Here is a 60,948-nt window from a genome sequence, read left to right as displayed (position 1 = left end):
TAATCTAAGATTATAAACAATAAGTGGATTAATAAAGAGGACTTTGCACTAAAATAACAAAAAACATTATTTTCTGTTGTATTAATTACAGTGAGAGAAAAAGGGGTCAGCTGAAAGAATGATTGTTTACCATCTAAAATGTAAGAAATAAATGGAAATACTGGTGTATGACCATTGAATTAAATATTACTGTGAACATTATTGGTGACAAAGTCTTAGCTGGTTATATTCATACTGTGACAGTTATTCATTTTTGCTGATGGGCCTAATTAGGTAAAATTAGCTAATTATATCTATATAGCTACAGATATAAATATAGCATAAATAAAACATCTTTTTCTGTGTGCTTCATGAAAGATTTGTTCGAACTCACAAGACAAATCATGTGACACCACAAACACAGTTTTGTCTGATACCTGATGTGAACCCTCAGCTATATAGACAGCTGTGTATCTAAAAAATTAAATATATAATAGTGTAATAATCAAATTGCATTTAAAAGCATGTAATTTAAAACAAACAACAATATTCCGGACACATCCATGATAAGTTTTTATACATTTCTCTGACTACTTATAATATTCGACTAAAACATAAAGATAAAAATAACACAACATACACAATACGATGTATATACCAGAGATTATTTTGAAACCAAATCGCACACAGGTCCTTATTTAATGCGGTATATTTATGTAATATTGCTATTTTTGGCTCGAGAAACTTTTTTTAGCTCCTCTTTTGATGTCAGTGTGTGGAAGTGTCCTCAAATGGCAATGCCACTTTACAGCATTGTTCAGATAAACGCTATTGATTGGTCAGATGCCGCATGACAGATTCAGCTGTGTGGGTGTTTCTAGTGGATTTATAATAGTGGAGGAGGGCAGACAAGAGGTATTAAACATTCCTGCTGCCAAATAGACTAAAACATCTAAGCTACAGGCAAAATGGACAGCATTAGCAATAAAAAGTAAGTGCAATTGTTTTATACTTTTTTCTTCATGAAATATTTGCGTACTACATAAACAATTTGTGTAAATTTTTGCCCCTGTCAGAAATGTCTCTGTGTCAAATGAAAATGATGACGATTTAGCGCTTGGTGACTGGATACCTCCGGATGCTGAGCTGATACAAAAGATGGTCTCTCAGATTGAATATTACCTCTCTGATGAGCATTTGGTGAAGGATGCTTTCCTTTTAAAGCATGTCAGAAGAAATAAGCTGGGTTATGTCAATATCAAGTTGCTGACTTCTTTTAAAAAGGTAAAGGTTTTTGTAATATCATTATTAAGTTCCAGCTTGGTTAGACTTTTGCATGATTTCTTGCTATACTTGGGTAAACGTTCCCTTCCTTTCCAGATAAAACAGTTCACCAGAGACTGGCGAGTCACAGCCCATGCGCTCCGGCATTCTTTAACACTAGAGGTAAATGAACAGGGAAATAAAGTGCGTAGAATTAAGCCAGTCCCAGAGTCCATCCTCTTTCAGGTACCGAGCAGACTCCTTTTGGTCTGCAATGTCACCGAATCAAATTTGACAAAGGACATCCCTAATGGCATGTCACCATCTCACAAAAGCACATTGGAGACTGCAATTGCAATTCTAGAGCCATTTGGCACCATTACCATGGTTCGGGTCAACCAACCAGGCAGAGATCTTCCACCAGAACTTCAGAAATACAGCTACAGATACCCAGAGTTGTTCACAAAAGAAAGCGTGCTTGTGGAATATGAAGATCTAGAAGGAGCTGGACGTGCTTACCACCAACTCTCACAGTCAGAAGGTAACATGAGAGTACTCCTGGTGGGGAAAGCTTCCAAGAAGAAAGCTGTGGATGTGGGTTCGGAGGACAGAAGTAATGGAAAAGGAATTTCAATCCTAAACCAACGCATGCTACAGCTTCAGACTTGTGGTGAAGACTCCTCAGCATGCAGCTCCTCAGAATCTGAGTTCGCCTCCTCATCACCCTCAAGCATCCCTCGCTTTTTCTCTGGCAGGGGATGTTGCAGCCCCTTAAGTAGTCCATGTTCCAGGCCCAGATGTGTCCGTGCAGCCATGCCAGGCCCTCGCATTTCACCCCTCTTAGCTTCAGAGGTCTGGGGCAGTCCAGACACAAGTCCAAATTTGAGAGAGAAACGCAAGATGTTTACCAACCAAAACAAACACACTCACACAAGGTCTCTAAACGGAGATGCGGTGCCAACTGGAGTCCTCCGTCTGCCTTATGGTCCTGATGGAAGTAAAGGTTTTCATGCAATCATAGTTAGGAAAAACCTTCATTGTTCATTCAAGGTATAAGTAACCATTTATTTAGTTTTAGTAATCAGTTGTTGGCTGTTCGTGCTGTGTCTTTGTTGTTGATTTGCTGACTTCAAAATTAAAATGTTTCTGTGTATAATAGTTCTGTGATTGTATTGTAATAAACATTTAATCCATTAATGCCATTTTTCTGTATTCAGTACAAACCAAATAGTTTTATTCACACTGCAGCATTGAAAAGTTAATGTAACATCTTAAAGACAGTCTACAATCCCCCTTTTTAAACCTGTACTGGACACTAATCCAATTCATGCATATCAGTCATACATAAGGAATTATTCATTATTTCATCTTCTGTAATAATTTTATACAGGCTAGGATCCAGATCATGGGTGTAAAGAGTACCTGAAAATCATACTTTAGTAAAAGTCTTAGAGGATCTGATTTGAGCAGTGCTCTAACAGTATTTGACTCATACTGAATGTAGGCTCAAAGATGCACTAATCCTCAACACCAAGACACGTGTTAGTGAAAAGCCAAAAACAGTTGATTTGTGAGGTTTTATTTCCTAAAATACAAATCAAAGTGCACACCTCAACACTGCATTAACCAAAATCACAACAGCCTCTATTTACCATGCCAGAAATAAAACAACGATCAAACAAGTCCGTCAAAAAAAAGTAGTAAAGCAATTTTTCAAAAAGGTATCTTTAGTCAACAGATAGAATTACAGTATCATGTCACAAAGTAGAAGAACCATTAGTATTAAATGGAGAAATAAAATGGCGATGGTGATGGCAATATTGTTTCTTCTGCAGAATAGATAATCCAGGGCAGATAAATCTCCATTGCAAAATTAAATTGGTAATGATCAAATGTGATGATTAAAATGTAGTGAAGTAAAAAGTACATCTACTGAATCATAAATGTTAAGTAGAGACTACTTAAGACTGTTAAGACTGCTTATATCTTTGATATGCAGTAAAACTAGAAAGTAATTATATTAAGTGCAGTAAAGGAGTACATTTACTCAAATACTTTACGCCACTGATCCAGAGTTTATATACAAGGTGACAGGCAGAGAAATCAATGAAATCCAAATGAACCTAAAGACCTAATACATTTACACATCATTTACACCAAACTCTAAAATTATTACAACTAATCCTGGCAAGCAGCTTCAAAGAAATAGTAAATATAATTTCACACCATTGTTTGAAACAAAGGTAGAAATCTGTACATGCTGGGTGTACCATTAAGGGTACAAATTAGTATTGTAATTATGTATCTTGAACCTGGGAAGGTTTATGGGGTATAAAAGTGCATCATTGGTTCTTCAAATTCAAGTGCATTATATAATGCATTTAGAAGTTGAGATGTACCCAGTAAAGGTGCACAGGATGTGCCCTTCATAGCACTTACCTCAGTATCTAGTAGAAATAGTACCAGTACGATACCTTTTGTTCATGACTGTATTACATGGTTTGGGATTCTGAAGCTGTGGATAATTTATACAGCAGAGTAGCTGACATAATAACTCTTCAGAAATTTGGATAGCGTCACCATGACGACTTTTTTTTTTTTTTTAAGTGAGCCTGTGCAGCTCTTTGGCTCTGCTCCAGTGAAGAAGAGGTTCTCTCTCATCCCACAAACCAGGGACCTCTTACCTGTCAGACAGTACTGAGTAAAAATAATCTTACCAGATGTGTTGTACGAGAAATGTTCTTTTATGGCCTTGTCGAATAACACTGTAATTCGGCTATTTTATTCCTGTTCTAAATTGAGCAGACATTATTTTGTGATTCAGGGAGAAAAAAAACTAATATTCTAAGCTTAGATGAATCGTCATTTTCAGCCCTGAACCGTAAGTGGACTTTTCAGAGCTTCAGTGGTAGAAAGAGAGAAAGAAAAAGAGAGAGAGAGAGAGAGAGAGAGAGAGAGAGAGAGAGAGAGAGAGAGAGAGAGAGAGAGAGAGAGAGAGAGAGAGAGAGAGAGATCAACTGAGTCAGAGTTTTAAAACAAAAGACAGGAAACTGTCAACAGTATTACTGAGTACACTTAAGCACAATAACCACATAGAAATATAATAGCAGGCGGTTATTTTGTGACATGTCGTGACTACAGAAAGCAGAAAAGAAATCTGGTGGAAGAAATAGAGCTGTGTGTGTCTAACAATTAAACATTTTGTCCACAAAGTTGATGTGTTAGAGGCAGGAAATATGGCAAGAGTAAGGATTTATACAAGAAGTTTGACAAATTGTAATGGCTAGACGTCTGGGTTAGAGCAGCTCCAAAACTGCAGCCCTTGTGGGATGTTTCCGGTCTGCAGTGGTCAGTATCTATCAAAAGTGCTCCAAGGAAGAAACAGTGTTGAACCGTCTACAAGAAAGGATATTGTGAATAAATGTTTGTTGCATTGAAGGTTTTAATTTCACCTCTTTAATGTTGAAATGAGTGCTGCATTAATTGCACGTTAATAAAATTTGTAAAACCACCTAATTCCATAAAAAAATAGATTATTACATCAGTCAAAATGTGTATATACACACACACTATATATATATATATATATATATATATATATATATATATATATATATATATATATATATATATATATATATATATAATAGTGTGTGTGTGTATGTATATATATATGTATATATATATATATATATATATTATTTATAAAATTATTAGTAACAAAATCAATATGATTAAAACTCTTAGGAATTTTGTTATATGTTGGCAGATAGACAGAAAAGGATGCCAAACAAGAAAAAACTGATTCTAAATTAAGCTTTATTTTAAAATGATGTAATTAAGGATTCTGTAATAAACATAAATCTTACACAAGAGCGTTTTATTCATCATCCAAACACTCACATAGCACCATGAGTATTCTGAATGCTTAGTGTAGTGCCATTTTACACAATACAGATTAAACATTGTGGTTAGTCAATGACAGGCAGAACAAGTAAAAGATGGACGAAGCATCATTACTACTAGATTGTGACAGATGCTCAGTGTTGAATTGAATTAAGCATTGTTAATCAATAGAGCTGTGACTGTGACGGGATCACACTCTGCCTTTTTCTCACTTACAAATAACAAATATAGGCCAAATAACTACTGTGAAAGCAGCGTATGGTTTCCGAGCTTGTTAAGACACGCACCTTTTATGCAATGCAAAACCTGTATGTCTCGCCTCGCACTTCAGGAAAACTCATGTTAAATGCAATCTGATCTGCCACATCACTGACAGCAGGGTGACAGCAAACTTTATTATATGGTCACTGTCTACACAGTCACTCACATACACAATCAGAAGACCTCCAGGTCAATTGGGTTGTACACTACCGGAGTGTCCTCTGTGCCCATTGCAGGTTCAGGCTGGTCCTCACCCCCATCCTCCAGTGACTCCAAAGCCTCGTTGGTGTCACTGGCAAATGTTTCTCGAGAAACGTCATCGTGCTCCTGCAGGTTCAAAGTGTTGATCGCCTGCTTCATTTTCTTGGCTGTTAAGTATTTTTGCCGCTGCTTGGCTGCTTTCTTGTTCGCCTTCTTGCTGGTATACTCTTTCTGGTTCTCCTCAAAAAATATTTCCTAGGAAATGGAAAGTTTCTTTAAGAGCAAGCCAAGCATTCTGATGTTCTAATGCTGATTTACCCACTCTGTAATACTGGTTTTTCTCCCAATACATCTTGGTTATAGGAAATTTAAATAATTCTGTACATTTTAGGCAAACGCTACAGAAATGTTTAGATTATTTGTGACCAAAAAGACAAAAATAAATAAATAAAAAATCTTGGTGACTATTTTGAACTAGCCCAATTTTCTATAACAAATGTGACCCTGAAAATAATTGTCATGTCTGCTGCGTGAGCATGGGCAGTGTGATTCCTGCATCAGTGAGAAAGATGTTAAATCGTGTAACTTGGATCAACAGGAATTCAGGCAGTGAAGTCCCACCATACCAATGGATCAGGACTAATTGTATGTTAAATTGTATGAAAAGTGTACGAGGGAAAAATATAAAACATGGACTGTGTCATAAATTAGGACCCAATTATGTGGAAAATAAAAGAATGGCTCAAGACTCTGCGTGTTAACTCTGGATTATGATGAAATTTTTTCCATCATACCTTAACCTGATCAAGAGAAATACTGGGGGTGTTTTTTAGCAAGTTCAGATAAACCCCTCCAGGTGTCCGTCTTCTACTGCGATCCTATAGGAATGAAACACAAACATGTAAATCCATCAGATCAAGATTACAAAAAAAAATGTCAGGCAAATGTCTAAACAATCGAGCTCACCACTGCCCCTTAGTGGCACAAAGTGGGAAACATCTCAAGAGAAAGACTAAATTGTTGATCAGAATCATTTCTCCATCAAATGTGTGTGTATAACAATTCAATAAATGATTCGGCAAATGCCCTTGCTGCTGAACAATGTAAAACTGAAGAGTTTTTTTTATTTTAGGAAGTCCTACCATCGTGTAAAGACCCCCACTTTGTTCAATCGTTGCCGTTTCGGACAGAAGCTCGATCGCTTTCTTTGTGCCAATCACCTTCACGACACGTTCAATTAAGTCCCTCTTAGGCTCCATTAACCTTTTGAGAAAGAACAAAGGAGATACATGCAATACATGATGAATAATGTCAGGCAGACATTATTCTGTATTCTTTATACAACAATTTGAAATTTGAGAAGATCCTGTCATTACCTATGTGCTATTTCATCAATCACTTTATCTTCAGAATCATCCTCAGTGATCTCGTATCTCCCTTTAATGTCCATCTCTGATTTAGGACCAAGCCGTTGCTTGACTGGCCGCTTCCTCTTCAGATAGACATCGCTCTTCTCGTCCTGTCCACCGTGTTGCATGTATTCCTCTAGCTGCCCTTCCAGCATGCTCTCCACACCCTGCTCTTCATCCTCTTTCTCCTTTTTCATCAACTTACGTGCCAGCAAGTAGTTGTAGGTCTCACACTGGCGACTATCCATAGTGACTCCCCCCTCCATTCCCATGATGCCGAGTTCAGCTGCGACGGCCTCCTGGCTTTGCTCCTGCACCACAGAGCCCCAGATGTTGTTCACTTTACGTCCTGGAGGTCCCGCAGCAGTGGGAGCTGTGGGAGGTGCAGGCGGAGGAACGTTGTTGCATTTCTGACGCTTTCGCCTCCACAAAGCAGCCTCTTCCTCCGAGTCGCTGTCGCTGGAGTCGGTTGCAATAGAGCTGCGGTAGCTGGTGCTATATGGAGCAGTCTGGGAACAATCTCTGCTCTGGAAGTGCTGGGTTGAAAAAGCTCCTGCAGAAGGCATCTAAACAGAAAGAATAGAAAAACAATTTTTTCTTTAAATTATTATATAAATACAAAAAGGTGATGGTAATTATATATTTTGCTGGGTAGATTTCACAACTACTGCATACTAAATAATTGATCTAACTGCACAATGGACTACTTCATGGGTGAAGAACTCAATCACGTAATCAGCATCAAGTAGAAATCAGATCTCAATCAGACATTAGTGGACCCAGTCCGGCTTATCCGATCTGTCTTTCAACCAAAGAGGCTTGGAACTAAAACCATGTCTTATGCACCTGCAAGGACACAAAACTAAGCAGGAAGATCAGATACATTACACAGATAACAGTGTTATTAGCTTCCCAGGTAACTTGACTGGGGTCGGTTGTTTAGCTAACGTTATAAAAACGTGCTAACATTCTGCCAAACACAAGGCGAAACGCTGCACTGGAGATATAGATGTACATTTTATATTCTTACCTGCAGCCAGGTATTTGAATGCATTTCGGACTCAGAATCAGAGCCGCTAATTTCTCCATCTTCAAGATTCTCCATTATATCTATGTTGTGATGACCCGCCATTTTCTTTGCTAACCCGGAAGTTCTACGGAAGTTGAGGAGAAACGACGCCATGTGCGTCCCTCCTGATTGGATAAAACGAAACTAAAGGCTAAATAATATTATATAAATATTACAAGTACGAGGTGTTTTTTTTTTATTACACACACACACATACATACACACACATACATATATATATATATATATATATATATATATATATATATATATATATATATATATATATATATATATATATATATATATATATATATATATATATATATATATATATACCTAGGTGTTCACGGACCTGTCTTGGTCCTGTCATATCAACACCCTGGTGAAGAAGGCTTGGCAGGGTCTTTACCATCTGAGACGCTTAAGGAGCTTTTACCTACCCTCTCGGGTGATAAGGACTTTCTATACCTACAACATTTGTTGAACAATTTTTTTTGCACAATTGCACCCGGTCATTTAACACTGGACTGGCACAGCACAGTGTTACTTTAATACCAGCACATGGACACTTTAGTGACAATCACACTAGGACACTTTAAATCTGTACTTCTGTCAATATCTGTCCCACACATATCCATCACTCCTGTCTAATTTGTGTATACATACATACATATCTATCTATCTATCTATCTATCTATCTATCTATCTATCTATCTATCTATCTATCTATCTATCTATCTATCTATCTATCTATCTATCTATCTATCTATCTATCTATCTATCTATACATAGGGGGGTGTATATGTATATTATATTATTCTTAACCTTATTTTTATACTTTATAGTTATACTTTATACTTGTAATATACTCTATTTTTATATTAAATTTTTATTTTCATGTTTAGATGTTGAACAGTCGTAAAAAGCATTTTACTACATGTCGTACTTTGAATGTGTATGTGACAAATAAATTTTGAAAAGAAAAATTTGAATTAGAGCATAAAAATGTATAATAATAATAATAATAATAATAATAAAAATAATATTAATAATAAAACTTAATTAAAAAAAAAAAATAAATAAATAAATAAAAATAAAAAAAAGATAGCAGAGGATGGTTTCGATCCATCGACCTCTGGGTTATGGGCCCAGCACGCTTCCGCTGCGCCACTCTGCTGTTGAGAAAGTTTTGTGTATACGGCTTATAAATGTGTACTATGTAAATGGCACAAACGCTTTTAAAAACTGCATCAGTAGTATATTATAAATTCGGGGGAACAAATTTTTTTTTCAATTCAACAAGCAAAATTATTTCGGCTCAATAAATTTTTTATGTTTTTGTATATTATTTGGTTCTAAAGTGGGAGAGTCGGGATTGGACCAATGACAGTGTAGGAGTATGTGTTGCCAAATCCGTGATTTTGCCCTTCCACTAGTCGAGTAGGTTTTTAGCTTGCAATAGAATCAGAATCATATTTATTGGCAAAGTGTGTTGACACACACACACACACACACACACACACACACACACACACACACATGGAATTTGGTTCCAGCTGTTAGTGACTCTCAAAAGTACATACATTCGCGGCACCATCTTGAACACACGATTAGGAGATCTTTTTGTATCTATATGGTATTTTATAAAATAAATATATAAATATAGGGTTAATGAAACAGTAATATAAAACAGGTAATTTTCCCCTTTCGCATGAATTTTTCCGATTACATATCAATTATTTTGATTCGAGATCACATATCTGGCAACCCCGCGATAAGTCACGCGGTCGTCGACGTCTTGGTTTTTGGTGCACGCATGCGCGTTGGTGTCGAATTGCTTCAGCCATGCAGCGCACGCTGGCCTTTGCTGCTCTCCGTCAATTTGTGCTTCGAAGGAAACTTTGCTCCCTGAAGATAAGACAGACTGCATCCATGTCTTCGCTTCTAATCAATCAGCCGAAGTATTCTTGGCTAAAAGAACTAGGCTTGGGCGAAGAGAACGATGGTGTTTATAACGGGACGTGGGGAGGTAAAGGAGAGGTAAGACTGGGAGATCAGAGCAGGTGACAGCTGCTAAAGTTATTCGAGGCTGCAAAATCAAGCGCCTTTAACCCGAACAGAGGCCCAGTCAGGCCTGTCATTCATTATTTATTTTATATATACTGTACAAGGAACGTGCATTTGGAGAAACAGCACTCTGGACACCATGTGTTTTTGTAAATGACCACGCAGCAAAACAAAAGTTTCAGTGAGATTTTAATCCTAATTTAATCTGGGATTAATAAATGATAAGATCTCAGGAGATACTGTTGCATAATCAGTCTAAGATGCATGCATGCACTGGTCCAAAATGTAAACAGCTGTAGTCAACAATTCATTGATTCAGATGTTCATATGCATGAATGCATGGATAAAGTAGTGCATTTCACTGCCTTTCAATCTTTTTTTGCAGATAAGGATGTAATTTTAAGTGTATTTTGCAATATGTCAGTTACTTATTAGAGCTGGAGATTTTTTTTTTCCTTTCCTGAACTGTTCATCCCCAAACCTGACCTGAGAAGGACACCATAATTTCAGACCAAACCTTTTTCTGTAAATGGGGAGAACTATTAATTAATGTGATCAGTTCCAAACAATGCATGTGCCTGAATTTATGAGCATCATGGATTAATCAAATAGGTGTGTTTTAGACAGTTTTATTATGCACATCAGTGCACTTGTAATTCCTTCTAAACCCTCTTTTAGCCACATGTCTACTTCGAGAACACCTGACTTGGGGAGGCATGTTAGTTAATGCTGAAACAAGTAAACATGATATAATGGTATTAGTGAATGGAAAATATTCTATTACAAATTTAAAGCTAGCTAGAAGAGTATTAGTTTCCATCTTGTTGCTTCCATCCGGTTTACAGTGACATAACGCGCAATTGTTTATATCCAACAGTGTCCCAAAGCAGCTTTACCGAGATAAATTGGTTATATATAAACTAATTGAAGAAAGCTTTTCAGTAGGATTACACAATAAATCATTTGTTAATCATTATTGCAACATTGGCTAGGATCCATCGCTAAATGTTGCAATGTGAGACCTCACAAAATGTTTCATTGTGTCTTAGGTTTACAAGATCATTTTATTTTATTTTATTTATTTATTTATTTATTTATTTATTTATTTATTTATTTATTTATTTATTTATTTATTTAATGAAATACAAAATTAGCATTGGTGTATTGACAAACCATGATCACAATATATCTTATTGTATATTCTTTCAGTTGGAGTATGTTCATTTTGGTACGGTGTTATTTCAGAGAAAGTAATTTTTACGTGTTATGCTTTTAGGTGGTCACTTCATACTGTCCTGCCAACAATGAGCCCATCGCCAGAGTCCGGCAGGTAACTTTTGTATACATTACCGTGGTTCCATACTTGTTCCTAGAGAGATAAAGGTATCAGTGTCAGAACTCCAGTAAACATGGGTGATAATTGAGTCAAATATATGCAGTATAGATCTTCACACATTGGATGAAGATCTGCCTTTTTCTGAAACAATTCAATTAGCATTTACACCGATCAGGCATAACTTTATGGCCATTGATCAGGCATAACATTATGACCACCTGTTTAATACCGTGTATAAATATTGTATTTTATAATTTGAAAAAGGGCTCCATATGTGTGTGTGTCTTAGGCTTTATAATAAGGTGATACATTTATTTATAAATTATGTTTCTCTTTTTCACTAAGGCTACAGTGGCTGAATATGAGGAGACAGTAAAGAAGGCCCGAGAGGCGTGGAAAGTTTGGGCAGATGTAAGTACTGATAAAGTCAAGGCACTGAGATTTATTATATTGTGTTGTATAAATGGCATCGATAGTATAAATACACTTTCATCACAGCACTGTTGAATTCTTAGATTTTGTTGCTTAGAAATGTTTTGATTAGTTTTTCACAAAAGCAGCTCTGATAGTTTATAGCAATGCACTCATTCTAATGCACCAGTTTATTTAAAAGGGTTTGGGCTTGTTTGATGGATCCTGCAGATAATCTAAGCTTTATAAAACATAACACAGATTAAATAAAAGAGCATGTAATTGAATAATCTATATAACAATAACTTCATGTTGGACCACATTATGCTACTATGAGGGGAATGTGACATTTTTTTTTAAACTGTTTGTTGTTGTTTTTTTGTGGTATTTTATGAGGAAGTCTGCTGTGGCAGAGAAGTATGTAAGGGTGGTGCAGGACATGTAAAGGTGGAGGTGGGATTTAATCAAGGATCGGCTCTGAGCCCTTTCCTGTTTGCAGTGGTGATGAAAAGGTTGATGAACCCGGTCAGACAGGAGTCTTCGTGGACTATGATGTTTGCGGATGATATTGTGATTAGTGGTGAGAGTAGGGAGCAGGTTGAGAAGAGCCTGGAGAGGTGGAGATACGTGCTGGAGAGAAGGGGAACGAAAGTCAGTAGGAGTAAGACAGAGTACATGTGTGTGAATGAGAGGGAGGACAGTGGAGTGGTGCGGTTGCAGGGAGAAGAGGTGGAGGGGTTCAGGTACCTGGGGTCAACAGTGTAAAGTAATGGAGAGTGTGTTAGAGAAGTGAAGAAAAGAGTGCAGGCAGGGTGGAGTGGGTGGAGAAGAGTGATAGCAGGAGTGATTTGTGAAAGAAGGGTATCTGCAAATGGGGCAAAAGTGAGAGAGAGGCCTGATTAAGATGGTTTGGACATGTGCAGAGGAGGGACATGGGGTATATTAGTAGGAGAATGTTGAGGATGGAGCCACCAGGAAGGAGGAAAAGAGGAAGGCCAAGAAGGAGGTTTATGGATGTGGTGAGGGAAGACATGCAGGTACAGTAATTAGTTTGAAAGAGGCAGCTGTAGAGGACAGTAGTATGAAGACGGATGAGCCACATACAGAAGCAGCCAAAAGATGTTCGCTAATATAATTTTTCTCCCTGTATTTTACAGATCCCTGCTCCAAAAAGAGGGGAGATTGTAAGACAGATTGGAGATGCCCTCAGAAAGAAGATCAAAGTTCTCGGCAGCTTGGTACGTCTGAAGTGTAAAAAAAGCTCCGTGTTCAGAATGATGACCTTTCAGATTCAAAGCACGTTTATGGATTGCTGTGTAATATATGTCTGTGTATTTTCAGGTGTCCCTGGAGATGGGGAAGATCTACGTGGAGGGGGTCGGTGAGGTGCAGGAGTATGTCGACGTGTGCGACTATGCAGTCGGACTCTCCCGTATGATTGGTGGTCCAGTTCTGCCCTCTGAAAGTACGTCACATCAGTGGTGGTTTAAATCATTTATTTTTTAGGTCAACCAGTTTTTCTGTGTCCTGTACGGTCGAGAGTCAAAAGTGAAAGATTAAAGACTTTTGGTATAAGTTTACCGCAATATCTATCTACTGTTAAGTCAATAGATCACTCGTACACCGTTTCCACTGACAGGAAGTAAAGGTGCTTTTTTGCTTTGATTAGGAACATTTATTAATAATAATAATAATAATAATATATGGCCAGAGCTCTGAGATGTTGCATGAGATGTTCTTATTAGAGTTTATTTTGTATTTTTTACACGAGTTTGTGGAAATGTGCAGGATTGGATTGATATTCTGCATCCACTTAATCTGCTCAAATTTTTTTTGTCCTGATGACATTAATTTCTCACACTAGAAACACTTTTGTACTGCAACCAGTCTGAATTTGTGCACCAAGAATGGGGCCTTTTCTGGAAAAGCACAGAACCGTTCCACATTTGGCAGCACTACTGGAATCAGGATTGGCACATGTTGGCAGAGAGGATCTCTGAATAGCTCTTTTGTATTGTGTTTTCAGGACCAGGCCATGCCCTGATTGAGCAGTGGAACCCTGTTGGTTTAGTGGGCATCATCACAGCTTTTAACTTTCCTGTTGCGGTGTACGGTTGGAACAATGCTATTGCTTTGATCTGTGGGAACGTCTGCCTCTGGTGAGACGTGAGACTACAACCGAGAGCTAGATTTGTAGTATTAAGATTTATGAGTAAAGGAGAGAAACTGTGATCAAAGTCTCACTCTTTGCTGTTAATTGTGCTTTTTTTTTTTTCTTGATAGGAAAGGAGCTCCAACCACACCTCTGACCAGTGTAGCAGTAACTAAGTGAGTCAAGAGTTGCACTAAACTGTCTTAAAAGACAGTCAGGATTTGTCTCAATATGATTATTTTGTGTGTGTGTGTGTGTGTGTGTGTGTGTGTGTGTGTGTTCGTTCAGAATTGTAGCTGAGGTGTTGGAACAGAATAACCTTCCTGGTGCTATCTGCTCAATGACATGTGGTGGTGCTGACATTGGGTAAGATCACAATTATTGATTACATTATAATGTTATCAATACACAAGAACACATTTTTGTTCATGAAAACAGGAGCACATCAAAACAGAACAGTAACTGTGTACAATTTTGGCAAAACAATGTGTTAAAGCTAAAAAAAAAAACAAAAAACACTGTCTGATGTAATCAATATATAAATACAATATAATTACATTATATTAGACCTTGATTACATCAGACAGTGTGTTTTTTTGGGGTTTTTTTGTGTAGCTTTCATGGTTCATTGTTTTTAAATCAGGATTATTATTTGTGTAAAGCACAATAACGATTGTTTATATTGATGAGCAACCAGATATCCTGCTAGTTTCAGGGCCTTTCTCAGTTTATTTTGACTGTCATAATCAGTTATAACTGGACCATGGTGTTTTCATGGTGGCATTTGAGCTCAGTGTAGAACCAGATGTGAATGTGTTTTGAGGAAGATGTACAGCTACGGCATTTGGCAGACGCTCTTATCCAAAGTGACTTACAATCATATCATTTTTATACAACTGAGCAGTTGAGGGTAAAGGGTAGCAGGTTAGTTGTGGTGGGATTTAAAGTCATGACCTTCTTACCAGAAGTTTAACATCCACTGAGCTACATCATCCCCAGACAATGGACTTTACAGCTGTTCTTATCCAGAGCAACTTGCAACAGGTTATGGGTAAGCGCCTTGCTCGAGGGCCCAGCAGTGGCAGCTTGATAGAGCTCAGATTTGAACTTATGACCTTCTGTTTCAAATTATAATCACTGTCTTAACCACTGAGCTATCGCCTCTCTTTGGTAGGCAGATTTGATGGGCAGAGAGGATTTTAGCAGAGTTCATGGCATGTCAACAGCCCACAGCTTTTGTGTGTTTGCATACATGTGCATGTGCCACCAAATATGAGCCTCTGTCCATTTTAGTAATCAGACACAGGTGAGGGTAATCATGCATTACCTACTGGTAAAACGCTCCTCCTCTCCATCGCAGTGACTCTCAAGCATGACACAAAAACATATTAGGTTCTAGATCTTGAATGGTATGTTAGAAGAGCACATATAAGTGTGATAGTATTTTCTCAAAACTATATGAACTTTGCTACAGAGCCAAATGTTTGTGGACGGTGGTAGTGATGACTTGATCACATGATGAAACAAATTTCATCCACATTTGCCACTTTGGGGTCCCTCAGTTCTACATATCCATGTCAGTTCTCTAAGTGGCTTGTATTCTTGATGCTCCTGATGCTCTTTCATGCAAACAATTAAAATGTTGTGTTCTTGTTGCAGCACGGCCCTCGCTAAAGACGAGCGGGTCGACCTCGTGTCTTTCACTGGCAGCACTCATGTTGGCAAACAGGTGGCTCTGATGGTGCAGGAGAGGTTCGGTGAGCACTGTTTCACTTTGATTTTGAAATTCACTGCAGCCTACATGAAATTACATGCTATTGTAGTATTTGCACAGCTGTTAAAGTCGAATATATTTGATATTTCTTTTTGGCTAGGTCGACAATTGCTAGAGCTCGGAGGGAACAATGCCATCATTGGTAAGATACTCTTCAACAGGTTTGCATGCAGCTCTCTTCCTGTGTAGATGATCGAAGGAGTAAAACACTTGTTTTTCTTGTTAGTGTTTGAGGATGCTGACCTCAACCTGGTAGTGCCTTCAGCCCTGTTTGCATCTGTGGGAACTGCAGGTCAGCGCTGTACCACTACTAGGAGACTGGTGAGTAGCATCTGACTGATAAACATTTTAAATGTTAAACTTTTTTTTTAAATTCATCTTCCCAATATGCTTATACTAAGTGCATTTTAGTGCTTATCGGACTGCCTTATGTTATAGTATACAATAGAAGAGTAATGATTCACAATCTTGTGTCACCTTGAAGAATATGTTTTTTCTTTTGATTGTGATTCTGTTTAAAGTTCATTTCCTCATGTTGTCTCAGTTCTTTGCCACACATTGGTCTCTGATTTGCAGATCTAAATATACATCCAGATTACAGCTTTATTACATTATTTCTTGCAGAAACTGCTATTTAAATACAATAAAAATGTAATTGCAGTAAGATGTGGCTCCTGGTTGGTTGAAATGAAAACCTGTAGCTGCTCCTTCTCTATATTAAACTGAGTACTGTAAGCCTGACTTAATGCAAGACACATTTCAAATAAAAGGCATGACTGATATGAAAAAACAGTGAAGGATAAAGTATAACTAAAGCTTCCTGCAAAAAAAAAAAAAAAAGTTTGTTGTTTTCTAATCTAATGATTTATGTATTGGTTGCTGGTAATCTGCAGTTTGTAACCCCCCTCACTGTGCTCACTAGATGCTTCATGAGAGTGTTCATGATGAGGTCGTTGGGAGGTTAAGCAAAGCCTACAAGCAAGTTCGCATCGGTGACCCCTGGGACCGTAAGTTATTTCAGGCTCAGTCGCTCATTCTGCTAGTGATTTTTAATGCTAAGTGCAAAAAAAAAACTGGAGCACTTTAAATGTGTAATCTACAAACTATTTCTTGACTTGCAATAAGTAATAGAACTTACCAGTAATTCATATGCAGTTGCAGTGCAGCATGGGTAGCATCTTGGAAATCAGCCAATTGGGTTTAATGACACCTTCTAAGCCATGCATTGTTTTAGCAGAGAGGGTGGGGTCATTTGAGGTGAAGCCAAAAGCCTCTCAGTGTAAACATCATTATTCAGATTAATTCAGTGCTCTGAAAAGGACACACTGCCCTATTAAGTTGAAGAAGAAAGAGAAAAAAAAGCCAGAACTTAGTTATTTACAAATTGTGAATAATCATGCAAAAAAACATCTAGCATTGTGAATGTATTTTTGTGTGTTTGTCAACAGCGAGCACTCTGTATGGCCCCCTGCACACCAAGCAAGCTGTGGACCAGTACCTGGCAGCCATAGAGCAGGCCAAGCAGCAGGGTGGCACTCTGGTTTGTGGCGGAAAGGTAACGTTGCCCTTGTAATTGTGTCTCATACATGGTTTAGAAAGCATTCTTTTGGTAGCTTCAGCACATCTACTGCAGAACTGATTTCAATTTGCTGGTCAGGTCATGGATCGCCCTGGTAACTATGTGGAGCCTACGATCATTACCGGTCTGCCACATGACGCCCCTATCGTTCAGACCGAGACCTTTGTGCCCATTCTCTATGTGATCAAATTCAAGGTAGGGTTTTTTTTTTTCCTAACTCCTTTCTCTATAGGCTTCTGGTTTTCAGGTTTTAGATCTGTTTGAGAGTCTCTTTTCTTATTTTGCCTTTAGACGGAAGAGGAGGCATTTGCCTGGAATAACGAAGTTAAGCAGGGTCTCTCTAGCAGCATCTTCACGAAAGACATGGGAAGAGTTTTCCGTTGGCTAGGGTAGGTGTGATTTGTATAAATACACCAATCAATTCCGGCCACTGATCAGACATAACATTATGACCACCTGCCTAGTATTGCGTTGGTTCCCCTTTTGCTGCCAAAACAGTTCTGACCTGTTGAGCATTGACAGCATTAACTTCTTCAGCAATTTAAGCTACAGGAGCTCGCCTGTTGGATCGGATCGGATCACAGTTTTTTTGCCTCGGCCGCCTGCGACCGTGTCGCCGGATCACATCTGTTCCTTCCTTGGAGTGCTTTTGAAAGATACTGACAACTGCAGACGTTTTGGAGATGCTCTGACCCAGTCGTCTAGCCATCACAATTTGGCCCTTGTAAAACTTGCTTAAATCCTTAAGCTTGCCCATTTTTCCTGCTTTTAACACCTCAACTTTGAGGACAAAATGTTCATTTGCTGCCTAATGTACTCCACCCACTAACAGGTGCTATACCGCTCATAATGTTATGCCTGATTGGTGTGTGTATATATGCAATGTTTAATGTTTGTAAAGCTCATGACTGAGATTGGATTTTGTTTCCCTCAGACCTAAAGGCTCAGACTGTGGCATTGTGAATGTCAACATTCCAACGAGTGGCGCTGAAATTGGAGGGGCCTTCGGTGGGTACAGGTTTCTTTTCATAATACGAACAGAGGCTGCTGTGAGGAACGGCTTGTAAGTGTGTGATTTTTGTTGAAACAGGAGGAGAAAAGCACACTGGAGGTGGACGTGAGTCAGGCAGCGACTCCTGGAAGCAGTATATGAGGAGGTCCACATGGTAAGAGCACAGAAAAATACAAGATTTTCTTCAATTGGATTTTTGGACCCTCTAGTGCTACTATAATGAAAACTGTTTCTACAATTTCCAATGCCTGGGTGCATAAACGTCACATATATGGAAGTGTTTGCTTCATTTGCAACCCATGACTTTTATATACATGCATTTCCCAGCAATGTTTACTCAGTGGAGACGGGCTGATCAATGTGGTGTTGGTTCTGAAATGCTTTCCTGCTCACTATGGTTGTATGGTTGTCTTGGTTTACTTCCTGTCAGCTTTAACCAGCTCTTCTAGATCTCGCAACTATTATATTTCTATCCCAACTCCATTTATGTCTGGAGACTTGCATTCGAAAAGATCTAAAACATCAGCAGTTTCTTAAACTAGCTCATAAAGCACCAACAACCATGCCATTAGTGTTATTCTAATGTTTATTGGGACATTAATAAGTGCAGCCCTTGTCCTGTATCTGTATCATGACCCTGCCTACATGTGCATAACAAAGAATATTTCTAACATGATCTTTTTTTTTTTTTTGTCATACAGCACCATCAACTACAGCAAGGAACTCCCGTTGGCACAAGGAATCAAGTTTGAGTGAATGGTAACTAAATGACCTTAAAAAAAAAAAAAGAAAGAAAACACTTTTTTTCAGCCTTTCCAATAAATGCAGGTTTGAATCCAAATTATCAAATGTAAACCCGCATGAGCAGTCAGTCCAGTTAGATTGTATTAATGGTTAGATTTATTTGTTCGCAGTGTAGATTTGGAAATGAAAATGGTGTTATTTTGGAAATACCCAGTTTCAGTGTTTAGTTTAAGGAGGTTTAAAAAGCACTTGATGGTTTTGTAGTAGTAGAGGTGTCTTGTTTTACTGCTCTTTTTTTGTCAATGCAACCTTGAGGTGCTTTGTACAAATAAATCATCCCTTTATTTTTGAATGGTTTTTAATCGTGTTTATTTTATTTTAAGATTACTGTACGAAGGACAACTGCCAAATGCCATACGTCACTGAACTTTGTGTTTTGTATGAACGTCTCCACTGCGGATTTACACTTAAATTAAATGCAAAGCCTCATTCTTAGAAACGTTTGCTGTTTTTAGTTACTTTTCCAATAAGGCATTTCTATAAGAAATGTTTGGTGTAAATACTTTGCATGCTCAGTACTAATAATCTGGAGCAGAAATAACTGCTGCTCAGGGGCACAATTTGCACATCATGTAATGACACGGTATTCCAGTAGAGGGTGACATTGTTACGAAATAATTAATGCTGCATAGAAAAGTGTGACCAAAAGGCACGAGTCAGTCAGCAGTGTTAGGCTAACATCCCTCTGGTTGAGTAGCACTACCCACTTACCCAATGGTGGACCATTAGCTGGCGCAGTGGGTTTGATGAAATGGAAATCCCGTTTCCGTTAAATATTTTTCCATCTGGACTTGATGGTGACTTTTTTTTATTCTTCTTCTGCTGAACCATTTGTTCATGGCTACAAAGCAGACCTTTATTTGAATAAGGTAGTATTTCATTTGAAAGTTGTGCTTTATATTTCATTTTATTAGCAAGTACCTACTCTGCACAAAAAAAAAAAACAAAAAAAACAAACAACATGAGCATTTTTAGGTCTGGCTGTAGATGATTGATTTACTTTTTAGAAATGTAACAGACCAATATAAAGTAAATTTTTCAGAAATTCTTCATGCCATAACCTTATTTGTACACATCTAAATAAGATTCCTATCATTTGTATAGATTAGACTTGAATACATTATATTTAGAATTCTTATAAGGGGTTCCTGTTGTGAACAGCCTCTGTAAAAACTGGCTTCATACGAACTGATAAACTTAATGTAAAGCCATATTTTGTTGCACATAATAATAAACAGGCTACAGCTGTAGTGAAATATATTTACTTAGTGAAGAGAAATGCACTATTGTCTCCCCTTACAATGGTAGGTGTGTCGGAAGCTCATGTAAATGAAAGTGTGTGTTCAGCGTAGTGACGTAGCACTAGTGGCAGATCGTTTAGTGCTCAGAAAACACGTGTTAGCTTGCGGTATTGCTGCTCAACTTGTGTGTGTGTGTGTGTGTGTGTGTGTGTGTGTGTGTGTGTATATAAAATCTGCTTTCAATTTTCCAAAAGAAAAATGAAGTAAACACCCAATATATACACTGACACAAAAACTATAAATATTTTATTGACAATTCTAAATTGTAACAAATCGCCACAATGGTAATTTTTTTTATTTCTGAAATGCTAAAACATACAAAACCTGAGTCCTTGGGACTCATTTATTCTCACTAGCTTGAAGCTTGTCGATTCTACAGTACTAAAATATAAAGCTTTTTTCTCCCTCTCGGATGAAATGCCTTGCTATGATTCAGGTAAAAAAAAAAACATTGTGTGCACTCCTGAGAAGAGTGAAAGGATGTGTGGTGTAACTATTGCACAGTTTCCTCTTGTTCATCGAGTCTTTGAAGTGTTTCTATCAAAGATGCAGCTTCTGTCAGGACACTCAGCTCCCTTCAAGCAGCTTCCGTAGGTTCTTTTGAATCTGTGCATCAAAGAACAGTGCAGACGTAAATGAGAAACAAAAGGGGAAAAAATCGTTAAATGCAACAATGTTGAAATCTGATTGTTCAGAAGTTAGATTTTTTAATTGGGGGAAAAAAAAATTAATTCACAGGTTTTATCTTTAGGGTTTCAATAGTAGCAACTCACTTGCACTCTTTTCTATGGTGAGGGTGGATGCACAAAAAGATAAGTGCCCTGAATGGCAATCACACCCACGTATGCTTTTGAACAGCCCATTCCAGTTTTACTTACACATTTGCTTTTATAATTTCCACAGAAGTTTGGCTATGGAGATGGGTTGGATATTCAGTCACATAAGTATTAGTGAGATGAGACAGTAATGATGTCGGAGGAAAAGGCCGAAGTTCTGTCAGTGTTCCAGTTCATCCCAGAATTTTTCCCTTCAGTGATACTAAGGAATGCTGTAGCATACAAAGACATTCCTTACGACTGTGTGCAACAGCTGACAAACTCTGGGCCATAAATTGCAAATAAAACACTTCAAAAAATGTTGTTACAGGAAATGAAATCACCTTCAGGGTGGTAACACAGCACATGCTAATTCCTGCATAATGAGCTTAAAAAAATGTACGTTATTTCACATTTTTTTTAACTGTCACTTTGTGCTAGAAATAACTACAGCAAAAATTCTACACGAGACATATACACGTGCAAATGTCTCTTATACGTAACAATATTCGCTTGTTTTGTTTTTATTTTTCACTAGTTATAAACAAATATGTATCTGACAAGGAAGAAACACTTCCTGACAAATACACCTCTGCCAATGACAATTGGTATGTGAAACCCCACAACTTTCCAAAGCAAGATTGTTAAATACAAAAGAAAATAAACAGGTTCAGCCTACCGTTGCTGTTGAACAGAGAATCAGTCTATTAATGATTTAGTAGGAAACTCAACCTTACTGTTATGCAACTCCACAGTTAAGCCAAACAGTTCACTCACTTTTTCTAACTTGAACAGGTTTGTGGACAGCTCGCCATAGATCTCTGCACTGGCTGCTTGAGATCGATGAAAAAGTGCATTCCTGTGTGAGAAAAATGTTTTTAAGTTATTCGAAAGTAATATGCATTTGGAGCTACAACATCAATTTATATGTATATACACATGTATATATCCACTCTGGATAAAACCTGAGCTAAAACTGTTTCTGCTGTTGTTCTGGAAAAGAAATATTTTCCCATTCGTGTCTGATACAGGATTCTAGCTGTTCAACAGTCCTGGGTCTTCTTTGTCATATTTTTCACCCAATGTTTTAGTGATTTCTGGAGATTTTTCTAAGCAAATGCAGTCATTTCCAGAATCATGCCCCTTTTAAATGAAGTGCCGTCTTGGGGCCTAAAGATTACAAGCATCCAATAATGATTTTTGCTCCCTTACACAGAGATTTCTCCAAATTCTCAGGATCTTTTGATGATTTTATGTACTACAGATGATGTAATATTCAAAGTCTTCACAATTTTTGGTTGAGGAACGCTATTCTGAAAATTGTTCCTTTAAAAAAATTTTTCGCAGATTGATGAACATCTTTCCATCTTTACTTCTGAGAGACTCTATAAGATATTCTGTTTATAGAATATAATTTTTATTTTGATAGATATTGTTGTTACTGACATGTTCCCTATTAACCTAATTAGTTGCAGAAAGTTCCTCAAGCTGTTTCTTTTTTACTAACATTTACCTTTTCAGATTTTTGTTGTCCTGTCCAGTTTTATTTTAGATATGTTGCAGCCATTAAAATTCCAAATGACCTTATATTTTCCTTAAAATTGAACAATTTAATGGTACAAACTTTTAACATTTAATTTGATTTCTATGTCCAATTGTTTTACACAACCTTTTTTTTCAAACTGGGGTTGTAACAATGGAAGGAAGTTTGTACAGGGACTAGTCCAGAGCACTGCTATATTACAAGTACCCGTACCAGGACCACTGTTATGGAAAACAAAAGTATATTTAGACGCAGCTTGCTGGGTCTTTTCCTTACATTGTCAGAGTGTTAGCTCGTCCGAAGTGACACCTACAGTGTGTAAATAATGCACATCCAGGGCTGACTGGTATATTAACAAATCAAGTGGATTTTAATTTTTTTTCTTTTTTGTAGACAAGAACCACCACCAAAGTTTGTGTGAAGAAGTCAGGCTGGGGCTGATTTCTTTGTAGCCCAGCTTGTAGACTCAACACATCTAATTGCCGGCAGTCGTGTTTAGTATTTACACTGAGAAACGAGTCTTAGATGTTGTGTGGGAGGAGGGTCACAGAGACACATCCAGAATTAACAGCTTACTTACTCGTGTGAATAGTCTCCCAATGAGCCCAGCGAATTCAGCCGCTGCTCGAGTGCCAGAATCTTGAAAGCCATGTAACACGAAGACATAACAAGAACACACACCCTGTTGAGACATGGCACCCGTGTTAAACCGAATAGCAATTATTCTCAAACGGTTATGATTAAGGAAATAAAACAAAGGGAAAACTTGTTTTGACACGCAATAGCTGACGAGCAGGTCAGTCAAAATTATGTAAACTGGAACACAAACGCAATTACTCACAAGAATAGATAGACGAGTAGAAGAGTGTTTAGGGACAGTGGATAGAGAGACTTCTCCTGCTGGTTGGAATCATTAGCAGCCTTAACCGGTCCTGTGGATGAATACATGTACGTTGAGTAATACGTTTCTCGTGATTTAATTTCCCAAACACTTCCTAAAAGGAAGTGCATCTCTGCAGCATTGCTCTTTAAAATAATAAAAGGATCTATAAATATGACCCAGTGTCTGAATCTTAGACTTGTAAACATCAGAAAATCGTTGGCATATTAGCAGATAGGATCAGTTAATGACTTGTCTACACTGAAATCGATTACTGCTACTGAACATATGACTATATGATATTTATATTATCCAAATCCCAATTTCCATTATCTCCTTGTCAGTGGTTTATTTGACATAACATAATGGTAACTAGACAGAAGGTGTTGATTCATTTTCTATAACAGCAAAGTATAAATGAATGTGCTTTATTCTTATACATTAGCATTTTTGTTTAAATATTCTATATACCCTCTCCATTTATGAGAAGTGTTTAAAAAAAAAAAGATTAGTATTGTGGCATCTTTTAAGGACTTTCCAGTATCTGACACAAGCAGGAAGCACGGCTTCTGGCTGTTTCTTTGTAACACACCAAGCCTTGACTCTTGTCAACTCCACTGTAGAACAACTCATCTAGGCAAATATTAACATACACAATAGACTATATGCAAATTTATACAGGTTAAAGAGTATGATGTGTCATGTGTTTATTAAAAAAATTGAACTCTGTGCCACTGACAACAACAAAAGCTTAAAAAATGACAATGCTTTCAACAAAGAAAGGCATTAATGAAAACACACTTTTAAAAAAAATCTTCCCACATTTTAGCTCACAGTCAGTTTTTAATTACAATAAAAAAAATCCCTATTAATCCTATAAGCAGTAAACCACTAGCTCATGAGATATCAAAAAACTCTACACAGGCACATATGCAACCTAAAAAAATATCTCAGCCACTAGAAGTCAAATCTAGATGTGTCTACATTTTCGAAATTTTCATTACGAACATGACCTAACCTTGATCAGGCTTGAGAGCTTGGAGAACTAGATTGCGTTGGGTTTGAACATAATACTAATGTTTTTTTTACATACATACTATAAAATCTGTTTAAAAAATGTGACCAAGAGAGAGCAAGAGGATCTTCACACACCGCTGTGTTGTTTTGTGCTGGTGGACTGCAGGTGAATGTCAGCATGGACTGCCATCTCTCCGCTCTTAATCACGTCCAGAAAGTTCTCGGTGATAGGGGGAAAGTCTAGAGACAAGAAGGAAAAAGGGTTTATAAAGTGAATAATGGATTTGCATCTGATGTTGGTCCGGCATCATCAATTATGTACTTTTGAGAATACAATATAAGGTAAATAAAGCATAATTATTAAACAATCAATGCGGGTAAAGTCAATTGTTTCTTCAGATCACCCAGGATATTTGTCTTTTATATACGGTATTTATTTACTAACTAGCAATCAAGTGATTGTTTCAGAAGTACTCAGTCTTAAATGCACATTAAAATATATCTCCTGATTTAAATCGCTCACCTGTGACAAAACACAACCTCCAACAAGATCATGGTTTTCAGCCAAAAGCCGTAGCCTAAATAAGGTGTAATGATTTTACCGACCAAAAAGGCTAAAATTTTACTTACCCTAACCCTAGAAATTTTAACAACCCTAACCCTGATTTTAACAGAATTAAAGATCTCTTAGAGTTGATATCTGGATAGTTTTAGGGGGTTAACTTTTAAATAATGCAGGATTGATTTTGTCAGATCTGGCAATCTTTTTAATCATAAAACGTGAACAAAAGTGGTCAGAGCTCATAATCCTGCTCATCATTAGAGCTTTTAATAATGGACATTGTCCCAAAGCAGATTTACAGAATGAAATAGTTTACAAATCTAAAAAAAAAAATACTCTTATTTCATTATTAAAGTTAATAATTATAGTTAATAAATTAGTGCATATACGTTGATCCCTAATCAGCGAGCCAGCGGTGAAAGTGACTAGGAAAAACTCCCCACGATGGTAAGAGGAAAAAACCTTGAGACGAAACCAGACTCAGAAGAGAAGCCATCCTAATCTGGGTGACAAAAAGTGTCCATTCCTTATAGTTGAGATTGACCCTTCATCTGTGATGTGTTAAATCATTATAATTCTTATAAAATGTTTCCTACATTCCCAATTGGCTGCCCCCAAAGAATAATATCTAATAGCTCATATTTTGTAGTCTTATATTCACACGCCTTCATTTTGTGCTGATGGCTGTTGAACAGTGAGTTAATCATAGGTGGGTCAACCTCCATAGATCAACATAACGGAAATAGTCATACCTGTTTGACATGTACAGAGATCTAATCTAACTGCCTGCTGTACCACGTAAAAAGTTTGTTTGGACTGCGATTATCAAGTTATCCACAAACCCGCTAGTGAGTTTTTAGGTTATATATTCCATATATATATTTTTGACAATTTGCTGCAGTAACTTAATTGTTTTTAATCAGTGATTAAAATCATATCACCTGTCAGATTATTTTATTTATTTTATTTTTTAATTTTGAAGCATTCTGAAAGATACGCATTTATCTTCCAACTGCTAGCAAACAATATAAAACATTAACATACATACGGCTGCAACAACTAATCGATAAAATCGGTAATGAAATTATTTGTGAAGGAATGGTGTTATCGATTAGTTGGGTTGCTCAAGTTACGGGTTTGCGTGACGGCAAGATAACACAGACGCTTGCGAAATGGCGGACAGTACGGGGTCAACCGGCAGCAGGAAAAAGTGAGCGTCCAAAGTTATCCGAGGCATGGGAGCATTTTATAATAAACACAACAAAGAACACTATAAACTGCAAGTTATGCAAGGCCGAGCTTGTGTGTGATGGGAGTACCAAAGTGCTGCACGAGCACGTGAAAAGAAAACACACTGGTGTTACAGATGAAGGTGAAACATCATGTTTGTATATATAATTTATTATTTAATTATTACACAATATCTAAATAATTATGTATTGTAGAGGCTTATTTGTTGACAATCAAACAAAATGTCTGTATTTTTTTTCTCAACAAAAATTGTCAAATATTGTATTCTATTTTATCTAGAATATTTTAAGCATGCTTGTTAACTTGCCATCTGCAATTATCATTGAAAACAACCTTGCATACTCAAATGCTGTTTTTTTACACAGAAACAACTCAACATGAGTGATCCCCCATCAACTCATCAACAAGCAGCCACTTTAAAATATCTAAATTAGGCAAAACATCTCAAACAAATTAAATTTTTAATCCGATTATATATATATATATATATATATATATATATATATATATATATATATATATATATATATATATATATATATATATATATAAACGTCCGATTTCTTGACTATCAAAATATTCTTTAGTTGCAGCCCTAAACATATGTAATGTTTATTTAAGGAAAATGAAAAATGTCCTTTATCTGCACTTTGTCTTTAAATAATGAAGTTCTTCACCACCTTACAAGTGTGTGGGAAAATAAATTGGCTGATAGACTCACTGTTCCTTTTCTGTTTTTATTATCAACTTATTGTATACATGTCAACACACTCAATGAGAGTAGCCTGTTACACTGTAGCCTGCTCTGAAACGAAGGTGTATAAAATGCACATGAACTGGGGATACACACCATTCTTTTCATAATCTGGTGTCTGGGAGCCTGAACTGCTAGTGTCCATCATTTCCTGCCTTCTCTGACGCACTACCCCATCAAGATCTGAAAAATCAGCTGAGAGGTCCTGTAAGCACACACACACACACACACACACACACACACACACACACACACACACACACACACACACACACACACACACACACACACACACACAGTTCATGTATGCACCATAAAAGCAGACTATCTATTTATATCCATTACAAAGCTCATAAATCTCTAAACTCCTCACTTTACAAAGTAACACCATGGTCACTTCACACTATGGAGGTTGTTCTTTAGGTCACATGACAAACCTACTTTTGAGATGGAAATAAAGAAGGCACAGGCAAATCAAAACTAACCAGAGAAAGTGATGGAGGGCAGTCCCCTCTGAAGCTGTTCTCTGATGATGTGATGGGGGTGCTTCCTGCATTCACTAACTAAAATGAAAAAGGGTCGAGTTTTAGTTTATCGCACACACAATGCCATAACATGGCTTGGCTATATTGCAGAGAAACATCCACTTACAAGTAAATGAGTGCAGACTGAGAGCAAGAACTTGTATGTAGTATCCCGGGACAGAAACGACACAAATAGATGCTAAATAAGAACCAATTAAAGTGTGAGTACATCATGTCAAAGATTATTACCACATGTTAAAAATACTGTAGTTCCAGATTCCAAATGAATCACTTACCCTTTCAGATATAGTTGTGATAACAAGTGCATTTGGAACCAAAAGGGCAGTTTTTGTCTTTTTTATATGGTTGATAGTGAGAACAGGGATCGCAATCTATGGTGGCAACAACAACAAAAAAACAGAACAATTGTTATGTTAATGAACCATTTCTCTTTCGTCTTAACTAAATTATCTGTGAGGCCTGGCACGTCTGTATCAACTTGTAATTTCGGTAGGTACCTTGGTGTCTCTGCCAAACACTTTGGAATGGAAACAAATCCAGTTATCCGAGACAAAAAGCCTTCCCTGATAAAGAATGTCCTTCTGAAGAGCACAAGTATAACCTAAAGACAGGCACAGGCTTTTAGATAAGATAGAAGTACAAAGTAAAGAAATTGCTTTCAGCAAACACAGTACTGATAAATCTGTAATAGTGTAAAATACCCTGACAGAGATAACAAAAGTGTCAAAGGAATTGAATGAAACTTTGAACGGAAAATTGACTTACTCTGTCTGAGGATCTCATCATTGCTTAGTTCTTTGAAAAGCTTATGATACTGAGCGTTTGCTTTGGAGAACTAGAAAAAAAGGCAAAAAACACCCCCACATAAATGTAACATATATATAAAAGTTTCTTTTTGCTTGCTTTTTTTTGTTAAAAAGTTAAATAACAAACACCTGGGTATTATTAAACTATAGACTATAGATTGTGAATGGTGTCTGTTATATAAGTCCCTGTAAATTTATTCTTGCATTTATTATAGCAATCAATTTCCCACTTAACCAGTTGAGTACATGTTTTGGTACATACCTGACTATACTGGGTTTTCTTTCTATCTAGTTTTGGCTCGGAGTCAGGTGGACTGAGTGTGAGTAAGGGTTGATCAGCCAGTTTAAGCCTTCAGAGGAGAAAGGAAATTAAAACGAAGAACAAAAATCAGAACAAAGTTAAAAGTTTTCTCTGTTTTACAACGTTTTACAAGATCAGCAATATCTGAAGTCTACATTTAAAATGGGATCAATTGCACCTGAAAACAAAAACAATTACGCAATAAGCATGCCTAGTCATTTCAAAGAGTCACATGGTAGTAATGACACCATATTATCATTTCAGCACTGGGACTTTTAAACATGTTTAGAATCTTAGATAAAAATATCGTGCAACATGGGCTAATGACTGCAAATTTACACAAGAAACTCAGAGAACATCTTACAATGAATTAATAAAGATAAATAAAATTAAAAATGTCAAACCTGTTACTTACAATTTTATTCAAATTATTTTTACCCATTAAATTACTTGCAATCATGTCTGGTTTTCTTTTCCCAAACGAAAAAAGATTACTTTTCTTCTATTTTTTTTTAATTTTTTTTTCTTAACTGTCAACATTTAATAACATGAGAATGTCCACTCTACTTTTCTTTTCTAGGCCAATGTTCTCATCTTACCTTCCTCACATAATAAAACCACCTTATCTTTTGTACTAAAACCACAAAAGAGCCTCAAAGTCTCACACATATTGAGATACATAAAGTGTTTAAATAAAAGGGATTTTTCTCACAATAATTTTTTATACATCTGAAATATATTTCTAACTGTATCAAGACTATGAGACATTTAGCAGAACCCAAATAACTGAAAACCTTTCAGACTTCATTTACACATTCAGACTGGTTAAAGACTTCATTAAAGCTAAAATTGTAGGGAATGACCATGGCCAGACAGGATCCGTGGAAACCTTCCTCAGATGTCTGCAAAACAACAAAACAGGCTTGTGCACTGATCCATAATGGTGTGTTTGCACAGTGGTGAAGTCTGTCAACAATACTGACGCAAACAGACATTAGATCACATGGAATGAGATGAGAAATGCACGATGCATCCAGAAAAACATGGTGTTTCACAAGTATTTTAAATATGTAAATCAAATTGTCTCACAGGATATGCTATAAAATAGATTTAAAGCTTAAATGATCAAAAATAATTGAAAATGATCTTTGATATAAAGGTATATTGGAGGTATAAAGGGTGAAATTATTTGAAGACAAACAAAAATGGTTTTAGACTTTATTTACGTATAACGTAGATTTCGAAATCTACATTAAACAAATTACAGGTTGCCCAAAATTCAGCTAACAGGTCTGGTGAGAATATTTCTCCAGATTTTAAAAGTCTAATGCTGACCTATAAGGTGCCCTACATGGTATGGCACCTCACCCCCAAGTCTTTTAGTCTTTTAAAATCTGCTCTTAAAACTTACTTTTTTCAGGATTGCTTTTATGTGAACTTTTTTTTATTTTTTATTTTGTGATGTATTCTGCATGTTTATTTTATTTTCACTATTGTTTTCCTTCTAAGCTTGGAAAGTGCTATAATGGCATTACATAATCACATATCAAGTCAGCCAATTATATTAGTTGCACTCATTTGTGAATAACCAACATTGCAAAACTGCACAAAATAATGACATGCTAACAGAATTAGCTTACTGATGCTGCCAATACATGAGATTATTCACCACGTACACAGTATAGGGTGTTCTTTGAACATATCGTCCGTACTGAAGCATTAAACACAGTGTTCCGATTTGCTAATGTGTCACTGGTATACTTATTGTTACAGCTCCTTGTCATTTATTTACGTAGCAATTTATCAATACAAGATCTCACATATTGTCCCGACTGTAACCTGAACCACAATTTTTTTCCGATTTGCTAATGTGTCACTGGTCTACCTCACAGCTACTCGTCATTCATTTACATAGAAATTTAACAATATGAAATCTCATTTAACAAAATTGTCTATTTTATATGTGCGGCGCCAACTGGAAGTTGATCCCTTTTAAAAACAGCTATATCCTGAGTAAGACTTCTTTGTTTATAGCTGTACATAATTATATGGAATGGATGAGAGAGACGATTCATCTAAATATATAGACGCTACAATCAGCCATTGTCCTTGCAGCCTTTATTTCTTCCCCCTCTTGAGCTAAAATAAATAAATATTTAACTGTATTATGAAGAAGAAATTATGTATGTATAATCTGGATAATCTGTTCTGTATCAGCAAAGTGTTACAAAGCACCAACACAGGACTTTTACGTAATCCGTCTCCCAAGTATGCGACCTGTTGTTGAGCTCGGCTCAGTGTTACATGCACTTTTTTAACGCTGAGTGAAGCAATTATAGTCCCAAAACACTTACGTACCTACTTCTTTACAGACTGCACCTTTTCTTTTTACTGATACAGCTACTGATACAGCTACTATACATTTCTCCAAGAGCTGTTATTCGTCAGTATCAAACACTATTCTGTATAATCTTGTATATTTAACATGCACTGTTTCTTGTACTTAATCCTGCATTATGTATCCTACTTGTAAAAATGCATAAGTTTATATACTTTTTGATTAACGCCTACAAGGAATGTGAATAAAAGCTTAATAGTTACAGCGACTAAGAACCTAAATGGGGTATTCACTGCTGTTTTTGGATGTGTGTGTGTGTGTGTGTGTGTGTGTGTATGGAAACATGGCTGTCTCACCTCAGAATAGGAGACTTTCTCCTGCTCTCAGACACATCTGACTCGGTGTCAACAAACACCTGAAGGTCGCAAGCTGACTTTCCACCTTTCTTCAGCTTCTCCTCAACATTTTCAGGTTCTGTGCTGTGAACGTGCAACAAATGAATCCACAGATGCAGTAAACACAGAACAGGAGTTTTGGATGTACAAGTGAATCCAGAGCAAACATCAACAACAACAAAAAAAAAAACAAGAGCACAACAACCCAAAACACAAGAACAAACCAAAACACAACCCAAAACACAGCTGAGATGAAGGGAAATAATAGATTTGTTGTCTAATATAACACGTTATATAAATAAATGAGTTGTATCTCAGGCTTTGGGCTTCAGAACGCGTCTCAGTCTTGTGATTACAGGCAGAGGTGGATTTGTTAACGTAAGTTGTAAAGCAAACTAAGCGAGAGACTCGGATTTGCAAGTGAAACAAAATGGCACACAGAGGACACCATGGACGAGCTTTCGTGGTGACTTTTACGACTGTTTGAAGAAGCTAGAACATTGAAGAAACATTATAACTGGGCTGTTAAACATCTCCAGGCAGTTCCTGGAGAAAACAAACTAACCAACCAATAAACAAATAAACAAAAAAACTAAACAAAACAAAAAAACTCCTGCAAAGCAACTCCAGGCCAGCAGTTGCGTTCCTTCCAGAACATCTGCTTCTGTATTAAAGTGAGTTCAACTCTAATCCATGCACCAAGTTTCCCTTTACACAATTAACTTTCCAAAACACAGTCGACCAGCTGTGTAGGTCTACTACAGATATCTCCTGCATGTTGTGGAAGAACAACCAACCAAGCGGACTTACTTGGTTTGTATACGGAGATCTTTCTTCTCGATCCTGCCGGTTTTTACTGCTTCAGGCGATGATAATGGAGTGAAGGTCCGATCTGTCTGCTCGATCATCAGCACCATGGCGGCGGGTTACTGCATACACACACACACACAGCTCAGCTTCCCCCACCTTCAAAAAGCCGTTACACACAAACAAGCACACAGGAAATCATACACACACTCTTCTGTGAACTCTCCATACGCTGGTGTTACATTTTGGGAAGGAGGTCCTATCTAGGAATGGGCAATGGGAAAGGATTTAAAAAAAGACGGGAAATGTCGCCCCCTTCTGGCAGGAATAAAAACTACGCACCCTAAGCAGCAGCACCATCTTGTGGACAAAAAAGGAATGTATTTATATACACCAGCGTCAAATGAACGTCTGGGTCGGACTTTTATAGAGAGCAAGAAATCATTTAGGATTTAGGATTTAAACTCACACTTTAAAATATATTTTTTTGTGTGTAATGAAAAGCTCGAATGAATAGAATGCAAAATACAAACCATCATTATCATAACTACAAATGGGATTTATAATGATCTTTCTGTCTACCTTGTCCGTCCAATGGACGTCTGGTCTGGACTTTTATAAAGAGCTGAGAATAATCTAGGACTCTTTAAACACTCACACTATAAACTTTGTTTGTACTATGAATAGCTCAGATATTGTAATACATAGAAGGTCCAATGTTTGATCAGTAATGTAATGAGTAAACTTGACAAATAGTTACTTCATTATCTGCTTGTCTAGAAAATATAAACCACCATTACAATATATACAAATGGATTAAAAAATCATTTGTAACCATCCCCTTGGATTTATTGTGAAATCTTTCTTTGTTTGTCTTACTGTCTAGTAGAGCCACCTTGTGGACAAAAACAAAATGAACTTCCTATTAGCTTTTAACCAGGCAGTGGTTTCAATTGTTGTTAACTTTATTACTCAGGCACATGTCTTATAGTGAAATATAGAAAATTAGACAAGAAGATTAGAACAATTATAAATACATTTCATACTGTTTGGAACCAATTTATATTAAATAAAGATGAGGCACTTCATGACCTCTGTAATTTTATGGTATATAAACATTTATCATTCTCTACACGTTTAATAAGGGACTCGATTAACATCTAAAAACATTTACAGGCTTCATGAATGAACAATCACTGGTGTTGGGTTCATTAAGAAGATGGCGTAATGTGATGGCTTCTTTATTAAACTCATTACCATTTTAAATGAGGCTGGATACTCAAGTGTGAATGTGTTCACTTGCAAATGGATTTTTGAAAAAGCCAGTGTAGGCTCCATATTACTCAATTTGCCTTCAGACACTTTCAGAAAGCTGCATGGACATGTCCAAAAATCAAACAAACATGCACTCAAATAGCCCAAAGGAGCTTGCTTCTGATTCCTTTTTGTTTGCTCTTCTAACTATGGCACATGACTTAAATATATTAGATAAATTACCATCACATGGCATGCCATTAATATGCTGTTGCTGCTATAATACACTTCTTTCTTTGGAGGCCACTTACCAACCATTTCTTCGCTTTATCCACAGGAAGCATGTTGGAACAGGCTTGAGTGCCTTCATTCAAGTGAAGGGAAATCAAAATCCTACAGCCTTCAAATCCATTCTAGATGCCTCCAACTTTGTGACAAAAGTTAGATAGCTCACATATGGTTATAGGGGTTCGTGAGCATTTTACAAACTTGATTCTCATGCATTCTTGATATTTATTTACCCATTCGGCTGACATGTTTATCCCCAGCAATTAAGTGCAGAAGAGTGTGTGAATAATTAATTAGGGTTTAGGAAAGTTTGAAAGGAATGTTTGAGCATTGAAAGAGCTCTACACCATCACGAAAAATACTTCAACCACAGGGTCATCAGTGGTCCAGGATAACAGATACAGTGTTCAACATCCATACCAAGATAATAAAAAAAACATTTAAAACATGCCTTCCAGAGATAAGGAACTCTTTGTGTTTTTCGGTACATAAGGCACTTTACACTACAAATTCTTCAACCCCGACTCGGCAAGACATCCAGTATCATCAACGTTATCCTGTAGTACAGCAGTTCTGTCAAAAACAGGGCTGTTACACAAAACACAATATTTCAGTGACCTCTGATTAACAAACATGATGCTTAGAGGAGGAATAAACCATATGTTTACCACAAATATGTTGTTATTGTTAATCAGTACCAATAATGCTATCAACTAAATAAACAAAAAAAAGATCTGGCTTGAAAGTTTGAACCATGCAATATTCCTGCAAACATTTTCATAGACTGGTGGGTGAAAATTGACAATGGGTGATTTTCGATCTAGTTTTATTTTACAGACCTGGATCCCTTGTTAACAGTGAAACAAAATTATTATTTTACAAACCTGAAAGATACCAGACATGGTAAAAAAAAATCTAGTAATTTAATTACATAGCTGAAGCTGTTAGAGACCTGTTAGAAAATTTAACAATATAAGAATAAATTCAGTGTATTGCAGCTGATGCTTGCAGCACCAATATTTAGTGAATGTGCTAAACAGCAAACAGGAGTTTGCGAACTGAAGCACTGAATATGAAACACACCCTTACCCAGAGCAATTTACAGTTATCTCAGTTGTTCAGCTGAGAAATTGTGGGTTAAGGGCCTTGCTCAAGCAATGGCAGCTTGATGGTGCTGGGATTTGAACCTTTGCACAACGTCTATGAGGATGTTCAAATAGTTTATGTTTTTGGCCAACTTTCTGGTGTACCAGCAATTATTGACCAGCAGAGGGCGCCAGAGATTTGCCTGTGGTGCTTAATTGCGAACGCCCCTCAGAGATGAACAGGTCAGGTGTTTGTCATAAATTCAGTGGTGACCTTTTATACAACTTCATACTGTTGCACTAAAAATAGAGCAGTAAACATATATAACAAAATTTGTTTACAGATTTGGAGTAGATTGGATCTTGGTAGAAGGAGATACAAATACTAAAGAATTGCATAAGGGCCTGGATTGTAAACAGTGCTTATGCATTGCACTTTGTTTGCATGCTGTATGTTCAATAAGTATCTTAAGCACTTGAAGAACGTTTTCAGATGTTTCCATGTAGCATAAACCTTTTTAGGTCTAATTACTGTGTAATCTCACAGAGCTTCTGGGGAAGGTGTCGCTGTTGCCAGAATACATTGTAAAAAAAAAACAAAAAGCCAGTGAAAGTGTGAAAGAAAAGAAAAGTAAGGGGAGAAGAAAAGTCCTGTCAGAGTTCATTATGTGTCCAGGGAACAATGCTGAAAGCGGCAACGCAAGCTGCACTCTGCCGGGCTGCCATTAATCATGGCTGACAAGGAACCAGGGTTAAAGGTGGGAGAGTTGCCAGTGCCTCTGATAGTGATTATAGAGAGAATAAAAAAAAGCAGCCTAGAACACTTTTATTAAACATATGTACTGACGTTTCAATAATTAGACCATATCCTAACTTTAGGATTAAACCTAAGTTCACACAAACAACTGAAATGTGACATTTTTGAAAGGAGTGTTTGATTATTATTTATTTTTGCTTTAGCTTCACTAATCGAGTGTGAATAACAAAAAGGGAGACTTCTAACCCTGGTTGCACAACACCAGAGATGAAGGGAAAGCAAAAATAAACTCCACACTGCCATTTGCCAAGCACTGCAAATTCAGTCATAATGTATGAGTAGCAGAATCTATTTTGACATATCACCCCAGTGTAATCCCTCTTTCCTCCTTTCAACGTCACAAAGCAATTGCATTGCTGGAAAATCAAGCTTTTTCTTACTGGCTACCAGCTGACAAAACACAGGCTGAGCTGGTAGAGCAACCTTTGGCAGCTGACATGTTACTTTCCATCGTTTGTTTTATTAATATCTCAATTAGTGAATGTTGAATTTTTACTAATTGTCTTGCTATTTATTTATTTTTTTTCCGAAACAATTTCTCTATTGATACTCAGCGTTTCATATTTCCAGCATCACTTATTATCTTTCTTTAGCGAATCGGATACTTGCAGGAGCAGGAGCTGCTCCTTGCTTCAGCATTCAGTGGCGTCGCCTCCTCTGAGGATAGCAGAGAGCAGACAGAAAGAAAGAGGGAGAGAACATAATGGACCCGTGACTGGAGGAGATTGAGGCTCTGTTAAGTGCTCGGCTTGAAAGCATGTCTGGCCTCATTAGCTGTCAGTTGTAACAATACTGAACTGGCAGTGAAGACAGGTTGGAGTCTCGTGGCCATAAATCACAGGCCGACAGCCCTCTGACAGGCTGGGAACTAGCGCACATGCAAGCGCCTTTTCTCGTTCCTCTCGCTCAGCACATCTGAACCTCAAGCAAACACGCACACACACACACACACACACACACACACACACACACACACACACACACACACACACACACACACACACACACACACACACACACATACACACACACTTACTGCACTCACAGACCTACATAAAACAAGTCATCAAAGAGCTAGCAGTTTCTTTTTCCTTTGTCTGGAATAGATTTTTATTAATTTTGGAATAAGTCTAAGTTTATGGATTAAACATGTGAAGAGCTTATATATATAAATATATTATACATTATATGTTATACATTCAGCTACATATAATTTAAATCTCTATTTGGTTGATTATCTTAAACAGCTGTGAGGCCATAAATACTTGCTCTGTGAATGTATGTGTTTTGCCAGGAGCACTAAGGGCTTTCATGTCATGTCAATCTGCCTGTGTGCATTAGGCTGATGGGAAGTAGTGCAATGGGACTGCCTAGGTGTGGGTGCATGTAGGTGGGTGTATTTGGGGAGGTTAAGGGGGGGAAAGAGCAAGGCCTCCGGGTCATTAATCACGGCCTCTGACATGTCGAAGCAGGGGCTATAGCCCCCCTGTGCATACAGCTGGGCCACACTGCTGGCACGGGACGTGCATATCCCACAAGCTTCTGCCGCTCCTGCTTTCCTGCTTTTGCTCATTCTTTAGACAACCATTCACTTTTTCATTCAGTCATCCATCCATCTGCATCAGCTGTCTGTTCAGACTCTGACACCCTCCAACCAGACAGCCATCCTTCCACCGAGTGATCAGTAACAGATCACATTTATTCTGCTTTTGGTTCTTTATCAGGACACAAACTTTATAAACACATATACAAATTAGGATTCCAAATTTCTGGGGCATTTCTGAGAAACGAAGCATATCTGTTCTCTTTCTCCTTCCATTTATCTTTGTTAATTTCTTTGCTTGTCATCCACATATAACTTATTCCAGATGAGCCCTGCCTGGTTCTCGCTTGATTTCTCGATTTACAGACCCTTGGGATTGGTGTTAAACTGGAAGCTTTAGAGCGTTCTTTGTTTTGTTTTTTTAGCAAGTCCTTATAAGTCGAACAGAGAAATAAGAAATAGACTGTGAGTCCTCGGAAGACTTCAAATGTGCATTTCAAATCAGCAGGTCCTCAGTTGTCATGTAAAATATGGTTTCTCTTTTCCAAAGAATAAATCTCCTTTGGTGTCCTTAAATAGCTTGGACGTTTTGCTTCTTCTGTTTCCTGTCAGTAATCATTTTTTTGTAAATATTAATATTATTGAACTTTCGTGAGTACTTTAATTGTCTGACAGGAACAACTTTACATTTGACAAACAACGTTGGGGGTTTTCTGATTAAGTTCTACCACTTCAACTTAACAGCCGCAATTATTTTTGTGGATCCTGCAAAGCATGTTAATATATCAAGTGGAGGAGTCACGAGGGCAGAAAAAAAAGTATTTTTTAAAATTAAAATCTTTAAAGACAAATTGCAACATGAAAAGTGAGTGTAATTCCTATTTATTTTTCTTCTCCTCTTTTCCCTCTTACAGCAAGCTGCCCTACTGCAAGCTTTTCCACAGGCTGATTGAATCAGACACCTTCATTTGTACAGAGTATGAGGTCAAAAGGCTGGAGCAACCAGAGAGAGGAGAAAGTTGGTGATGTAAGGTTTTTACTGGGGTTCAAGTGTCAATACTGGTATATTTGTAGGGCTAATCCAAGTCGATTACAAGGAAAAAAAGTCCTTCCCTTACGAAGGACTTGTGGACTGAACTGATGAAACGTGACACCACATACGGATGTTAAAAGAAAAGATGAATATTTACTAAATTGTCTCGCCATGTATGGACATTAACTAAATTACTTAAAACTGAGACTGATTTATTGTGGCACATGAACTGACAGAGCAATTTTATATTTTCTTGTTTAATGAGTTGCAATTTTACCAAGGGCAAAAGCAAACACAATGCAGTTTGTTTGCTCTTTCTCTCTCTCTCTCTCTCTCTCTCTCTCTCTCTCTCTCTCTCTCTCTCTCTCTCTCTCTCTCTCTCTCTTTCAATCTCTCTCTCTTTCAATCTCTCTCTCTCTCTCTAGCTCTTTCACTCTCAGGCTTGGTTCTATTCTGTTATTTTACCGCAGTGTGCTCAGACCCCACCTTCCTGCTGTTCAAACCACAGCAGTGCCACACACACAGGGCCTGCCATAAATCAATGGACAGGATCGTGTCTGCCAGTCAGACTAAACAAGAGCATTTGTGCTGCTTTGCACTCAGCCATTAATCATCTTGACAGTTTGAAAAACACATTTCCCCTTTAATGACTGTATTTGGAGAATCACGTCTGCTTCCTCTCTTTGCATTGCTCCTGCCCTCTTTTTTTTCCCCCTGAAAGGAGCTCTTTTCTTACCAAAAGGCTACAGAGAAAGGGGGAGAGATTGAGAAAGAGAGAGAGAGAGAGTGTGTGAGTGAGAGAGAGAGTTAGGCCAGTGAGTGTTCTAATAACAGCTGACAGCAAAGTAAATGTTGATTTATGCAAACCTCTGATTAGTCATTGTTTAAAAAATATAAAAAGTTACTATCATTGTAAATGCATTAGCGTATACTCTCATATTACCAGCAACAAATCAGATAATTTCCAAATGATTATTTCATTAGCATTATTTCACACATCTATACAAGTTGTCAGCTGGTAGCACTCATCGGTTACGAACAATACAATGAAATCATGGCGCATATTTTTTTTCCAAAATACACAAGCATATGTGCTGTGAGCAATTTGATTGAAGACCAACCTCCAAACCAGAGGGAGCGGCTCTGATTTGGGTCAGCACAAGCATCTGGGCTCAGTTATGTCCATGAAAAGGGGCTGAATATACTGTGAGGAATGTTTGAACAAGACCGTGAGACGAATCGAGGCCCAGTCGGTTAGTCATGACGCTGCCAAAGCACGTTTCTCCACGAAAGGCTTGTGCGTGACGCATAGAAACTGACAAGTCAGTGGCCTTCCCTCCGAGTGCAGGCAGATCTAATCCAGCTGGGGCCGTGCACATTAGCGGTTGGCCATAATTGCCATTGCCCTTTCGTAGGCCCTTCAGGCCAAGTTGTATGTTTTGTTGCATGTCAGAAGAGGGCAAGCAGAGGAATAAGAGAACTGTGGAAGGAGAGGGTTGTTTTGTGCAAACTCACAAGTTAGGTTAATTTGTCAATGCCATTAGGGCGGAAATACAGTTATAGAAAGCGTCAGAAAGGATTTGTTTGGTCATAGTTTTAATGGGGGCATGGAGTAAATGTCATAACCCTTACTCAGACCACGATCTGCAAAGTTGTTTTTCCACCAGGCTTTCTGATAAAGTTTGTTCCATCCAGAGGGTGGAGGAGGGACAAGAGGGTTGTGCCCACATCTGATGAATGATGTGTCTAAATCTCAGTAAGAAAAGATAAACACAGGCTAATGAAATAGTGACTCAGTCATCATGAATCACCAGCCGTTGGCATCTATCCTCAGACACCACCATCATTTCCCATTTTACCCTTAACAAGGGAGAAGAACTCACAACCAATAAGTATACATGAACCTCTTGATTCTGTGTTTATGAGTTGAACTTCTCTCTGTGCACAAAATGTGTGTCCATCTAGGACTTTTACCAGTAACTAATAACAATGTAAGGCTCCACAGAGACATAGTAGTCCATCTTGTATCTCTACCTTGGGCCCACAGTGATATATCTCCTCAGTATGAGCAGCAGGGATGACAGAAATAGAGTGTGGGTGTTGATTCCTGCCATGGCTGGGAGCTGGGGAGGAGAGGGAGAGAGATGGACAGAGTGATTGATGAGAAGCGAAAGAGGAAGAAAGGGAAGATGGATCAGATGACAATGTGATGGACGAGCTACAGCAAAATGGAAAACGGCGCCACCATTCATCTTTCCCTCGAGAGCAGACCTCTGCTCTGGAAATTTCATCTACCACACCTTTTATTCATTTAGGGCAGACATTCATCAATGAGCATGTCATGTTAGCTCAGATTTGTTCTTTGAGTTCACTATTACCTAAATGAAAGCCTGGAACGAGTGACATGCACCGAAGCCACAGGGGGTTTGAAAAATACGAAAGCTAACAGCTAAAATTATAATGATATGTCTGGTACAGTGGATATGCCATGACTTTTTTTGTTGAAGTCACTGTGGTATGTAGATTCCCTTGACAGGCTGATCATCTGTGGTGAGAGGAAGTAAGGTGACCTGCTTGTCTGACAAATATGTCCACTCATGTCCAACCAAGTGGATCTGTTCCTTCACTCAGCATCACAAATAGAGATTCGCCGAATGTCTACGAAAAGAGAGCTTAGGCGACATCTCAGGTTACCTGGCTAGAACTGATAGAGACATGATGCCTTTTCTCTGAGGTAGGATCAGTGTTAGAAGCATTGCAGTTGATTGCATTAAGTAAGCAGTGCCTCCCAGAGTGGTCCCAGATCAGTTTGGATAAGAATGTAACCAGATTCTGAGCCTCGAGGGGCCCAGGCACTGTAACCTTGCAAGCTAGCTGCCACTATGTGTGAGTGATGATATACAGATACTGACGTGACAGGCACTGTTGTGGTTCTTTACAAGGCTATACAATAAGATTGCCACCAATCAAACTGCCAACGTGAGCCATGACAGGGGGATAATACTGTCCAAAGCCAACATTCCAGGATCAGCCGAGCAGTTTTAAGCCTTTCCATTTTCCTATCATTGATGACCTTGGAACTGACACCAAGACCTAACCAACAAGCATCACTACTCACTGCTACAGTCAAGCCTAAGAAATGCCAAAGCCTTTTTTTTTTCTTTGCTGGGTGATGAAAGAGACACGCTAAACTGGGTTATCATTAATCACAAGCCCTCATCTGTCATCTGCCCTGTGGCAGCCTCAAACACCACTATCATTTCCCATTTTACCCTCAGAATCTTCTGCTAATACAGGCTGTACAGCAGACCTGACCCGTGCTGGCAGTTAAAAGCACAGATTATTCTTCGGCTGATGAAAAAGGAGCTAGTACACACAAACGTGCCTGGGCAGAAACAGCTACGGTTCTTCTTTGAAACCTGAAAGGCCAGGCGGCTTTCCTTAGGGAATAAAAGCAGCTTACACCACAAAGTTAATCTGTTAATTACAAAAGTGTGATTCATAGTAGCAAAATGACTCAGTGTAATTAAATTTAATTGAAATGTCCGTGGCATGGCACTCCTGGAGGATTAATTACTACACATGCCGAAGAATAGGGAACGAAAAATAACATGCAAGAACAGAGACTGTAATAGTACACTGGGAACAGGAACCTTGAAGGCAAATGTTTGCATAACTATAACTCATCCATCAGTTGACAGCTGCTGTCATACTAAATGACATGAAAGAGAAAGAATTGGTACTGGACAAAAAAGACAATGGAGGAGGGACAGTAGCATTCTTGGTTGTACTACAGTAAAACACAAAAAATATGCTGATGACACACTTATATTTATAACTTTGTAGCATATGGTGATGCAGATTAGGTAAATGTTAACTACATACCTATAACTATTGTCCTGTGAATAGGGGCAACGATTTGAAATGGGCAGTAAGCTTGATTAGTTTAAACCCTTGTATGAAAAATGATATAATCATGCAAATATAATCAGTCTTTAAATAATTTCATGTGTCAACATTATTATCTATCATGCTGTTAAATCAAGGTTTCTAGACCAGTTCTTAATGCACCACTCAATCAGTGTGTCGTGACATGAGACCGAACTTGATCATTTAAAGCAAAGGAAAAAATGCTTGGGTAAGTTGATAAATATTACCCTTCCTGATATGGTCCTCAAAGACCTGCCTTATAAAGATAGGGCTTTACCAATCTAACATGTTGCTGATACAATTTCACTTGAGTTCTGTGTAACCTTAAATTGAAAAAAAAAAATTAGTTTTCAATTCTATAGTCATTGAGGCACTAATTGTTTGTGAAAATACAAAGAGAATGTTTCAATTGCAAAAATACTACATATTAGTAGGCAGCATTAATGGGACACGGAAGAAAAGATGAAGAAAGGCAAAGGCATGGAGTTTAAATATAACCATTTCATTTATTTAACAAAATTATAACTCCAAAGTTGGACAGCTCTGCCATCGCTATTGTTCAATGTATTTTTCTTTCATTGAAGCGGCACCTTAACCAGCCTAGTAATTTCAACACTTTACAAAAAATATTAAAGCTCTTAAAGTCATTTATTTGTAAGCTGCTAAAAATAAAAAATAAGCATTTAGAAAGGCTAGAAGGACTTTGACATGCACATTCATACTGCACAGACACAATAAACAGACAGAGTCAGACGAAACAGATTTATGAAAAGAAAAGAAACATCTGAAGCTCAAGATTTGCAGCATAGTGTGTACAAATAATGGGAGGAGAAGAACAGTTTAATTCAGAGTTAAATGAGGAGATGAACTCGGTATTTGTGAAAGTAAACTGCTGTGGATTATTAATTGGAAAAAGCCAAGCGCTTGTTCAAAAATAAATACAATTCTGTTCGAAAACTGCATCTGCACTTCAGTCCCACACAGTCTCAAGCTTGCATGCACCCTGGAACACCTATAACTGTAGCCATTAGGGAGTCCATGGATTCCTTTTTTGTCTACATTTTCTGTTCCATTCACTTCCATTTTCCCATTACTGGGAAACTGAAAACAGGGTCAAATCCCAATTGGGATTTTCTTAGCAGTCATCATGCAAGTGCGCTGCTTGTTCTGGCTCTGGATTTCTGAGGCAATTGAGTCCATTTCACTGGTAGCCAAGGGCTGAGGCAGATCCCAGTCTCTGGCTGTAGAGGGCGTAGTGGGAGTAATAGGGTGCGGATGCTGGTAAAGAGTGCATGGGCAGTGTTGGTGCTGTGTGCAGTGGCATTTTACTGTAGGGATGATACCGAGCCAAGCCCAAACTTGGAGGTCCCCTCAATGAGAAAGAAGCAGGAAGTGAAGCTGGACTACTATGTGGAGGCAGATGAAGGTGACAAGAAGAGGAGGAGGATGGATATGTGGACAGGAGCTTTCCATCCACACCTGGCAGTGAGGTGTGTGTGCGAAGGTGGGCTAATAGCTCATCGGAGGTGGCAAATCGCTTATCGCATGGCCCACTGGCAGAAACCCAGTTGCATGCATGTGGTAAAGGCTCATTGGGCAGCATGAAGCCGTATGTGTATAGTGGATGAGAGAGTGATGGTGTAATGCTGGAAGACAATGAGCTCTGGTGGAGCGAGTGCAGTGAAGGATGAGGGGGGTAAACCAACGGGAAGCCGGATTTTAGTGAAGATGAGGGGTCGTGAACACATGTGCCACAGTTGCCACCCAGGTGAGGTGCATTTGGGTAGCTTAAACAATATGGGTCCCGACACAAACTCTGCATAAATGAAGGTGGTGATGCTCCAGTCAGTGGGCTTGAGCTGGGGTGTTTACCTGCAACCCCTACACCAGCACCTCCAAGGCTTGACTTGTTCGGGTCTAAGCCAGGAACAAACTGACCAGGATAGCTAGCGTAAGCTCCCACTATAGAACCATGGTAGCCCATGCTGGATGGTGGGAGTGGGAAGACAGGGTGATTGGATTTAAAGGGAGAAATAGAAACTGGACGGAGTCCTCCATGCTGAGATGGTTGTGGATCTGATTTGCTCTCACTACTAGGGCTGCCTTCAGAGCTTGAGCTACTGGAGTTGGCACTTGCTCTGGCATGGCTGGAGTTGGCCAGCTGGGGACTGTCCAGATTATTCTTACTCGACTCTGCCTCCTTCTTCGAGTTGCTGCTGCTATCAGAGAGTACTACTTCTGTGTTTTTTGCCTCCCCGTTTGCAGTCTGTGAATGTCCGTTGGAACGTGTGGTATTGGGTGAAAGAGCGTGCCTGTGCACCTGAGTCTGTGAAGGTGAGCCCACTCTGGAACTTGGAGAAACAGTACGTGCATGGTGGGACTGACAGCTCGGTGTGCTACTGCCACCACTACCTCCACCAACGGGAAGACAAAAACCAGACTTGTTACTGCTGCTGCTGATACTCCCATCCCTCTGGCTGTCAGGACCAGTTTTGGAGTAAGGCTTGAAACTGGATTTGTCATCTGATGAAGGCCGCTGCTCTGTGTGTTTTAGGGATGAGGAGGAAGTGCGAGAAGAGCCTTCTTTCTCACTCAGTCCACTAGATGTTATAGAGGCTAGTTTGGATGAGGAAGGAGGATCCGGTTTGCCTATCTGAGAACATGTCTGAGCCAAGAGGGCCAGTGGACTCTTCTTAGCATCCAGCTGGAAGGAAAATAAAAATAATTTTAGTGAACAACAAGGAGTGTTACAAAAATAATAATTTTCTTCTTAAATTAACTATAATGTGCAATACAATAATAACAGTAAAGTGAAAATTATATAGACAGACATGCATTATTAAATGCTTAGAGAAGGAATCTAATTTTAAGCTATATAAGTTTTAATTATTGCTCCTGAAACATACTAAAATATGCTGAAATATGATTTTATGAGAAAAGATAAACAAAAAGCCATGTATGTATTGTATTATGTATTATAAATCATGTTACATGGTAAATATAAAAGAAAAAAGGCATTTAAAAATATAATTGAGAATGAAAATAAACAACTGTATAACATATTTAGAGCAGTATGCACTATTCGGATTAATAATTTTATTTTTCAATCTGTATTGATACGAAACTTAATGGAATTGGGAATAAAATTAATTTATGGTATGGCATGTTGTATAGTATGTAATTATTATATTTTAATTATTAGGAATTTACATATTTTTTAACTTCTATATATCAATTTAAAGTACAAACTGAATCAAATAAATAAAACTAAATGTAATTATATAAAAAAATGTCTAAAATAATAAAAATAATCGGTAAATGTAGAAAGATTATAGTCTGGGATTAAGCAAATTATATGTCAATTAGCGTATAATTAAATAAATAATGCAAAAATGTAGATGATGAATTATATAAGTATAAATTATATCAGAATAAAGTGACTGAAGTATGTAGTATGGTAAATACCTCGATGCTGACGGGGGCAGATGTGAGGGGCTGCAGGTACTCCGGGTGGAGCAAGTGGCCGGAGTGCGCGGTCAGCATCTTCACTACTTTAATGGGAAGACGCTTCGCCTGCCGGACAGGATCCGAGGGCTTTAACGAAGCGGTGGACGAGTCCTTAATTCCAGGGAGCTTCCTGAAAGTGAAGTTACAGTGTTGGCTGTCGGTGGTCGGGCTGGGTAAAGTGGAAACTGTAGATCCACTCAGAGTGTGGTGCATTGGGTGCGAGACTGAGCCAAGGAGCGCCGCAGGAACGATCACAGAGGACACATCTTCATTCAGTACAAACAAGACTGGATTTGACGCCCATGGTGGACCTTATTATTATTTTATTTTTTTTAGATATAATCCACAATCAAACACAAATGTCCGGATTATTATTTTTTTGTTGGTGCGCTTTCAGAGGTGATGAACGTTTACTCCAAAGCCGTTCATAGTTCCGTTCCGTGTGCGCAATGCGAAGTCGCAGATCATCCAACATCAAAATGCTCTTGATCTCAAATATAATGGTTGCCTCGATAATCGTTCAGACTGCTATAAGAAAGAAAACAAATCCACAATAACTCAGAGAACAAAAAATAGAGCTCGATGCGCTTTGCTCTCCACTCCTCAGTTCTCCAGCGCGTCTCCCGTCTTGTGCAATTCAAGTCAGCGAAACGCGAGGAGGACCTTCCAAGTCCATGAGCTGCAGACCAATCAGCACACACTGCATTCCTAATACGATGGGACGGCCTATCCAGGGCGGAGCTATCGCCTCTGACCCCACCCATCGATCCTTTGTCATATCCATGTTCATTATGGCACTAGAGTGACAGCAAAGCTCTTCAAATGTCATTATAGATCAGACTCTCTGCACACTCGTGCTTGACAAATGAAATCTTACCTGCTTCAGGATCCACACAAGCAGCAGTAATGAAGTAAGTGGGATGTAGTGTGGTGAGAGACAGAGGGCGCACGATTCAGGAAAAAAAAAATCCTACACAAATCCCCAGCAAAGGGGTAAGCTCGGCAAGCCCGACACTTAAATTGGGCCATAAATCTAAAACCAACACTAGCAATTTGTTATATCATAGATCTATAAGTTTGAACCAGAAGAACCCATTTAGAAAAATAGCCAGAGCACTAATATTCTGCCGAGTGCCTCCGCAGTAACGTCCATATATTTTAGGCAATCTTTTGTTTCCACCAATCTTTACAATCAGGGTTTAATTATGGATGACAATGCTTCAACATGCCCCCTAATTCAGCTCCATACATTTCTGTTAAAGTAAATTAAATCTAATTCGCTAGTGCCCTCTGGAATCAATTGTGCACTGAAAGAAACCCAGTAATAAAACAAGAAGGACTCTATAGTTCCATCTGTAAAACCGGAATGTTAATAACTTTATTACATTGCTGCTCCTCACTGATTTGGCAATGAGCTAATTTTGTTAACCTAATTACACAATGAATTGGTTAAAGAGCTTAAAAACGATGCCTGACAAGTGCTATTAGTAGCAGCCTGAAATAGTCGCAGCTGGAGAGGCTTTGAAGCCAGGAATCCTTTCCCCATCTTATTCGAGAGAGGAATGTAGATCCATTCTGTATAACATAAATAGAAATTATGGATTTCTCATTCTGGTACTTTCTGGGGACATAGATTATTCATTGTTTTCCAAAAGCACCCACTGCATAATCCAGTGCACATTCCTTTTAGGTTAGATTATAGAGTATTACATGCTGCTTGAACTTATCAGAAATGTGATTTTACTAGAATTTTATCACAATCAATGGTAAAAAAAAATAAGATTTAGTTTGTTTAGCACTGATTGTAAGTTTAAGTAATTATTAATGAACACGAGATAATGTTTGACAGTAGTGTTCTGGGTACTACACTGATGTCTGACCTCTTGTCAGACATTGCAGACTCCCTCTGAGGTTAGGCGAGGTCAGTGCAGTGATAAGAAGATTGCTGGTGCAACAGTCTAAGGTTGAAAGGTCAGGGGTTAAGTTGCATTGAAGTGCATGCGCCCCGATGTGTTTACTGTTCTACAGCTTTTCTTTAGATCAGACACAGATGGTTAGTGGTCTGCATAGTCGTAGGTATTTTCAGTATGCATTTTGTAGGTATTAGTAGGAGTCAGTGTGAGATGTTTCTGCAAAGCTGTATACATTCGTTTAACATATTTTGACAATGTGTTTCATTGTTATTATAATTTATTTGGATTAATTTACCTGTAAAAAAAAATCCCCCAGAATTGCCCAGGAGAGATTTAGAATTTAGGATTAAACCTGTTTAACTAAAGTAACCAATCAAGTACTAATATAATAAGCTCAAAGCATTGATATAATCATTTTGTTAATAGTATCACTGACCAAAAAACAACAACACAAACCCCCTTTTTTTTAAGAAACACTGAGCTAGGCAACTGAAACAGACAAAAAAGTTTCTCTGAAATCCACAGACTCATTTCTCCAGCGGATCAAAACACCATGAGCAAAAACTGCACGTTGAGTACTACTCTAAATCTAATCTCTAGATTGAAAGACATCTTCTATTTCTTTATTATCTTCTTATAATCTCTTTATAATCTCACAATTCTGTCCATGAGACCACAAGCCTGATCATGCTCGTCGATTGATTGCCAGCGGGAATGTTACCAGAGGACGACCTCATCGTGGGGTCATGACCTCAGATATGAACTGCTCTTGCCGACACGCTGATCCTCTAAATCTATGGAATGCTCATTCTATTATTTCTGAACACGCTCATTCTTCTTTCGCAGCTCCTAAATGTTCCTTTATCTCTTTTCACATACCCCTAGTAAATTCTTAATTACTGGTTACAGAAAAACAACAAAAAAAGAGGATAATTTACGACCCGGTTTGTTTTCAATTCAGTCATCCAGATGAGTGAAGGCGGTGCAGTTGAGTTGAAAAGCTTGAGAAACAAGCAGAGAGGAGGAGACCGGGGTGAGAGAAAGAGAAAGAAAGAATAAAAAGACAGCAGGAGGGAGGAAAGTTGAATGGTCGGCGAGAGAAAGGGCCTAAGAGGGGATGTGGTAGGAACAATAGGGAATTGCTATGGGATGTTTCATGGGTCGCCTTGAAGTTGCTCGTCAACAGATGTGTCACCATGTTAATGACTGATTGCAGTTTCCTGTTGTGGATGGTGGTCAAGCAGGTCTTCAGTTGTAAGGTCAATAAATCTTGGGGATGGATAAGTGGACCTGATGGCCATTATACCGACACAGAGGCACTTTATTTTAATGACACTTTAGCGGCTGGTCTTCAAAAAAATGTGCTGCAAGGAGCAGAACAACAACATGAAAAATGACCTGTATTTCTCACTTAATTGCTAAGAACCATTATAAAACTTTTTTTATGACGAGTGAATAAAAAAAAAATAATTATTAGTAATAAAATCAATACATCAGATTAGAAATAAAATGATCAAGTCAAGTCAAGTCAGGAAGCTTTTATCCATATATAGCTGACGCCATACACAGTGAAATGAAACAACGTTCCTCCAGAACCCTGATGCTACATTAAACAACAATCACAGAAACAGAAAACACAGGGCTAAGGACTAGTAAGTGTCCTCGCCATATAAAGTGCATGTGTGCAACATGGTGCAAACAGTGCAAAGACAAAACAAGACAGTGCAAGACAACACACAAAACACAAAATAGCTCCGCCAGTAAACCTGTTATAACAAGACAAAGTAAACAAAATTGAACAGTAGCCAAAATGAAAACAAAATTCTGTGCAAAAGAGCAATATAGCAGCAGTTTTGGAAAGATGTGCAAAAAACGGCATGTAAACAGTTTGTAGTACTGAAGTCATAGGTGTGCGAAGTGAGCACGAGTGTGTGTTGAGTCCGGGTTGTACAGATCAGTCACACAGTGTGTGTGTGTGTGTGTATGCGTGTGAATTAGGTATGACCTTTATAGACAACTTCATCACCAATTCATATTAAATGGAACTGTTATTAACTCTCTCAAATATTTCAAGCATCTGAAAATAAATACACAATGCCTATCTGTTCTTGCTTCCTTGTTTCATTTAATTTATTTATTATTGCCTAACAAAATGGTTCCAGGAACTGTGTGTTTTATCCTAGCTCAAAAAAGGCTGTGATAAATCTTTCACTAATCCATAATAATACATAGAAATCGTTCTATTTGTGTGCTCGTGAAATGGGGAATAAAAAGAAAAGAAAAAAACAAATGGCAGTATAAATGGGAAATTAAAGACACACAGTGTATACTCATGTGAACCCTTCTCATATTCCTGCCAAAAAAATTTAATTTGCTTAGGATTTTCATCAAATCCTCTCAACAAACCAAGACAGCTACAATCACCAACAACATTTTATAAAGTCAAATAAAGGGGCATAATTTCATAAGGTTTGGTGTAATTTTGTTAGGCCATGGTTAGGGACTTCACACAGATATTTCTGTAAAGGGGAAAAACATATGCATGCACGCACGCATGCACGTGCACACACACACACACACACACACACACACACACACACACACACACACACACACACACACACACATACAAAGAGATCCGGCATCTGAAATCCTGTTTATTTTCATCTTCCCACACCTGGCTAAGCTTGATCTCTCCGCACTGCCAGTCATGTGTGTGTTAGACTTATCATCTCTCAGCTCTTGATTTCAGTCAACCTCCTCTCCACTCCTTCATCTGTCATCGCAACAATGACATCAATGCTTAAATATTTAAAACAACAAGACCTTCTTAATGTCACCTTGTTTGCTTTCACACCCGGAGATTAACATAATGCAGACGTGATGACACATAAATGCAGGTTGTACAGTAATTCATAGAAAAGGAAAACATATTTTTCAATCCCATATATGCAGGCAAAGACACACACACACACACACACACACACACACACACACACACACACACACACACACACACACACACAATGGCATGCATTGTGTTGCTTATATTAAAGTTATAAGGATGAGTGGGTGGGGAATGTATTTGTTTAGCTTATTGCAGTGATCAGGGCTAAGATCTAAATGTGAGAGCTCTGTTGTGTGAAATTTCATCTAGCATCAAAAGTGTTTATCTCCTAACCCGTAACTGATTTATGATAGAGCCCTTATTGTCTCTTAACAAGCTTTACTACTGCATGTTGTACTAAACACAGTCTCTCTCAGGACACACTGTCTTACTTTGACACGCAGCTACTATCTAACTAACGCCTATCTGTCTGTTTCCTTTGGCTCAGTTTTGGAACATAATACATAATATTTTTTAATAATTACTGATGCTGAAAATGTTTAAGAATGCAAGAAAGGACAGATTTCATAGAATCTTCAGTCATTTGACCCTCCAGACTACAAGATTTGCTTAAAGTAACACACCACACACTTTCAGAGTGTGCTCACAAATCAATGGTCTTGAGGGCGAATGTGGCTTTGGATCAATACACACATGCTGGGCGACAGTTTAGCATGGTGCTTGCTGGATATCACACATGACGTCAAGACAATTCACATGAAACACTCCGTGTTCACATCCCCACACTACAGTCCGAGATATTAAACAGTCATGACTGCGTTTGGAGTAGATCAGATGGATATCTATTCTTAAATGACACCATCAGATAAAATGCAAAAATAATTATTTTAAGACCAGCATAAAAATGGGACACTTTTCGTGATTTGTGAAATCTCTCTCTTAAAGTTAATTACTTTCCAATTAACTTCCAGTGTGGTCCAAGCAATCGGCAACGACATTGATTCAAACATTGATTCTGAATATTTTTGTTATGTATCTAAATGTGCTATGCTACATATTGCATATGTTCCATGTTTTTAAATTACAATCCATATGGATCATGAATCTATATTGTTGTAGCCGGTGAAATCACGCTGAAGTCCAATCGATCATCTGGATTGATACGAGCTCTCAGTCGTGCTTTGGTGTAGAAGCAATGTTCTCATTATAGTGATCGAGGGATCCATAGTAGTTCTGTAGGAACGGTTAAGGTACAAGGAAATTGATGGCGACTGCTGGACCCTGGGGCATGAAACAAATGTCTTTGACTCTCTGAGCCTTCCACTGTGGTGGCAGTGTTGGAACAATCTATTACTATTGATCCTTACGTGATTTTGAGGAAAAGCAAAGCCAGATGTGGCTGTACTTTCCAATTCTGTCTCAGTGAACTCTCACAGAATGTACTGAACCGTCACGCTCAAATGTGGACCTGTTCCAGGTTTCAAGGTTTGACAGTATTTTATATAGTTCCCAGCAGTATCTTTTCTTTTTGTCACATATTCGGCTATTTGGACTTCTTATGGCAATTGTTAAACAACGTGAACTTTCATGATCTAGGTTATAAGAACCTCAGCCAGGAGGCATAAATCGCTGTTCATCCACTGTATTGTCAGTGCACGGTGGTTGTTGACAGATGCAGAGATATCCATCATCGTGGTGACTTGAAGGCACAGGGAAATAGAAGTCCAACTGTCCTTGATTTAGAAACCCTCATTAATACTGAGCAGATCCATAAAACTCACTTGACCTTGACAATCCCTTAAAGCTCACTCAGTGCTTGTCATTTATCAATCCCACTAAATGAAGCACTGTAATGGAGAAGTCAATAGAGAATTAAGGGAATCTAAAATTTAATATAACATCCTGTCCTTTCATGCATGGAAAAAGAAAAAGTGACATTTATGTAATGTCTTACATAATCACTGAGCATCAGAAGATCTATTCTAATTCTTCATTCCACTTTTTTTTGCTGCTTTGGCAACATAATCCAAATTTCAGTTAGCTATGTATAGACTACAATGCCAAATTGTCTATTTCCATTCGTTGAAAGCTTCTGGACTGGAGAGCATGACCACCATTACCATATAATTCCTTTCCAATTTCTTGAATTTTAAGGGGCAGCTCTGGTCCTTTTGATATATGAATGCAATTCTGCAATTGTACATATAATCATGTTCTTTTTTTCCCCACAACTGTATCAAATGACAATGTCTCATTTTATTCCTTTATTTTCTGGCCACGTCACAATGTGGCACATTTCATTATTCTACAATCCTCAAGAAAAAAAACCCCCACTCATTTATTCGTGTGCGTAGCAGCCCCCTCTGCCACCATTTGGAGTCTTGAACGTGCTGTAGTGGATAGTAGGGTGTCATCACAGTCGGCGTGTCATCACACTCTCCATCTGTTAGCACTAAGCACAATTTTAACCTCGGCATAGCGTGCCATATGGGTTCTGCCGACAGTGTGTCAAGTGCACCTCTGCACAGAGACTAGGAAACTGGACCCAGAGATGTCTGTCTTTAAGTTTGTCCACTTTTTTTTAGCATCGGAGCATGAAAAAAACCCTACACACAAAAAAGTGCCTGAGTTACAGCCAATGGCTTTCAACAGGTGTTTTCTGAATCTATGTTCCAGTTCAGCAGCTTGATTTCAGGGTAGAGTTTAAGCTGCCTGACCTAAGACAGGATGGATAGTGTGAGAGAATGGAAAGGATTGCACATTCAGGACCTGTCAGTTAGCACATGAGTGAGAAGGGCGGGTGCTGGCTGACGAGCTTTGAAGTAAAGACGGCTGCGGGCCTCCAATTAAAAGTCCATGGTTGTGTAAGTAAATCAATTCTTATCAGGCCTGTCACATCAAACAAAATCATTATTATGAAGTTCTGCCTTCATAATTCATCTTAGACTTGACATCTGACGACAGGTTGGCAAATTGCATAACACAAAACTTGGACTGGAGTTCCTCAAGTGTGGAATGGATGAAATGAATCAGAAATTGTTTCCTGCTGCACAACATGGAAAAGCAGGCCATGTTTTAGACAGATGCATTGTTGGGGGAAAAAAGGTTATTTAAGGTTTCTTATATCATTTAGAACCGTAAGCTTTTTACCTTTGGCTTCGCTAAAAGGGAACGGTGTGGTTCCTTGAAGGACCACTACAAAAACCTAAAGGGTTTTATATACTTATTGTGCATGTGAACCTAGACTATTACTCAGTAGATGTCTTATAATAACTTATGAACATTGTGGTTTGGTTGGGTTGTAGTTCATATTGATTTCAGAAATACATACTTTTTTTTTTCTAATAGCACAGCTCCATCAATGAAATCATTGTATTGTGCTCATTCTTATACATTATACCAATAAAATATCAACTCCTTTACATGGCTGAGTATTGCATGCACTCTAATGAACAGGATAAACCATTAAACATGAAAATTGTTTATTTGCTAACAAAGAATAGACAGTCATTGAAAAGTGATGGAGACTCTTTTATTATGATTTTTGGAAGGAATCTCCAGTGTCCCTACATTGTAAGAATACATTCTTTGCCAGATAAAAAGTTATTTGTATTTCCTTTTTTTCCCACTGATAATATGCAAACTGCATTTCATTTATATTACTGTCAAGAGAAAGAAAAAAAGGCTACTTGTCTTAGCCACTCTAGCATACTTGATACGAGGAACTAACTTGCCTTGTGAATATTCCATCATATTAAATGTATCTATAAGTTACTGTACGATGTGTTGTTCATTAATCAATTATTTATAGAAAATTGCAATGCGGTATCCTGTTCATCCTGTCATGGTTTTATTGCTTATTTATACTTTGTAAATACAATCAAACAATTATATCCAGTCATCCAGTCTTCATCATATTGTTTGTTTGAAATAAATTTCATATCAGATCATCAGATCAAGCAAACAAACCTCCCTATTTCTATCATCACAAATGTCATAATAAAAGGGAACATACTTTAGTACTAATGGAACGTTTTTAGATTGGAAGACTTTAGCAAACCATAACTGGTCAAAAATCCCTTAACGCATCATATCATACATTGCTGGGCCCCTAAGCAAGGCCTTTAACCCCCAATGGCTCACTCTGGATAAGGGCATGTGATGGCTATTATGATTATATCATCATTATGACATGTATATTAAAAATTGTGTAATTATTGGTAATAAAGACCCACATAAAGTCAGACAGAAGAATCTTCTGCAAAAAATAAATAGTACACCAGTGTCAGTTTGTAAATGTTACACCGTGAAAAGGTAAAGATTATTTGTAACCTTCTCCAGAAGTTTTCTTTAAATCGCCTCCCTCATTTATAAGGACACATCGCTGTACTTGAGAAGTTAGATTGAGCTGTCTGGGCCCTAATTAATTTTCTCTCGATGAATATATGAATATGAACCAGCGCCATATTTTAGAAAACGCCTTTCCAGAATGTGATTATGCTTGGCCCAGAAAGGCGGCAGAAGTCATTTTTCACCTGAACAAGCATTACTTTGTCATGTTGAGCATTATTCAAAGTCACTGAGCTGCTCCAGCACCTATGAAATATTTCCTCTATTGACCTCAGCTTCTGCTGAACTAGGACAATCATTCCCCCAATGAATGTGTCCCACCCTGTAAAGGACCTGGCATATCATCAAACCTCACTGAAATGCTAAATGACTCTCTTAGATGCATGTGCTTAGATCTACTTATGCAATTCCTAGATTTTAGAATTCTTTCCTCTCACTTTCTGCCTAGATGTGCTATATGTAGCTGCAAAGAAAGGTCTGTGTTGCATGTAAAGTTTAAAATAATCAAATTCTTGCAATAAAGGTGTGTTTATAGAGTTAACTGTGGCCTACATTTGGATAAAGTTATATAAGCCAAGCAGTGGATAAACCCAGGCTTTCCTGAGTTATTTTCTTTTTCGGAAGGTTATAACGGCAAGCTGTCATTAATAACTCTGACATGCTGAGCTACGGGTCGGGAGAACGAGGCTGGAAAAAAAAACGGAGGGCCAGGAGTAGGAGCCATTTTGGTTGTTGTCTGTCTTGACGAATGGCTCTCAGAACAAGGCAGAGCATACATCATATCACCTTTAATGGCTCCACATCTCAACGGCCATAACTCACCTGGCTTAAACAGAGAAAGGGGAGTGAAATATAGCGTTGTATATTCCACCGCAAGACACATTTATGAGTCCTCCCTGCTGTATAAATGCAGTGATTGCACTTTCAAAGTAGCATGTCAGCCCATGCCGCTGAGTACAACCAGCTGCCCCGGCACAGAGACGGGCGGATGCAGTGAGAGAGACAAATTATAGTGCTGGCCGTGTCCAGCGTCTATTCAAAAACTCTCTCTTGCGGCCGTAAATTTATAGTGTTTGTGCTTACTGCTATTAAAACCAAAACCGTGGTTGGGTGACGGCCATCCATTTCAGGCCGGCAGCTGGAGGGAATTCCTCACTGACAGCTCGGCCCAGAGGCAGAGGCTTGGACAGAAAACAGCCGAGCCTGACGGTCCACGTCCACACACAAACATGCATATGCACACATACATGATCGGACGAAGAGAAGTCGTCTGGATATATGAGCGGAGTGTTTGTTTTAGAACAGCACAAGGCCTAAAAGAAAACTTTAATGGCAGTCATTTGTCATGGCTGTCACTTTGATCACTCACATCCCTCCGAGTTGATGAATGAGGCACTGCTGCAGTAACAGATGGGGACATAGTTAGGTTAAAGTTGTGTTTGCCTGGGCAAATTTGTTTGCTGATTAAAGAATGCTTTTCTTTGGCTGTCATGCTGAAGTACTGAGTGTGCTGAATTGCCTACATTTACGGATATGATCATTCGCAGGATACACACACATATACAAACAGTACATTTACATGTCCACCTGTGTTTCTCATCGCTCATCTTGTTATGGTCCTGATTAAATCTGCACTATATAACTCTCAAGCATCAGTTACACAACCAGCATTTTCTTTTTCCATGTCCTCTAGAATTTTTTCTGTTAAATGTGTGTAGCAGCACGGTTTAAAAGCATGTGGTTACTTTTCATGCATCCCCTGCATTTACTCATTTGCACCCTCCTCCTTTTACCCGCTCATTCTTTTTCTTCCTCTCTGCCTCCGGGTGTCTGTGGATATTAAAATTAAAATCTATTCTGGAAACCTGCCACCAGCACATCATTTATTTTAGCCAGGGCCAAGAAGATTTATTGTTGTGTACATCTTCAAGCCTTTTAGGAGATCAAAGTTGCCAGGCATAAATCACAGAGCCTTGCAAATCCAAACAAATTCTCCATTTCTTTCTGTCACGCCGTCCTCCCTTTTCCCTCCCCTGAGACACAGGGAAGATTCTTCCTCTTTTACTCATCTTTCATTTGTTTCTACATGCTAACTTAGTCATTACTAGTGACCTTGAACAATTTACACTCCAAGTATTAGGACACCACAAGACCACATTAAGTTGCACTACTGTAGGCCAAGACATGGAATCTGAGGCTACAGTAGGCACAAGATCAACACAACTTGACTGCCAAAGATTAAAAAAAAAAAAAAAAGCTGTGAAGAACAGTCACTGGAGTAGGAGTAGCCATTAATACAAATGTTTAATTCATTTTAATTTTATTCAATCTCATTTGTATAGTATTGTATTGTACTGAATGTTTTTTTTGTTTAACAATGAACTTTGTCACAAAGCAGCTTTACTATAAATTTTTTTATAAATGGACCCTATATGTTTATCCCTAATGAGCAAACCAGAGGCAGTGAAACATGTCTATACAGAAATCTTAAGTAAAATATATTTTCAACAAAGGACAATACAAATATTTATGTAGTAGAACTTGAGAATAAAGAAAGGGGATTTATCATAGGTCTTTATCTATGCAGTCGTAATATATTATGTTTACTGTATTTAAGCATAATATATCTCTTTGGCTCAATTTTTTGTATTTAAAGTATTTAAACAGAATAAAGAAATAACCATTTCTACTCTATCAGACAGAGTAACAGTAGCTGGAGGTAAAAAAGATGCAACGACAGAGATCAACAAATCAAATGAGGTCTTCAAAATGTGTCTGCCACCCAGGTTTTACTCTGGAAGATGGATCTGATATCTCAGTGGCCCGGCAGGGACAGGTTCGTCGTTTTTCTACCACTGTTGTCTGGTAGATCTTATCAAGTCACAGGGGCTGCAAACAGAGAGTGAGCAAGCCTAGTACAGACTAAATAAAAGAAGGGGGTGGGTGATGAAAATGTCAAGGATTATCTTCACTTTCGCAAACCCTGTGATGTCGTATCAAACCGGATTTGTTGTAAACGATTTGGCAGCGAGGGAGATGATGATATTGGGTGGTGCAGAGGATGAGAGGATTTCTGTTGAATAATTTATTTATTTTTTTGGCTTCCGCCTTCCTTTTCTTTGCCACATGCCATCTTTCACGACTGTTTTGTTTTAGTCAGATTGGATTCTCAGAGGAAGTGGTGCAGAGTGTGAGCAATGTTTTTAGGGCATGCTGTTCTGCTGTTTGGCTGTAGAAGAGAGCGAGGAAATAAAAGAAGACAACACAAAGGATAGTAGGATTTGCTAACTCACATTCTTACCGTCCATATGAATACACTGTCAAAGTGACATTATATTGCTAAAAGTCGCAGGATCTTGTTAACTCATGATTGCTGGGCATGGCACTGTCACTCGTTCTTTCATAGTATAGTCATATAAATGCTATTTATATGCTTCTCTGTATATTGCCCCCTAAATTTTGTATAATTTGATTTAATGAAAAAGATTGTGATTATTTTAATTATGAATGATTAGCATTAAACTTCAACAACTACTTGTCTTAAAAGCATTTTCTCTTTAATTAAAGAGAGTGTGATTAAAGCAGGCCGGAGGTGAGAACACAGTAATCAGTCGCTCTGCTGACATCAACACTTCTGTGCCCAAAATGTCACCTGCTTCACCCTAACGTGCTGACACAAGACAAATGACTCTTATAGACGAGGTCAGCCTGAGCCAATACATATTTTAGAGTTCTGGACTCGTTCATTTAGACTGTAAAGCGTTTCATGTGTCATTGTGTTAGTGTAGTTTCTCACAACTGCCAAGTCCACAAGCCTACAGTGCATTTAGAAAGTATTCAGACCCCCTTCACCCTTTTCAGTTTTGTTATTTTGCAGCCTGACACTACACTTTTTCAAATAAATTTTTTTCTTATTAATCGGCACTCAGTACCCCATAATGACAAAGAATTGTAGAAATGTGTGTAAATTTACTAAAAAAGAAAAAACTGAAATATCACATGTACCAGAGTATATGGTATAAGGACCCTTTACTCCTTTACTGAAAACAATGAAGGGGTCTGAATACTTTTTGAATGCACTGTAAGCCTGCACATTTTAAAAAAATATATGTTTTCATGGTTAATGATTTTAAGACAACATTTGACAATATACTAATTTAACCTGAGCTAAAACCTTAAAAAATGTCCATAAATCTATGAATGCAAGATGCCAACAAATCTGATCCACTGTTATTTAAATGCCATTCTGGAACTGCATTCATCATATGTGAATTCCAGTGAATGAATATGGATTTTATGGCTACAACTTTTTTTTGTGCAATATGTTCATTTAGAAGCTCCAGGACAAGAAGGAGGACATCGAACTTTAGCTTTCACTCCAAAGTCTGGTTCTTTCCATTACTACATTTGGCCGATAAACTTTTTCTTTCACAGAAAAAGCCTATTTGATTGACACCTCTTCCTGTAAGCCCACTTGCAAATGTGTGAGAATTGTGTTTATTTGCTTTTTCAAACGAAACCATTAAATAACTTGTAATGACAGGAAGTTATAATAACATTCAACCCGGTCATTATATGTTGCTCCAAAACAGTGTGTTGTATCACAACCTTCAAACCCAAATAAAATGTAAATAAAAATCTAAATGCTGCAACCTTCAAAATGCTGAACCTTGTAGCCAGAAAAGTGTTAGGAAGATTTCAGATACTTTGTGGCGTCTAAAAGTAGACAGACGCCCATGCATTTTAAAATGTAATTTCATAATATTTATCATCACACCCAACAGAGCTGAGTATATTCAAGCCCTTCACACAGTGTTCCTGGAATAGTTTCACATCCACTATGACCCTAACCAAGATAAATTGACTACTGAAGGAGAAGGAATGCATGAATAATTTCTGATGAATGTTTTGGGACTTTGGCAGCACCCGGAAACTATATGATAAACTGTAAGTTCTCGCAGCCATTCAGAAGAGTCACGAATCGGAAGTGTCAGTCAAACTACCTTAGCCCGGTGACATAACATGGATGTTTTATATTGGATGTTACTTGTCAGACAAGCCTGCGTTCATCCGTGTGTGTTAATCCCACAGACTGTCTGTCTTCACTTAGACAATGCTCTGCGAATGCATAACTAATGTGTCAGGCTTTTGTGTGTCTCACAGCTTCTCAGGAACTGCTCTGCCATCTGTTTACAATTGCTCCCTCTCTTTCTCTCGCTCTCTGTCCTCCCCTGAGATGGTAATGAATGGAGGTGTCAGTTAGAGCACCTTGACCGCTGAGTAGAGAACACACACATTACTGAGCTGTGGCTTTCGACACCTGGCCTTATTGAACACATTAGGAGGTTTACAGTACCCAGTTGGTCATAGCTTCAAGGAAACAACACACACACAGGCACACACACACACACACACACACACACACACACACACACACACACACACACACACACACACACACACACAAAACACACACACACACACACACACACACACACACACACACACACACACACACACACACACACACACACACACACACACACACACACTCACACTTACACACACACACACACATGCATCAAACCTGAAACATCCTGAGACACCCATAAAGTCACTCAGAACATCCTAGCCTTTGACACAACCATCTGTTTTTCCTAATATAACATTTGTTCTTCTTTTTTTGCTACATATTATTTGTAACAACAAGGAGGACATAAGCACATACAAATACTGCCATGGCCAAAAGAGCTCACAGAAGATAAAAGTCAGTCACAGACAGTGAGAAGGAAAAAAGAGCTGAAGACCTCAGGGCCAGCACAGGACAGGCTGGGGTTAA

General features: G+C 38.1%; 5 protein-coding genes across 5 annotated transcripts; 2 read left to right on the top strand and 3 right to left on the bottom strand.

Moving 5' to 3' along the window:
• Positions 1 to 615: 615 nt before the first annotated feature.
• Positions 616 to 2,436, top strand: LOC310740990 (la-related protein 6-like). Its single transcript, XM_083568278.1, has 3 exons — positions 616 to 970; positions 1,056 to 1,263; positions 1,360 to 2,436. Exons 1-3 carry the CDS (start codon positions 948 to 950, stop codon positions 2,296 to 2,298), a joined length of 1,170 nt encoding a protein of 389 aa, XP_083424404.1. The 5' UTR covers positions 616 to 947; the 3' UTR covers positions 2,299 to 2,436.
• Positions 2,437 to 5,044: 2,608 nt separating this feature from the next.
• Positions 5,045 to 8,215, bottom strand: phax (phosphorylated adaptor for RNA export). Its single transcript, XM_083567547.1, has 5 exons — positions 8,050 to 8,215; positions 6,987 to 7,585; positions 6,753 to 6,873; positions 6,405 to 6,488; positions 5,045 to 5,865 (listed from the first exon to the last, which is right to left on the bottom strand). The coding sequence occupies exons 1-5, from the start codon at positions 8,200 to 8,202 to the stop codon at positions 5,584 to 5,586; spliced, it is 1,239 nt and encodes a 412-aa protein (XP_083423673.1). The 5' UTR covers positions 8,203 to 8,215; the 3' UTR covers positions 5,045 to 5,583.
• Positions 8,216 to 9,850: 1,635 nt separating this feature from the next.
• Positions 9,851 to 19,518, top strand: aldh7a1 (aldehyde dehydrogenase 7 family, member A1). The gene is made up of 18 exons (XM_083568123.1): positions 9,851 to 10,131; positions 11,435 to 11,488; positions 11,840 to 11,905; positions 13,063 to 13,143; positions 13,247 to 13,370; positions 13,932 to 14,064; positions 14,189 to 14,233; positions 14,346 to 14,423; positions 15,717 to 15,814; positions 15,932 to 15,973; positions 16,058 to 16,152; positions 16,754 to 16,838; positions 17,280 to 17,386; positions 17,489 to 17,605; positions 17,702 to 17,799; positions 18,345 to 18,418; positions 18,501 to 18,576; positions 19,124 to 19,518. The coding sequence occupies exons 1-18, from the start codon at positions 9,937 to 9,939 to the stop codon at positions 19,176 to 19,178; spliced, it is 1,623 nt and encodes a 540-aa protein (XP_083424249.1). The 5' UTR covers positions 9,851 to 9,936; the 3' UTR covers positions 19,179 to 19,518.
• A 1,233-nt stretch (positions 19,519 to 20,751) lies between these two features.
• On the bottom strand, positions 20,752 to 32,819 carry LOC310740919 (GRAM domain-containing protein 2B-like). The gene is made up of 14 exons (XM_083568128.1): positions 32,545 to 32,819; positions 31,696 to 31,818; positions 28,963 to 29,050; positions 28,660 to 28,729; positions 28,392 to 28,495; positions 28,170 to 28,265; positions 28,001 to 28,072; positions 27,835 to 27,912; positions 27,446 to 27,554; positions 24,918 to 25,022; positions 23,727 to 23,817; positions 23,466 to 23,567; positions 22,120 to 22,201; positions 20,752 to 21,133 (listed from the first exon to the last, which is right to left on the bottom strand). Exons 1-14 carry the CDS (start codon positions 32,649 to 32,651, stop codon positions 21,095 to 21,097), a joined length of 1,266 nt encoding a protein of 421 aa, XP_083424254.1. The 5' UTR covers positions 32,652 to 32,819; the 3' UTR covers positions 20,752 to 21,094.
• Positions 32,820 to 42,977: 10,158 nt separating this feature from the next.
• Positions 42,978 to 46,676, bottom strand: LOC310740616 (zinc finger protein 703-like). Its single transcript, XM_083567494.1, has 2 exons — positions 45,957 to 46,676; positions 42,978 to 45,195 (listed from the first exon to the last, which is right to left on the bottom strand). The coding sequence occupies exons 1-2, from the start codon at positions 46,209 to 46,211 to the stop codon at positions 43,693 to 43,695; spliced, it is 1,758 nt and encodes a 585-aa protein (XP_083423620.1). The 5' UTR covers positions 46,212 to 46,676; the 3' UTR covers positions 42,978 to 43,692.
• Between the last annotated feature and the right edge of the window lie 14,272 nt (positions 46,677 to 60,948).

Source organism: Silurus aristotelis (assembly GCF_946808225.1).
Source record: "Silurus aristotelis genome assembly, chromosome: 18".
Classification (NCBI taxonomy): Eukaryota; Metazoa; Chordata; class Actinopteri; order Siluriformes; family Siluridae; genus Silurus; species Silurus aristotelis.
The sequence above is the reverse complement of the archived record's forward strand: the minus strand, read 5'-3'. Positions and strand labels throughout refer to the sequence as shown.

Bases quoted from the DNA above. Each gene is read 5' to 3' on its own strand.
- LOC310740919 (XM_083568128.1), bottom strand. From the start codon at position 32,651: ATGGTGCTGATGATCGAGCAGACAGATCGGACCTTCACTCCATTATCA. The intron at 28,266-28,391 runs GTACCTACCGAA...TTGCCACCATAG, and splicing joins TGTTTGGCAGAGACACCAAG to ATTGCGATCCCTGTTCTCAC. The intron at 27,555-27,834 runs GTTAGTTTTGAT...GTGTGCTTACAG, and splicing joins GCCCTCCATCACTTTCTCTG to GACCTCTCAGCTGATTTTTC.
- phax (XM_083567547.1), bottom strand. From the start codon at position 8,202: ATGGCGTCGTTTCTCCTCAACTTCCGTAGAACTTCCGGGTTAGCAAAG. The intron at 6,874-6,986 runs GTAATGACAGGA...CTTTCTCAAAAG, and splicing joins ATTGATGAAATAGCACATAG to GTTAATGGAGCCTAAGAGGG. The intron at 5,866-6,404 runs GTATGATGGAAA...TCCATTTCCTAG, and splicing joins TTTCTCTTGATCAGGTTAAG to GAAATATTTTTTGAGGAGAA.
- LOC310740990 (XM_083568278.1), top strand. From the start codon at position 948: ATGGACAGCATTAGCAATAAAAA. The intron at 971-1,055 runs GTAAGTGCAATT...TGCCCCTGTCAG, and splicing joins GACAGCATTAGCAATAAAAA to AAATGTCTCTGTGTCAAATG. The intron at 1,264-1,359 runs GTAAAGGTTTTT...CTTCCTTTCCAG, and splicing joins TGCTGACTTCTTTTAAAAAG to ATAAAACAGTTCACCAGAGA.
- aldh7a1 (XM_083568123.1), top strand. From the start codon at position 9,937: ATGCAGCGCACGCTGGCCTTTGCTGCTCTCCGTCAATTTGTGCTTCGA. The intron at 14,234-14,345 runs GTGAGTCAAGAG...GTGTTCGTTCAG, and splicing joins ACCAGTGTAGCAGTAACTAA to AATTGTAGCTGAGGTGTTGG. The intron at 17,387-17,488 runs GTAACGTTGCCC...TTTGCTGGTCAG, and splicing joins CTCTGGTTTGTGGCGGAAAG to GTCATGGATCGCCCTGGTAA.
- LOC310740616 (XM_083567494.1), bottom strand. From the start codon at position 46,211: ATGCACCACACTCTGAGTGGATCTACAGTTTCCACTTTACCCAGCCCG. The intron at 45,196-45,956 runs GTATTTACCATA...TTTTCCTTCCAG, and splicing joins CTGCCCCCGTCAGCATCGAG to CTGGATGCTAAGAAGAGTCC.